The sequence below is a fragment of the Nerophis lumbriciformis genome, linkage group LG23 (assembly GCF_033978685.3).
Source record: "Nerophis lumbriciformis linkage group LG23, RoL_Nlum_v2.1, whole genome shotgun sequence".
Lineage (NCBI taxonomy): Eukaryota > Metazoa > Chordata > Actinopteri > Syngnathiformes > Syngnathidae > Nerophis > Nerophis lumbriciformis.
In genome coordinates, this window is record NC_084570.2 from 35,531,995 (window position 1) to 35,604,083 (window position 72,089).

At 40.5% G+C, this 72,089-nt stretch overlaps 2 protein-coding genes across 3 annotated transcripts in view; both read right to left on the bottom strand.

The window, feature by feature from the left end:
• Positions 1–5,589: 5,589 nt before the first annotated feature.
• Positions 5,590–32,182, bottom strand: ube2j2 (ubiquitin-conjugating enzyme E2, J2 (UBC6 homolog, yeast)). 2 transcript variants are annotated; one of them, XM_061985667.2, is made up of 7 exons: positions 32,073–32,182; positions 20,731–20,861; positions 15,058–15,098; positions 12,736–12,838; positions 12,530–12,668; positions 12,379–12,459; positions 5,590–7,142 (listed from the first exon to the last, which is right to left on the bottom strand). In XM_061985667.2, the coding sequence occupies exons 2-7, from the start codon at positions 20,859–20,861 to the stop codon at positions 6,852–6,854; spliced, it is 786 nt and encodes a 261-aa protein (XP_061841651.1). In that variant the 5' UTR covers positions 32,073–32,182; the 3' UTR covers positions 5,590–6,851. The 2 variants fall into 2 exon arrangements, with proteins under 2 accessions (XP_061841651.1, XP_061841650.1); XM_061985666.2 differs by lacking the exon at positions 32,073–32,182 and adding an exon at positions 31,449–31,699.
• Positions 32,183–46,814: 14,632 nt separating this feature from the next.
• Positions 46,815–72,089, bottom strand: part of LOC133622743 (arf-GAP with coiled-coil, ANK repeat and PH domain-containing protein 3-like) — a 129,738-nt gene continuing 104,463 nt past the window's right edge. The window contains exons 16-24 of the mRNA XM_072915884.1: positions 71,146–71,215; positions 70,990–71,084; positions 70,698–70,918; positions 62,959–63,053; positions 61,167–61,266; positions 59,370–59,593; positions 57,991–58,100; positions 57,823–57,933; positions 46,815–54,170 (exon numbers count right to left, since the gene is read on the bottom strand). Coding sequence (XP_072771985.1) covers positions 54,023–54,170; positions 57,823–57,933; positions 57,991–58,100; positions 59,370–59,593; positions 61,167–61,266; positions 62,959–63,053; positions 70,698–70,918; positions 70,990–71,084; positions 71,146–71,215 — 1,174 coding nt within the window. The 3' untranslated portion in view covers positions 46,815–54,022. The remainder of the gene's footprint in view (positions 54,171–57,822; positions 57,934–57,990; positions 58,101–59,369; positions 59,594–61,166; positions 61,267–62,958; positions 63,054–70,697; positions 70,919–70,989; positions 71,085–71,145; positions 71,216–72,089) is intronic.

Sequence of the window (72,089 nt, forward strand, 5' to 3'; positions counted from 1 at the left end):
AGCCCTCCAAAACATGCAAAAAACTCCAACAATCTCGTGACCTGAATATTAACCAACTATTAGCAATATTGTTATAAGTGCTAAATGTCGAGGAACTACTTTTAGCCGTGCTGCGGTCACAGAGAGCTAACTAGCCTATGCGACATAAAACCTTCTAAAACATCCAAAAAGCGCCAACAATACTCTGTTTACATGTTGTGACCTGAATATAAACCAAGTATAAGCAAGATTATTATAAGCGCTAACACAGAGGAACTACTTTTAGCCGTGCTGTGACCACAGAGCTAACTAGCTTATCTGACATAAATACCTCTAAATAAACTAACAATACTCCATTTACATCTTGTGACTTGAATATAAGCCAAGTATCAGCGATATTATTATAAGCGCTAACGTCGAGGAACTACTTTTGGCCGGGCCGCGATCACAGAGTGCTAACTCGTTTATGTGACATAAAACCTTCTAAAACATCCAAAAGAGCGCCAACAATACTCTACATCTCCTAACCTGAGTATTAAACCAGTATTAGCTTAATTGTTACTTTAAGCACTAACACAGAGGAACTACTTTTAGCCGTGCTGTGACCACAGAGCGCTAATCAACTAATTTGACATAAAGTCCTCTGAAAGCACTTCCCAGAACTGCCAACAATACTCCATTTACATGTGGTGACTGAATATTAACCAAGTATTATCAATATTGTGATTATAAACCTCCTCTCTTGAGGAGCTTGTGTGTTCCAATGATCCTAGGAGCTATGTTGTCCTGGGCTTCTATGCCCCTGGTAGGATCTCCTATGACAAATAGATCCTAGGTGAGGGACCAGACAAAGAGCAGCTAAAAGACTTCTATGAATAGTTAGTATCCAGGACCAAAGATTCCATCGCCCGGACGCGGGTCACAGGGGTCTCCCTCTGGAGCCAGGCCTGGAGGTGGGGCGAGCGCCTGGTGGCCTGGCCTGCCCCCATGGAGCCCGTCCAGGCACAACCTGAAGAGGCAACGTGGGTCCCCGCTGCAATGGGCTCACCACCCATAGGAGGGGCCATAGAAGTTTGGTGCTCTGTAAGATGGGCAGCAGTTGAAGGCAGGGCCCTTGGCGGTCCGATCCCCTGCTCCAGAAGTCAGCTCTCGGGACACGGAGCGTCACCTCGTCGGGGGAAAAGGAGCCTCAGCTTTTGCGAGAGAATGAGAAGTTCAAGCCGGATCTAGTCGGTCTCACAACCGAAACCGCACAACAAAGGCTCTGGAACCAGTCTTCTCGAGAGGGGCTGGACTCTCTTCCACTCTGGCGTTGCCAACAGTGAGAGGCGACGGGCGGGGGTGACAATACTTGTCACCTTGGGCTCAGGGCCTGTACGTTAGAGTTTAACCCGGTGGACGAGGGGGCAGCTTCACTCCGCCTACGGGTGTAAAGACAAGTCCTGACTGTTGTTTGTGCTTACGCACCAAACAGCGGTTCAGAGTACCACCCTTTCTGGAGTCCTTAGAGGGAGTACTGGAGAGTGCTCCCTCAGGTTACCTTGTTCTCCTGGGGGACTTCATCGCTCATGACAGTGAGACCTGGAGAGGCGTGTTTGGGAGAATCGGTCACCCTGATCTGAACCAGAGTGGTGTCTTGTAACTGGACTTTTGTGCTAGTCAAAGATTATCCATACCAAAAACCATGTTCAAACATAAGGGTGTGGGGCTATCATGGTCGACAAGACTCTACAGTGTTGCGTGGACAACGAGAGAGGTGCCTTTGAATGTTGGCAGACTTGGGTGGCGGTTCCTCTATTTGAAAAGGGGAACCAGGCGGTGTGTTTAAACTATCGTGGGATCACGTTCCTCAGCTTTCCTGTTAAGGTCAATTCAGGTGTACTGGAAAAGAGGCTACGCCAGATGGTCGAACCTCGGATTCAGGAGGAGCAGTGTGGTTTTTGTCCTGGTTGTGGAACTGTGGACTGACTCTATACTCTCGACAGGATCTTTGAGGGTGCATGGGAGTTTGTCCAACCAGTCTACATGTGCTTTGTGGCCTAAAAGAAATTTGGCGGGCCGCTCCCTGTATGATCAGTGTCAGAGCTTGGTCCGCATTACTGGCAGTAAGTCTGACCCGTTTCCAGCAAGTGTTGCACTCCGCCAGCGCTGCCCTTTGTCAGCGATTTTGTTCACAACTTTTATGGACAGAATTTCTCGGTGCTGTCAGGCCGTTGAGGGGATCCGGTTTGGTGGCTGCAGGATTAGGTCTTGCTGGCTTCATCTGGCCAGAAGTTCAGCTCTCACTGGATTGGTTCGCAAGGGAGTGTGAAGCGATTGGTATGAGAATCAGCTCCTCCATGTCTGGGTCATGGTTCTCACCCGGAAAAGGGTGGAGTGTCATCTCCGAGTTGGGGAGGAGATCTTGCCCCACGTGGAGGAGTTCAAGTACCTCGGAGTCTTGTTCATGAGTGAGGAAAGAGTGGATGGTGAGATTGCCAGGCGGATCGGTGCGGTGTCTGCAGTGATCGGTTTGTTGTGGTGAAGAAGCTGAGCCTGTATTCAAAGCTCCCAATTTACCGGTCGATCTACATCCCTGTCCTCACCTTTTGGTCATGATCTGTGGGTTATGAGCGAAAGGGCAAGATCACGGGTACAAGCGCCCTGCGCGACACCATTGATAGTATAGCACCGCTAAAGCTAAAAAGAGCCCCTAAAAGGCGCACCCCATGGTATACAGAAGAAACTAGAGCTCATAAATTATCGTGTAGAAAGCTGGAACGCAAATGGCGTGCTACTAAACTTGAGGTTTTCCATCAAGCATGGAGTGATAGTTTAATAACTTATAAAAACATGCTTATCTTAGCTAAAGCTAAATATTATTCAAATCTCATCCACCTCAACAAAAATGATCCTAAATTTTTGTTTAGTACAGTAGCATCGCTAACCAAACAAGGGACTCCTCCCAGTAGAGCCACCCACTCGGCAGATGATTTTATGAATTTCTTTAATAAGAAAATTGAACTCATTAGAAAGGAGATTAAAGACAATGCATCGCAGCTACAACTGGGTTCTATTAACACAGATACGACTGTATCTACGACGGATACTGCCCTCCAAAATAGTTTCTCTCTCTTTGATGAAATAACAGAGGAATTGTTAAGATGTGTTAATGGGACAAAACAAACAACATGTTTACTTGACCCATTTCCTGGGAAATTTATCAAGGAGCTTTTTGTATTATTAGGTCCATCAGTGCTAAATATTATAAACTTATCACTTTCCTCTGGCACTGTTCCACTAGCATTCAAAAAAGCGGTTATTCATCCTCTGCTCAAAAGACCTAACCTCGATCCTGACCTCATGGTAAACTACCGGCCGGTGTCCCACCTTCCGTTTATCTCGAAAATCCTCGAAAAAATTGTCGCACAGCAGCTTAATGAACACTTAGTGTCTAACAATCTCTGTGAACCTTTTCAATCCGGTTTCAGGGCAAATCACTCTACGGAGACAGCCCTCGCAAAAATGACTAATGATCTACTGCTAACGATGGATTCTGATGGGTCATCTATGTTGCTGCTTCTTGATCTTAGCGCTGCTTTCGATACCGTCGATCATAAAATTTTATTAGAGCGTATCAAAACACGTATTGGTATGTCAGACTTAGTCTTGTCATGGTTTAACTCTTATCTTACTGACAGGATGCAGTACGTCTCCCATAATAATGTGACCTCGGACTATGTTAAGGTAACGTGTGGAGTTCCTCAGGGTTCGGTTCTTGGCCCTGCACTCTTTAGTATTTACATGCTGCCGCTAGGCGACATCATACGCAAATACGGTGTTAGCTTTCACTGCTATGCTGATGACACCCAACTCTACATGCCCCTAAAGCTGACCAACACGCCGGATTGTAGTCAGCTGGAGGCGTGTCTTAATGAAATTAAACAATGGATGTCCGCTAACTTCTTGCAACTCAACACTAAGAAAACGGAAATGCTGATTATCGGTCCTGCTAAACACCGACATTTATTTAATAATACCACCCTAACATTTGACAACCAAACAATTACACAAGGCGAATCAGTAAAGAATCTGGGTATTATCTTCGACCCAACTCTCTCGTTTGAATCACACATTAAGAGTGTTACTAAAACGGCCTTCTTTCATCTCCGTAATATCGCTAAAATTCGTTCCATTTTGTCCACGAGCGATGCTGAGATCATTATTCATGCGTTCGTTACGTCTCGTCTCGACTACTGTAACGTATTATTTTCGAGTCTCCCTATGTCTAGCATTAAAAGATTACAATTGGTACAAAATGCGGCTGCTAGACTTTTGACAAGAACAAGAAAGTTTGATCATATTACGCCTATACTGGCTCACCTGCACTGGCTTCCTGTGCACTTAAGATGCGACTTTAAGGTTTTACTACTTACGTATAAAATACTACACGGTCTAGCTCCATCCTATCTTGCTGATTGTATTGTACCATATGTCCCGGCAAGAAATCTGCGTTCAAAGAACTCCGGCTTATTAGTGATTCCCAGAGCCCAAAAAAAGTCTGCGGGCTATAGAGCATTTTCTATTCGGGCTCCAATACTATGGAATGCCCTCCCGGTAACAACTAGAGATGCTACCTCAGTAGAAACATTTAAGTCCCATCTTAAAACTCATTTGTATACTCTAGCCTTTGAATAGCCCCCTTTTTTTTAGACCAGTTGATCTGCCGTTTCTTTTCTTTTCTCCTCTGCTCCCCCCTATCCCTTGTGGAGGGGGAGACACTCAGGTCCGGTGGCCATGGATGGGGTGCTGGCTGTCGGGACCTGGAGTGGACCGCTCGCCTGTGTATCGGTTGGGAACATCTCTGCGCTGCTGACCCGTCTCCGCTCGGGATGGTTTCCTGCTGACCCCACTGTGGACTGGACTCTTACTGTTATGCTGGATCCACTATGGACTGTACTCTTACAATATTATGTTAGACCCACTCAACATCCATTGCATTCGGTCTCCCGGGGGGGGGGGAGTTTTTCCTTGCCCTTATGTGGGCTTTGTACCGAGGATGTCGTTGTGGCTTGTGCAGCCCTTTGAGACACTTGTGATTTAGGGCTATATAAATAAACATTGATTGATTGATGATTGATATGTGGCGAGGTTCTCCCTTAGAGATAGGGTGAGAAGATCTGTCATCCAGGAGGAGCTCAAAGTAAACCTGCTGCTCCTCCACATGGAGAGGAGCCAGAGGAGGTGGTTCCATCTGGTCAGGATGCCACCCAAACGCCTCCTTGGGGAGGTGTTTAGGGCACGTCCGACCGGCAGGAGACCAGACACAGGACACGTTGGGAAGACTATGTCTCCCAGCTGGCCTGGGAACGCCTCGGGATCCCCCTGGAGGAGCTGGATGAAGAAGCGTGGGAGAGGGAAGCCCCTTCGCTGACTTTGAATAAGCGGAAGAAGATCAATTGAAATGATAGTGGTATGTGTGCCACAATGTACTTGACTGGTGGTTGTACTGTGTATGTAGAAGTGGCTTAATGTCTTTGACTGTGGGATGAACACCTTGTCTTACCTTATTAGCTTTTGTTCATTCCAGGGGTGCCTAATAAAGTGGCACATGTGAGTACATTTGTCACACTGCTTTTCTAAATCTTCCCGTCAGGGCAACTTTATTTGGATTTACTATGAAAACAGACAATGTCCCACAAAATCAAATGATGCACAAGATTTGTCTTTTTGCCGCACGCACGCACGCACGCACGCACGCACACTCTCTCTCCATTTAATTATCCAAGTGTTGGTGCAATGATCAGCAGCCATGTGAATGCTGGACCATTCACGTTTTATTTGTGTCGTAAAACAATTCCTCAGAAGCACGACTACACAAACACACACATTCATACAAACACACACCCACTCACTCGCTCACTCCAAGGCTTTGTCTATAAATTAAAAAGACCAGAAAGAAAATGTACAGAAGTTGTTTGGATGATGATTTGGAGCGGCGCTCTATGAAAAGTGCACTGGTCCCAACTCACTACTGGGCTCATGGGTTGTTGAGTGGAGGGAGCACATGTTCTCATCCTAGAGAGGAGGTTTTCATGTATCATCTTAGAGAGGATGTTTTTATATATCATCTTACAGAGGATGTTTTCATGTATCATCTTACAGAGGATGTTTTCATGTATCATCTTGAAAAGAATGATTTCATGTATCATCGTAGAGAGGACATCATCTTAGAGAAGATGTTTTTATGTATCATCTTAGATTGATTTCATGCATCATCTTGAAAAGGATGATTTAATGTATCATCGTAGAGAGGATGTTTTTATGCATCATCTTAGAGAAGATGTTTTCATGTATTAACATAGAATGATATGCATCATCTAAAAAAGGATGATTTCATGTATCATCGTAGAGGATATCATCTAAAAAGAGATTATTTCATGTATCACCTTAGAAAAGATGATTTCATATATAATCTTAGAGAAGATGATTTCATGTATCATCTTAGAGAATATGATTTCATGTATCATCACAGAGAGGACATCATCTTAGAGAGAATGTTTTCATGTATCATCGTAGATAGAATATCATCTTAGAGAGGATGATTTCAATGTATTGTCTTAGAGTATATCATCTTATAGAGGATGTGTGTACACCTGCTTCATACTTTGACACATTTTGTGTTTAAAATTCTCAGAGAGCAAAGAGAAGGATGATTTGTTGTAGTTTGGGTGTGATGTGATGATGTCACAGGAGTAAAGATGGCGACTAACTGACCTTGTCCACAACCCATGAGCCAGCCGCCTTTGTCTCCGCCACCGCTGCTTTTAGTCCTTCTAAGGTGGTCTGACTTTTTGTCTTGCAGAGTTCACACCGGCATTGAACCTGGAATGTCACTCCTGCGCTATGCTCCTCAGCACGTACTTGACCGTGTAGGCGAAAGCGGCGAAGCCGACGATGACGAACAGGTTGGCCAAGGCGCCGCCCAGAAGTCCGTGATTGCGATTGCCTTGCTGCAGGCCGGCGCCGGGGTTGGCGCCCCCGAGCGGGACGGGCCTGCCGTTGAGGGCGGGGAGGCCGTAATGGACCTGCTGGGGGTCTCCGTCGGGCACCACGTCGGGCAAGGGGAGAGGCTGAGTGCGGGCGTTTAACTCTTCTTGAACTTTCTGTTTCTGCTTTATTTCCTGGTGACAGGACAGAGACAAATGGTTAACAGAACACCTTTATTAAAAGTCTACTCCAAAATAATCCAAGAAGTCAAAATGGTGAGCACGTAAAAAAACAAGAAAAAGAAAAAAATTATATATTTGTCACTCATTTCAGAATTGGTGCCTCAGTTTTCTTAGTAATCTGTTCTGCCAAATTGCACAAGCAGCCCCCCACCCCAATTGATCCATTCCAAACACGCAAAATATAAAAACTCGGGCTGTCAAACAATTAAAATATTTAATCTGTTTGTTCATAGTTCATTCAAAATTATAATTTTTTGTCATTACTAAGTGAACCCTAGACAGATACTTTAAGATTCTATTGCCATGACTGGATCATTATTTTGCTTTAATAGAATGTTTTTTTAAAAGATTATGCTTTTTTAAACAGCTCAACACAATAAAGACTTAACGCACTTTCAATGTCAATAAAATTACCTGCAGTGTGTTGGTGTCTTGCCAGATTTGTATTTTGTAGGAATATACATAATTTGCATTCCTGCTGTAGGTGCACTTGCATTCAGGTGGGTAGTAACGCTCTACATTTACTCCGTTACATCGACTTGAGCAACTTTTGGGATAAATTGTACTTCTAAGAGTAGTTTTAATGCAACATACTTTTACTTTTACTTGAGTATATTTATAGAGAAGAAACGCTACTTTTACTGCGCTCCATTTATCTACATTCAGCTCGCTACTCGCTACTGATTTTTATCGATCTGTTAATGCACGCTTTGTTTGTTTTGGTTTGTCAGACAGACCTTCAAAGTAGGATTTATCGCATGCCTGCGTTTCACCAATCAAATACAGTCACTGGTGACGTTTGACTCCGTTTCACCAATCAAACAGAGCCAGCGCTGAAACTTTAAAACAACAACAAGCTTAAGCTTACATGAACTCAACGTCAAATTTGAGGAAGCACATCGCGGTACATAACGTTAGTAGATATTTTGGCTGTCACTGTAGGCTGATGTTAGCTTCCCTGCTATGAATCACTGTCAAATGTACGCCGTGTGGGGACATTTATTAACGCACTGCAGCCTCATAGACACGCACAGTCGCACACACACTCACCCATGCATACAAACACCAATCAGAAGTGCACAGTGTGTTCTCAGGTGCAGCCCACACCTATCCGTTTATGGTTTGCGTAAAGGCTAACTTGTTATTTTCCTTTGTAATCTCTGTCTACTGAGCCTATGGTCCTGTTAAGTTATTGTGGCTCAATTTGCCTTAATTTTTTTATGTTAATGTATTATTATTTAATATATATTATTGGTTTAGTTGCTTAAGAGATATTCCTGGCTCTGAATTTGCTCAGTGCGATTTTTATGTTTTTGTGCATTATTTGTTGCCGTCATCATTAAACGAACAGGTTACTCATCAGTTACTCAGTACTTGAGTAGTTTTTTCACAACATACTTTTTACTTTTACTCAAGTAAATATTTGGGTGACTACTCCTTACTTTTACTTGAGTAATAAATCTCTAAAGTAACAGTACTCTTACTTGAGTACAATTTCTGGCTACTCTACCCACCTCTGCTTGCATTCAGAAGAGAAACTACACTTCCATGTTGAGATACCAGTTTCAAGTATTGATAACAAAAAATGTGGATTGTTATGATCATGCTTTGATTGACAAAGATGTTTGGCCATGCAATCTGTGATTATTTCTACCTGAATAAATGCTTCTGATATTCTGTACATGACATGTTGTCCAAGTTAATGCTATTCATATCTCTGCATGACAATGTTTTAATCGTCTATATTTATAAATGAAATGTAATAGTCAGCCTGCTGAACATTATGTAATTGCAAAATATCAATCGGAACAGGTTATAAGAGAATATATACTTTATTTCAATCTGCTATCAAACATTTATTTAAGTAGAAATATCACAGATTACATTACAATACATCTTTGACAAAGCAAGATGTAATATAAGACATCTTTATTTTGTTAGAACGCATGTAAAGCGTAGCGCTTTTGTGGTAAAGCCAGAAGTATGTGATTGGTTTGAGGTGTCTTGACATGTTTCAATGAAAGTCTCCAATTAAAAAATGACTCCAGACTTTCTCTCTACAGTCTTTTTTTCTGCTGAGATTTTTGTTTCATTTTAGTAAAGCAGTTAGAGTAACAATCTACATTTTATGCTATTATTGCACTCAACTGGAATGTAAACACGGACATCAAGCTCCACTCTAAGCAGCAAAGGCGCCAGCAGGTAGTTGCTGCAGTGAAGTCGTTTCACAGCGATAGAAGATAAAATAGTCTATTCTTGTCGGGAGAACGACTTGCCATGGCTTTTGACATGGGATTTCCATTATGTCCCCTTTTCTTTCTCCATTTCTGCTCATTATTGTCCCGCTCAACAGTATCTGAACACAATAACATTTCTCCACACGATGGAATGGTCAGAAGGTCAAAATGGAGTGTTAAAAAATGTGTGCCGTTAAAGGAACTTATAGTTAACGCGTTAACTTTGACAGCCCTAACTTACTAATATTAACACAAAATGAATTTTATAGAGAAATATCACAGAAAACAGTACAAAATTAATTAACCTTTGTTTAACATCTCTTTTTGTTGCAAAAGAGTGCCTGAAAGCCTAGAACGCCTCATCATTTAAACAGTGCAGGGAGCAGTGCTTGACAGATCCTGTCTTGAAAGACTGACACAGAGTTGTCCGTCGTTATGTACGCGTTCCATGAACAAATAAACCACAAATATAATAAAATAATTACCTGGCTTTTATCGAGGGCCACATCGCACTTATGGCTGCCATCAGACTGCCGCTTATAACTGCGAATTAAATGTGAATTTGCCTATGCATTTGATTATTATACATATTGTTTACGTAAACCGTTGACAGACAATTCAATCAATATAATATTATTTTTTACAACATATTACTGTAAATGATAAAACAGTAAAAAACTGACAGCTTAGTCACCAGAACTTTACTGTAACATTTATGGTGGTTTTTACAACATCCATCCATCCATTTATTACCGCTTGTCCCTTTTGGGGTCGCGGGGGGTGCTGGAGCCTATCTCAGCTGCATTCAGTAAATGGAAAAACAGTACCAATGTTTTTTTTTTATTCTGGCAACTGAGCTGCCAGTTATTTACCATAAAAATGTGGTTCCATTTTTCCCCTTTACAGTAAAACAACGTAACAATAACCACCAAAATAAATTTTACGGTAAAAACAAAAACCGCCAAAAAATATCAGATTTTTAGCTGTGTTCCGTATGTGGTCCGAGGAGTTTGATAACTGCAGGTGCTGTATTGCACTTCTGTTTAGACTGAGCTATGAACTGGAAGCACAATTCGGTCTTCTAGCCGTCTATAGCGTTTCTACTCGTATGGATTCTTCCTTTTATCAATCCAAACGTTTGTAAGTTTTTCAATATAAGTAAAACAATTCATACTTACTAAACCGTCCCATGTGTGGTGTCTGTAGGAATGTTTTCATGCATATTTGTATGTGCCATCGTAACGTAATCACGCGAGAGTCATTAGCATTCGCAAATATGCTAACATGTTTACGAGTGTCTGTGTTAGTATTATTAACTTACAACATAGGGCTGGGCAATATATGGAATATACTCGATATATCGTGGGTTTGTCTCTGTGCAATATAGAAAATTACTATATGGTGATATTGGAGTATATACGTTCTCACGCAGTTGCTTTTAGCTGCAGGCATTACACTACATGCGTTTCTCACTCTTTGTTGTCTCTCCTTCTCACTGAGACGTAAAATAAGCGCACCTTCTTACATACGTCACACACTGTCGCGCGTGCAACGTCATACGCCCTCGCCGAGCAGAGAGGTAGCAGCGTGGGTAACTTTAGCTGTGGTGGAAGTGGTAATACGAGAGAAAGAAGGTGCCAAACTGGTAACAAATGAAGGAAGAATTAATTCCAAGAAACACAGCACAGGGTCCATCGTCTGGCGGTGGTTTGGCTTTAAGCGGCAAGATGTCGAATAGACAACCGTAATATGTCAAGTATGCGGCAAAAAAGTTGCTACAAAAAGTAGCAGCTCTATTTGAAAAGTCACCCGCTAGAGAATGAAGAGTGCTTGAAACTCTGCATGTCAACATCTCCGTTCAGTGCCACAGCCAACAAAATGCCCAAGCAACCATTTCCACGTCAACACCGTATGAAAAAAATAGTCAAAAAGAGAAGGAGATAACGTCTGCAGGAACCTACCACATAGCGAAGGACATACACTATTTGATTTCCTGTTATGCAGCTCATTTTTATTTGACAGTTATTGAAATATTTTGTGTGACATCATGCACAAAAGTGCACTTTATTAGTTTTAAACTATTGTAGTGGCGTTCTGTACAAAAAGTGCACTTTAATTTAGTGTTGTTTTGATATGTCATCTTAGTGACATCATGCACAAAACTGCACTAACAGCTTGTTTTAAACTATTGTAGTGGCGTTCTGTACCAAAAATACACTTTAATTTAGTGTTATTTTGATATGTCATCTTAGTGACAACATGCACAAAAGTGCACTAATAGCTTGTTTTAAAATGTCTCTGACAATCTTGCACTTTCTGTTTTGAAATGACATGAATGTTTGTGCCACTGCTTAATAACTGTTTAATAAATACAGTGTTGCTAAATTGACTTACCGGTAGTTGTGATTTCCCTCTCTGCATGAAAGTTTAAAATGAGCATATATTAATGCAATATGAAGAATGTTTTGATGTAGACACATAGAATCATCATACTGCTGTGATTATATGCATCAAGTGTTCATTCAAGACTAAGGCAAAATATCCAGATATATATCGTGTATGGCTTTAAAATATGGAGATATTAATAAAAGGCCATATCTCACAGCCCTATTACAACGACATTCTTTTTGTATTGTTTCAGTTTTGAAAATTCTCCAAAACGTCACTGTGGAGTTATTGAGTCCGTTTAGCTGATTGGAGAGCTATGTAAACTTTTGACCACGACTGTATATCGGCAGCTTATAGTCCGGTGCGGCTAATATATGAAAAATATATTTTTTCTTTTAAAATTAGTGGGTGGGCTTAAATAATGGTGCGCTCTACAATCTGGAAAATATGGTACGTTTCACTTTCTGAAATGAGTGACCAAAATATTTAAGTTTTTCATGATATTGTAAATTTCTTGTGGTGGTAGGAAACATAGGACAAAAAAACGGGTTACAAATATTCACCTCAACGACTTCGGGAAACAATTCACAGAAGACTTTGTCCTTAAGGTTGAAGGCGAGGCTTTGGGCCGAGAGTTGTCGTTTCTGAAAGAAAAAAAAAAGGTAAATGAAGGTGAAGCTCATTCGCACGCTCATGTCGGACTTTGGGAATCACCGTGTGCTCGGAGGTCTCGATGCTCCCCAGGGTGGGACCTTTCTCCACCATGAAGCTGAGCAGACCTGTGAGGATGGTGGAGACGGACCACGCCGGGTTCCACGTGTCCGGGTGGAAGTCTGTGATGGACAAACATAACCTGTGGAACAACAAGATCAGCGTGACGGAACGTCAGCGTGAGCAAAACAATAAAGATACATTCTTACCTGGTATTGCATTTAAATCTGCCGTTCGGTGTGATCATGTAAATACTTGGTGGTTTAAAGGGAAATTCCCGAGGAAATATCAGCTTTCCGTGGTAATAACCTCCTGCAATAAACAGATTTTTTTAAAGCGCTTCCAGTAAAATTAGAAACAAATATACAAACTAAAAATGAATGGAATCAAAAAATAAATAAAAGGAATTTGACCCCAATATTCAGAAAAAATATGCCTTAAGCATCAGCTGATCATAAGACCTTGTTTGTTCTGTACTTGATGTCCTTGTTTTGTTTCTTCCACTATTGTATGTCATGGTTTTTATATTAGGTTTTGAGTTTTTTCCATCCACTGTCATTTTGTGGGCTTTTAAAAAAAGACTAAATGCTGTCCAAGAGCTTTCTTCACCTTAGGGGTCAGAACCCACCAAAAACACTTACTCATCGTAACAAATACGTGTGTGGCTTGCCATGTTAGGCATATTTTTCATTATGAATTACGAAAATTACTGCGTTTATTCTGACAGCCCTAATTATGATATGTCTTATAATGACAGAAAGTGATCATGTTAAAGGCAAACACTATTTATGTTAGACTTTACACATACAGTGTGCCCAGAAAATATTCACAGCGCTTCACTTTTCTACATTTTGTTATGTTACAGCCTTATTCCATATTTGGAATACATTCATTTGTGCCCTTGAACAGACATAATGACAATGTGAAAAAAGTAGTTGTAATTTTTGCTAATATATATATATATATATATATATATATATATATATATAAATCACATTTGTTGATGCACCTTTGGCAGCAATTACATTCTCAAGTATTTTTGAACACCATGCCACTAGCTTGGCACACCTATCTTTGAGCACTTTGGCTCATTCCTCTTTGCAGCACCTCTCAAGCTCCATCAGGTTGGATGGGAAGTGTTGGTTTTCATCCAGGATGTCTCTGCTGTATATTGCTGCATTCATCTTTCCCTCTATTCTGAATTGTCTCCCAGTTCCTACCGCTCAAAACCATCCCCACACCATGCTGCCACCACCATGCTTCACTGTAGGGATGGTATTGGCGGTGATAAGCGGTGTCTGGTTTCCTCCAAACATTCACGCCAAAGACTTCAATCTTTGTCTCATCAGACCAGAGAATTTACTTTCTCATGGTCTGAGAGTCTTTCAGGTGCATTTTGGCAAACTTTTACTAAGAAATGGCTTCCGTCTGGTCACTCTTGGTTGATTCCTGCAGAGATGGTTGTCCTTCTGGAAGGTTCTCCTCTCTCCACAGACAAATGCTGTAGCTCTGACAGGGTGACCATTGGGTTCTTGGTCACCTCCCTGACTAAACTAAGATGAATGTAGCAATGTTAAGAGACATCCTGGATGAAAACCAATGCTCCTCATTAAACCTGATGGAGCTTGAAAGGTGCTGCCAAGAAGAATGGGCCAAACTGTCCAAAGATAGGTGTGCCAAACTGGTGGCATCGTATTCAAAATGACTTGAGGCTGTATTTGCTGCCAAAGGTGCATCAACAAAGTATTGAGCAAAGGCTGTCAATACTTATGTACATGTCATTTTTGTTTGTATTAATACATTTGCAAAATTAAGAAATAAACTTTTCACATTGTCATTATGGGGTATTGTCTGTAGAATTTTGAGGACAAAAATTAATTTATTTAATTTTGTAATAAGGCTGTAACATAACATGTGGAAAAAGTAAAGCATTCTGGATGCACTGCATGATCCTGATAAGTTTGAGGTGGATTACAGTGATCAGCTGCTTGCATATTAACTTGATCAAACATGGCGACAACAGCCAATCAGAGTTAGCATAGTAATCAAAGTCCGGCATTTTTTAAACCTTGGATGTGTGACAATAAAACATTTAAATCTTCTAAATTTGCATTAATTTTCATTCCCTTTATGACAGGATATAAACAGGATGCAACCTGAACCAGCGTTGATATATTTGAGCTTTAATGTGGAAGAACATATTTGGTGTGCGTAACTTCCTCTTGTCTCTCCAGCAGTGCAGGAAGAATCATAAAGTTATGCCGCACCTAAGCAAATTTGATCTACAGGTTCCGCGCTTGGCAGTTGAACAGCTTTTATTTTCGCCGAAAGTGGAGGAATTGGGACAAATGCAGACTTCTTGTGAAATAGCACACGGTTGCTGGTTTTAAGACGGAAGCACTGCATGACTGACAAGTGACTATGTGGGTTGAGGTGTGCCATCAGAAAGAAATACCACAATGGAAAACCTGTCTCCAAACCCACATGTAAATCTAGGAAAACAAGCACAGAACTAAGCAGCAGGTTTTTACCTTCGTATGGAGTTTTCTCAGGACCTCTGACCACATAGCGCCTGCGGGACACAAAACAAAGGTGTTAAGATACCTTTTAGCATTTAAAAAAAGAAAGCATTAAGACTACCCGGTGCCTTTAGAGAGCAGGAAGCATGAAGTGCTCTAAAACTTGCTGGTAGATGGCTGCGTTGACCCTGGATCTCAGGAAACAGAGTGGACCGACACCAGCAGATGACATGGCACCCCAAACCATCACTGATGGTGGAAACTTTACACTAGACTTCAGGCAACGTGGATCCTGTGCCTCTCCTGTCTTCCTCCAGACTCTGGGACCTCGATTTCCAAAGGAAATGCAAAATTTGCATGGTTGGGTGATGGTTTGGGGTGCCATGTCATCTGCTGGTGTCGGTCCACTCTGTTTCCTGAGATCCAGGGTCAACGCAGCCGTCTACCAGCAAGTTTTAGAGCACTTCATGCTTCCTGCTGCTGACCTGCTCTATGGAGATGGAGATTTCAAGTTCCAACAGGACTTGGCGCCTGCACACAGCGCAAAATCTACCCGTGCCTGGTTTTACGGACCATGGTATTTCTGTTCTAAATTGGCCCGCCAACTCCCCTGACCTTAGCCCCATAGAAAATCTGTGGGGTATTGTGAAAAGGAAGATGCAGAATGCCAGACCCAAAAACGCAGAAGAGTTGAAGGCCACTATCAGAGCAACCTGGGCTCTCATAACACCTGAGCAGTGCCAGAAACTCATCGACTCCATGCCACGCCGCATTAACGCAGTAATTGAGGCAAAAGGAGCTCCAACCAAGTATTGAGTATTGTACATGCTCATATTTTTCATTTTCATACTTTTCAGTTGGCCAACATTTCTAAAAATCCCTTTTTTGTATTAGCCTTATACAATATTCTAATTTTGTGACACACGGAATTTTGGATTTTCATTTGTTGCCACTTCAAATCATCAAAATTAAATGAAATAAACATTTGAATGCATCAGTCTGTGTGCAATGAATAAATATAATGTACAAGTTACACCTTTTGAATGCAATTACTGAAATAAATCAAGTTTTTCAAAATATTCTAATTTACTGGCTTTTACCTGTGTATATATATATATATATATATATATATATATATATATATATATATATATATATATATATATATATATATATATATATATATATATATATATATAAATGTATAGTTTTTTGTTAATTTGGTGAAAATCATATATAAATATATAAATAAAAGGGCTGTCAAAGTTAAAGTGATAACGCATTAACTATACATTTTAATAACTACAATTTTTTTTAGCGGGCGATTAACGCCAACACTTCCTTTTTGACACTCGGGCCGTGCCGTACCGGGGAACTTTGCTCCAGTTCACTTGCCACAAGCGAGCAGAAATGTACAAAAGAAAGTCTACCTTATGGAAGTATCAGGTTCAAAGCCAAAGCATGTTGTTCTCCCGACAAGAAAGGACTATTTATCGCTGTGAGAAGAGATGATATCACTGAAAAACACCTGCTACACTCGTCGTTCAGATGTGGGTGGTGCTCCACTTCCGTGTTCAGATTACGGTTAAGGTGCAGTGATGACATAACATTTAGATTGTTACTGTGACTGATTTAGTAAGTAAGATGACATAAAAGCTCAGCAGAAAATAAAGACAGTAAGCAGGATGTCGAAAGGAGACTTTTATGGCAGTCGATCCGACAGTCAAGGCACTTTCTCAAAACAATCACACACTTTTCCGGCTTCAAAATAAAAGCGCTAATGTACGGCTTCATATTAGCCGCCACACCTAACAAAGTAATTTAATGTACCGTATTTTCCGCACTATGAGGCGCACCGGATTATAAGGCGCACCTTCAATGAATGGCATATTTCAAAGCTTTGTTCATATATAAGGCGCACCGGATTATAAGGCGCACCTATGCATCCATTAGATGGAGCTGCGCTAAAGGGAATGTCAACAAAACAGTCAGATAGGTCAGTCAAACTTTATTAATAGATTACAAACCAGCATTCTGACAACTTTGTTCACTCCCAAAATGACTAAACAGCTGTTTTATTATTTTCCCTGAGGTTAAGTCAGTGACGTGGTGTTTTGTTTATCTTTTAACAACAGCAAGGTATAACATGTAGTGCAACATTTATATCACAGTGGAGGGGAACTTTTCCCTGATTCAATAAACACGTAAAAAACAGTGACACTGTTACGGTAAATCAAACGTTAGTGCAATTACAATATAGTAACACTCGAAATAGTGCAGAGAAATAACAATATCAATAACTCAATGTTGCTCAAACGTTAATGTCACACAACAACACACAAAATAAACATGAAAAGCTCACTTTATGAAGTTATTCCTCATCCATGAATCCCTCGAATTCTTCTTCTTCAGTGTCCGAATTAAACACCATTGATTCGTTTACGTTAAATTCTCTCGCTGCTGCTCTATTCCCGTGTTCTACTGCGTGACTGATCGTCTTAAGTTTAAACTCTGCATCGTAAGCGTCTTTTAATAGGAGCCATTTTTGGGTTAGAAGCGCTTCTTTTACGGGGGAAAATGAAGTTGGCGGCTGCTTACCGTAGAACAGGGGTCTCAGACACGCGGCCCGCGAGACGTTATATGAATGGCGCTTGACAGCGTCATACTTGCCAACCGTCCCGATTTTTCCAGGAGACTCCCGAATTTCAGTGCCCCCTGACGATTTTCACCCAGACATCAATATTAAGGGCGTGCTGTGATGGCAATGCCTTTAGCGTCCTCTACAACATGTACAAACAGCGTGCCAGCCCAGTCACATGTTGTATCTGGTTTCTGTATACACATGCAAGTGACTGCAAGACATACTTGATTAACAGCCATACAGGTCACACTGAGGGTGGCCGTATAAACAAGTTTAACATTGTTACACATATGCGCCACACTGTGAACCCACACCAAACAAGAATGACAAACACATTTCGGGAGAACATCCGCACCGTAACAAAACATAAACACAACAGAACAAATACCCAGAATCCCATGCAGCCCTAACTCTTCCCCGCAACCCTGCCCCCAATCCTCCGTACGTCGGCTAAATACAAATGTATTACACAACCCCAAACATGTCTTTTTCAAAACCTGCAGTGAAGAGAAAGGTTCGTGATGAGCAAAGATAATTCTAGGAAAAGTGGGAGATGCAATATTTCTTTGTTGAGCACAGGGGCGGGAGATTTATAAAGTATAAAAATGTGACCATTAAACATTTTATAAATTACCTTATTAAAACAGTTTTATTTATACTGTATACAAATTGCATACTAATGAGTATTAATGCTGGAAATATGCTTTATAAATAATGAATTCAGGTTATACTATTGCGTTATCAAAGTTTGATAATGTGTACTTATTATATAGTGTTACCAATGTTTCCTCTGCCAAGAACGTACATTGTGTGTCTATTAATTTTGTAATAAACTTGATTAAAATATTTCAGTGATTTGATCATGATAACTGATATGAAATGTTCATATTGTTACAGTTCTACAAACCCTGTTTCCATATGAGTTGGGAAATTGTGTTAGATGTAAATATAAACGGAATACAATGATTTGCAACCCATATTCAGTTGAATATGCTACAAAGACAACATATTTGATGTTCAAACTGATAAACATTTTTTTTTGCAAATAATCATTAACTTTAGAATTTGATGCCAGCAACACGTGACAAAGAAGTTGGGAAAGGTGGCAATAAATACTGATAAAGTTGAGGAATGCTCATCGAACACTTATTTGGAACATCCCACAGGTGAACAGGCAAAATGGGAACAGGTGGGTGCCATGATTGGGTATAAAAGTAGATTCCATGAAATGCTCAGTCATTCACAAACAAGGATGGGGCGAGGGTCACCACTTTGTCAACAAATGCGTGAGCAAATTGTTGAACAGTTTAAGAAAAACCTTTCTCAACCAGCTATTGCAAGGAATTTAGGGATTTCACCATCTACGGTCCGTAATATCATCAAAGGGTTCAGAGAATCTGGAGAAATCACTGCACGTAAGCAGTTAAGCCCGTGACCTTCGATCCCTCAGGCTGTACTGCATCAACAAGCGACATCAGTGTGTAAAGGATATCACCACATGGGCTCAGGAACACTTCAGAAACCCACTGTCAGTAACTACAGTTGGTCGCTACATCTGTAAGTGCAAGTTAAAACTCTCCTATGCAAGGCGAAAACCGTTTATAAACAACACGCAGAAACGCCGTCTGCTTTGCTGGGCCTGAGCTCATCTAAGATGGACTGATACAAAGTGGAAAAGTGTTCTGTGGTCTGACGAGTCCACATTTCAAATTGTTTTTGGAAACTGTGGACGTCGTGTCCTCCGGACAAAAGAGGAAAAGAACCATCCGGATTGTTATAGGCGCAAAGTTGAAAAGCCAGCATCTGTGATGGTATGGGGGTGTATTAGTGCCCAAGACATCTGTGAAGGCACCATTAATGCTGAAAGGTACATACAGGTTTTGGAGCAACATATGTTGCCATCCAAGCAACGTTACCATGGACGCCCCTGCTTATTTCAGCAAGACAATGCCAAACCACGTGTTACATCAACATGGCTTCATAGTAAAAGAGTGCGGGTACTAGACTGGCCTGCCTGTAGTCCAGACCTGTCTCCCATTGAAAATGTGAGGCGCATTATGAAGCCTAAAATACCACAACGGAGACCCCCGGACTGTTGAACAACTTAAGCTGTACATCAAGCAAGAATGGGAAAGAATTCCACCTGAGAAGCTTAAAAAATGTGTCTCCTGAGTTCCCAAACATTTACTGAGTGTTGTTAAAAGGAAAGGCCATGTACTGTAACACAGTGGTGAACATGCTCTTTCCCAACTACTTTGGCACATGTTGCAGCCATGAAATTCTAAGTTAATTATTATTTGCCAAAAAAATATAAAGTTTATGAGTTTGAACATTAAATATATTGTCTTTGTAGTGCATTCAATTGAATATGCATTGAAAAGGATTTGCAAATCATTGTATTCCGTTTATATTTACATCTAACACAATTTCCCAACTCATATGGAAGCGGGGTTTGTAGTTTCAGCACGACTAAATATGCCTAAAGACACCTTCACTATATTATGTAAGATCATGACTAAGACAGAGCTTTGACAACATGCGAATGGCAGCTAATAAGACTTTAATTCTGCTGTGAGACTTTTTATGTTTATACGTGCAGTTGTCCCCATTTCCAAAAGTGCTTAGCAGTTAACTCTTTAATGTTTTGTGTGTGGACAATAGGATCTATGAACTGAGTTGAGTAGTTCCATTTTCTTTTCTTAAGGAGAAAAAAGAGGTGGGTATTTGCAGGTGATTAATTAACTTTGCTTGTCTATGAGAAAGCAGACTTACTACACTAACTTATTTGTCTGCAGTAAGAGTTGAACCTGCAACCATCTTAAAGGAGTGATATTTTTAAGCCTTTTAAACCAGCCCGTAAATATGACATTAAAATTTAAAGTTGAGGTCCAAAACACGACTGAGTGTGTGGTGCATGGATGAAGACCGTACCATTCTAGAATGTTTGAGGGGAGAGGTTGAGCTCAAATGTAATAATGACATTACATTTCAAAAGTTGAGTTCCACAATACGACAAGAGTGTGGTGCATAGATGAAGACCATACCATTCTAGGATGTTTGAGGGGAGAGGTTCAGCACAGATGTAAGGCACAGGGTCTTTCTTTATCCTGAGGTAATCCTGCTTAAGTCGCTGAGTGGCTGTGGTTGGAGCTCTCTTGTTCCCGTTGTTGTTCATCTGTGGATATAAAGGAGGTGCATGAGGAAGAATAATTTCTCTGTGAATTACAATATTTGTAATTCGGGATGAAAGATTTATCGTTTTCTGAACGAAAGCCCGATTTGCAAAAACACGATTAGGTGATCGCTGAAGCTGCGGTTTTTACACCAATTATTCAAATCAAATTTGTACTTTGAATTGGAGTAATAGCTTTCAATGTTTTGATGTTATGGTACCATTTTCTGTCACATTTGTAATATTACTGTACACTGTGAAGATTGCAAAAAAGCCAGATTTTTCAATCGATAGGAACATTTTTTTTTTTTTTTTTTTTTTTTAAATGCAGTTCCCCTTTAAGGATATCTTCTCTGTCATTTTTAAGTGGATCCATCTCTCGCGCGTTGTTGATTTAATAGAATCCCGTAAATTGCAAACTGGCCACGCTGCTGTCATGAAGGCGTCTTGCTCCGAGTGATGTCGTGTATCACCGAGGCTCGAGTCATACGAACTCTGGCAATACTGCTGATGATTCTTTTGAGAGCTAAATCCCGGGGAAAACGGAATCGGCAAGACGCCGGGAAGAGAGAACAAAATATGTGATTTTCTCGTCAAAACATTAAGATTACATAAAGAGTGTCTGAGTCTAAGCATGCCGGTATTGTCTCAAATACATACCTCTAAAATATACAGGTATAATTTGTAATACCGCCCAGCAACGTTCCCTCTAAGGTGCGCGCCTGTGCAATTGCGCACTGCTCAGGCGTCCTCTGCGGACGGCAAATCTATGCCACGCACAAAATCAAATAAAAAAAATAAGCGCATAACAATTGTCGACACACGGACATGACAGAGAAAACAGTTTTCGTCATCATTGTTCAAATATTGTAACGTCTGTCGCAACGTTTGAGGACATGAATTCCATCAATCACTTTACTGAGCAAAACTCTTTATTGTCGGCCATAAACACATCACCAAAACATTAGAAAAAAAATGATATCTAGCAAAAGTGGTCATTTTCTGCAGTACAAACCAGACCAAAAGCAACTTTGTTATATCAACAGCAGCCGCTCGCTCTTTCTCACTTGTGCCAACACATGCACATATAGCACTTAGCCAGTGATGCGTTTACAGCCACACAAAAAGTCGGACAATTCCAACACCACACATAAAGTGTCATTCCAGGTCGTTACAGTATGATTTACCAATCAAATGTGTGCTTATTCTAGTGTAATTTATTAGGAATCTTAATTTATAAATATTAATCATGAAATGCTGTTAGTATATGAAATAAATACTAATATATTTTTTACAAACAGGAAGTTGCAGGAATGTACACATGATCCCCTGCTTACATCTCATTGTGCAACATGTGAATGTTTTAATGGGAACTAAATGCAATGTCAGAAAGGGGTACAAATTATTTCCAAAGCAGGACCTCCCCCCAGACAAACAAGACAAGTACACAGTTCATGAAAAACAATATTTTTTGTTATTGTCATTGTAAGTGGGCCTGAACACTTATATTAGAAATGGAAATGACTGCTGTCATTTGATTATAATAATAAGAGAATGTTGTCTGTCTATCTGTGTTGGCCCTGCGATGAGTTGGGGACTTGTTCAGGGTGTACACTGCCTTCCGCCCGAATGCAGCTGAGATAAGCTCCAGTGACCCCGAAAGGGACAAGCGGTAGAAAATGGATGGAGATTGAACTTGTTATTTAGTCAGGTTTGGGACAGGTGTGCTGCTGGTGTAGCCACAGTGTGCACGTCTGACTGATGTTGCTCACATGGGCTCCACTGAATGCTCAGGGAGTTTTTGCGTTTGCTCACACACATGAAAAATTAGAGGGAACATTGCCGCCCTGCCCTATTACAGGTCACATTAATATGGACAATAAGATACCTCTCATTGTGCAGCACTTCACTCTATACCAGGGGTCCCCAAAGTTTTTGAATCGGGGGCCACATTGGGTTAAAACATTTTTGCCAGGCCGGGCTTTGTGTGTGTGTGTGTGTGTGTGTGTGTGTGTGTGTGTGTGTGTGTGTACACACACACACACAGGACTGTCTCAGAAAATTAGAATATTGTGATAAAGTTCTTTATTTTCTGTAATGCAACTAAAAACATGAAAATGTCATACATTCTGGATTCATTACACATCAACTGAAATATTGCAAGCCTTTTATTATTTTAATATTGCTGAATATGGCATACCGCTTAAGAAAACTCAAAAATCCCATCTCAAAAAATTTGAATATTTCCTCAGACCAAGTAAAAAAAAAGATTTATAACAGCAAAAAAACATCAAACATTTGAAAATGTCAACTAATGCACTCAGTACTTGATTGGGAAGCATGTAGTGCTCTAAAATCTCTAGAAGCGTCTGACTTGGGCTATGGAAAAGAAGCACTGGACAGTTGCAGTGTGGTCCAGAGTCCTGTTTTCAGACGAAAGCAAGTTTTGTATTTCATTTGGAAGTCAAGGCGCTAGAGTCTGGAGGAAGGCTGGAGAGGAGCAAAAACCAAGTTGCTTGAAATCCAGTGTGAAGTTCCCACAGTCAGCGATGGTTTTGGTAGCTATGTCAGCTGCTGGTGTTGGTCCACTGTGTTTCATCAAGTCCAGAGTCAATGCAGCTGTGTACCAATAGATTTTAGAGCACTACATGCGTCCATCTGTTGAAAAGCTCTATGGAGATGATGATTTCATTTTCCAGCATGATCTGGCACCTGCCCACAGCGCCAAAACCACCAGTAACTGGTGTACTGACCATGGCATTACTGTCCTCGATTGGCTTGCCAACTCCCCTGACCTGTACCCCATACAGAATTTGTGGGGTATTGTGAAGAAGAAGCTGAAAGACACCAGACCCAATAATGCAAATGAGCTAAAGGCCGCTATTGAAGCATCTTGGGCATCCATAACACCTCAGCAATGCCACAGGCTGATGGCCTCCATGCCACGCTGCATTGATGCAGTAATCCGTGCAAAAGGATTCCCAACAAAGTACTGAGTGCATTAGTTGACATTTTCAAATGTTTGATTTTGTTTTGCTGCTATAAATCTTTTTTTTAAACTTGGTCTGAGGAAATATAAACATTTTTTGAGATGGGATTTTTTAGTTTTCTTAAGCTGTATGCCATAATCAGCAATATTAAAATAATAAAAGGCTTGCAATATTTCAGTTGATGTGTAATGAATCCAGAATGTATGACATTTGTTTTTTTAATTGCATTACAGAAAATAAAGAACTTTATCACAATATTCTAATTTTCTGAGACAGTCCTGTATATATGTATATATATATATATATATATATATATATATATATATAAATATATATATCGCGCACTGACTGAAAGAGCGTGCACTTATCGATGGGAAAATGCATTTTTAGACCATATTATTTGTAACAAGTGGTAGAAAATGGATTAAATGGGACAGATTTAAAAAAATATATATATATATAAAATAAATATATATATATATATTTTTTTTTTTTAAACTTGGAACTTCCTGCGGGCCGGATTTTGGACGCTGGCGGGCTCTTTACCCCACTAAATGTATCGAAAAAGAAGCAAAACCGTGGCTCTAAAACCAGGTACAGACATTAGCATGGGTTACCTCTACCTTTGCACCTCTACTAAGCACATGAATATGAAGACAATGACAGTAGTCAGCTGTTAGTATGAATATTACCTCAATCCAACATGTCAGTCATAAACAGTAGGGATGTGCTACTCGCTATAATCTTGCACCGGACGCTATAATAAAAAAAAACTAATTGTGATATTAATCGAGATAATTTATTTCGCCGTATCAACCAGTCCCATTAACACTCACTGACTGGTAATTTGACCCACTATTACTGTCATGTCAAATATTGGCATGTATGAGCACTATTCAAAACACTTGGACACAATGAAATTTATTCAAGACAAAACAAAGCAATGATTTTTAAATATAAATTGCATGTACCGGACATATGGACTAATATAAATGTCATGTCATCCAAAATATATCATTACATATCATGCTTTAATAGTTTGGTACATGACAATTAGCCATTGACTTGCTTATCTCCATAGCAACCGCGGTTTGCATTGTGCATCATTTTTTACTCTGTGTAGGGTTATTTTTGTACCAATTAAAAAGCACATAGGCTTATGACGTAGTTCACATATCTCAAAAGTGCCTTGACGTCGAAAATTTCGGGTCCGATATAAAGAAGTTAAGAAAATCAACACGCAAAATGTTACATCTCAAGATTGTACAAAATGACACCTGGAAGTTAAAGGGACTGTTTGCAACTTGTTTACAGTGACTTTTTTCTAAGCAAAAAATATAACATGAAAACCATTGGCTAGCTTGTGTTACCATTAGTGGTTTAACAGAAGACATTTTTGTAAAAAGAGTCTATATTTTTCACAATTACTAAGTCTGCTTAGTAAAATGATTTACCGGCCTGAATAAAATGGTTGATGTTTACGGCGGTCACTCACCCTTTCTTGTACGTCCACACATACAAAAGCAGTCCTTGAGTATCTAACAATAGAAAAGCGCGATATAAAATTTAATCCATCATTATTATTATTAAAAGAAGCAACAAACAATCTTCAATCATGTTGTTATGATAGAATATACAGAATATGACAGATAACACCCCCCACCCAAATCGCTATTATTACACCCAAAGCTAATGTGTAAATGTTGCAAAACTGCCCTTTTAAGTTTTAATATCTTACAATTTATCACTTTTGTATACATATTTGTCCTAAAATATGAAGTGAGTCTGAGCATTCAATCACGGTTTTTGAGCGTCCTTAAAATTATATACATAAACACACACATCCATCCATCCATCCATTTCCTACCGCTTATTCCCTTCGGGGTCGCTGGAGCTTATCTCAGCTACAATCGGGTGGAAGGCGGGGTACACCCTGGACAAGTCGCCACCTCATCACAGGGCCAACACAGATAGACAGACAACATTCACACTCACATTCACACACTAGGGACCATCTAGTGTTGCCAATCAATCTATCCCCAGGTGCATGTTTTTGGAGGTGGGAGGAAGCCGAAGTACCCGGAGGGAACCCACGCAGTCACGGGGAGGACATGCAAACTCCACACAGAAAGATCCCGAACGCAGGATCGAACCCAGGACCTTCGTATTGTGAGGCAGACGCACTAACCCCTCCTCCACCATGCGGCCCTTACACACACACACATCTATATACACATACATACACATATATACATATATAATATGCATACGTACATAATATTTACACACATATATACATACATATTTATAAACATATATTCCAGGACATATGGAAGTTAGAACTATATTTTTGTTATTTGTAATGTCGCTTTGTATCTTAATTAAATAATACAAAAAATATGTATAATATTTTAATTTGTTTAATTTAATGATTTTCTTTGGGTTACTTAACTAAGAATCCATAAGTTTGTTATGCGTTTATGAGAAATAAGGGAGCTCTGATGTTTTGACGTTCACTTTCCAAAATAAAGGTCACACATTTCTCTATTGTCTTAAAGGATAACGCAAGACCGATTCTTGACCTTTGAGCATTCGTAGCTCCCTTAATATTTGGCCTATCACAATGCTTTAAGTAACATTAGAACGTTTTTCCAAGGCCTTTGCAACTGTAGCATTTGCTTCAAAATATTTTGCAATTGAAATCTTTTGTCACGTACCTATATTAGTTATTGGAAAATAACGCCAAGTATATTCCGCTTTGCTACAAATGATCACGTGGTAACCGGCTGACAATGTGACGCTATTAACAAAATACATATACAAACCCCGTTTCCATATGAGTTGGGAAATTGTGTTAGATGTAAATATAAACAGAATACAACGATTTGCAAATCCTTTTCAACCCATATTCAATTGAATGCACTACAAAGACAAGATATTTGATGTTCAAACTCATAAAGTTTTTTTTTGTTTTTTTTTGCAAATAATTAACTTAGAATTTCATCGCTGCAACACGTGCCAAAGTAGTTGGGAAAGGGCATGTTCACCACTGTGTTACATCACCTTTTCTTTTAACAACACTCAGTAAACGTTTGGGAACTGAGGAGACACATTTTTTAAACTTCTCAGGTGGAATTCTTTCCCATTCTTGCTTGATGTACAGCTTAAGTTGTTCAACAGTCCGGGGGTCTCTGTTGTGGTATTCTAGGCTTCATAATGCGCCACACATTTTCAATGGGAGACAGGTCTGGACTACAGGCAGGCCAGTCTAGTACCCGCACTCTTTTACTATGTAGCCACGTTGATGTAACACGTGGCTTGGCATTGTCATGCTGAAATAAGCATGGTAACGTTACTTGGATGGCAACATATGTTGCTCCAAAACCTGTATGTACCTTTCAGCATTAATGGCGCCTTCACAGATGTGTAAGTTACCCATGTCTTGGGCACTAATACACACCAGTGTTTCCCACACATTCATTTATTTGTGGCGGCCCGCCACGAAAGAATTACGTCCGCCACAAATGGATTTTTCGGCTTTTGACTCGCTCGACCGCTCATAAAAGCAATGGGACTGTCTGTGAATGTTGCTTGTAGTTACACCTCCGGTGCAGTAGGTGGCGGTAGCCTACTATGCATTGTAACTCCGCCAATAGCAAGAAGAAGAAGAAGAAGAAGAAGAAGAAGAAGAGGGACGGACGGAATCAAAATACTCGCCGACTACTTTTCATAATGATGGCGCTTCCTACGTTTCTACCTCAAACGTCCAAAAGCTGCTGAAAGCCTTGATCCAGGATGCCATGGGGAAAAAAACTTAAATGGTGCCTTTTGGCGACAGTTAGCAGCTTGGTGGCTCATAGCCGGCTAGCTAACGCTTGCTAGCGTGGTAGCATTGCTTCATTTTTACAGGTGTTATATGTAGATAGTAGTGATGGGTCCGGCAACACCGATGCATCGGCGCATGCGTCGAGCTCAAAGAGCGAAACCCTGTGTCGGTGCGCGTACCGCTTTTAGAAAGTCACGTGACTGATCATGAGCTGTTTTGGTCACGTGACCGATACGCGAACTGTGTCGCACTGACGCCTCCTCTGTGCCCTGTGAGCGGGTCTTTTCTACAGCCGGAGAAATAATAACTAAGAAGAGAAAGCGTCTAAAATTGAATACGTTGGAAAAACTGTTTTTTTTTTCCAATAAAAATGTGTAAAAATAAATAAATAATAATTTCCAGGTCCACAAGCATCCTCATTCACAACACGTTCTCTTAGATTTCCATGTTATGATACATGTTCACATTATTTATTGACTGTATCTAAAAAAGACAAAAAATATATTTTTATTTAAATGAAGTTATGAAATAATCCTAAATGAAATACAATGACTTGGTTTATATTATTGTATATACTAGGTCAGTGGTTCTCAACCTTTTTTCAGCAATGTACCCCCTGTGATATTTTTTTTAAATTCAAGTACCCCCTAATCAGAGCAAAGTATTTTTGGTTGAAAAAAAAAAGATAAAGAAGTAAAATACAGCACTATGTCATCAGTTTCTGATTTATTAAATTGTATAACAGTGCAAAATATTGCTCATTTGTAGTGGTCTTTCTTGAACTATTTGGGAAAAAAAGATATAAAAATAACTAAAAACTTGTTGAAAAATAAACAAGTGATTCAATTATAAATAAAGATTTCTACACATAGAAGTAATCATCAACTTAAAGTGCCCTCTTTGGGGATTGTATTAGAGATCCATCTGGATTCATGAACTTAATTCTAAACATTTCTTCACAAAAAAAAAAATCTTTAACATCAATATTTATGGAACATGTCCACAAAAAATCTAGCTGTCAACACTGAATATTGCATTGTTACATTTCTTTTCACAGTTCTTTTTGACAGACATTTTAGTGACAAACCTGAGCTTGTGCTTCACTGAGTTTATGAACTTACATTCATATTTTGTTGAAGTATTATTCAATAAATATATTTATAAAGGATTTTTGAATTGTTGCTATTTTTAGAATATTTTTTAAAAATCTCACGTACCCCTTGGTATACCTTCAAGTACCCCCAGGGGTTCGCGTACCCCCATTTGAGAACCACTGTACTAGGTCATAAAATCAGTGTCAGTTGAGTCGGTCCATAGGTTGCCTGTAGGGATTTTTAATGTCCAGCAGATGTCAGTATTTAGTGACACAGTATCGACACAGTAACAATACAGTTTTGCAAATGTGTCGAAACGCTTCATGACGCCTCATCAACCCATCACTAGTAGATAGGTTATAGCTGCATCGCTCGCGGCTCGTCATATATTTAACGTTAATCCGTGATTTCACCGAGCGTTTCACTGACGGTGAGCAGCCTGACGCTGCTTCATTAACACCGCCGCTGTTTGACTCGTGGCCCGGGACAGACGCACGTAGTAACAGTCAAGTGTTACAATAGACGAGCTAACGTGTCCAGGTTATAACCATGTTGTCAATAAACACACATGGACTGAAGCTAAATTGTCCACTGTAGCATGTGAATGCAATGAAAAGAATAAAATCTGAGCCAACCAGCTGTTAAAATGTTGTCCAGGTTAATGTTTTGGCCATTAAAGGCCCTTCATTTCAAGATTTCAACTGTGATCGGGCTTTAAACAGGTGGCTGACCTGTTCAGATGAGTGTAACTGCTACTGGTCAAATAATGTGAAATAGCATTTAATCTTACATGTATGCAATGCCATTTAAATGTAATTATAGATAATAATAATAATAAATACTGTGTAGTGTTGTAAATAGTCAACGGGAAGGATTTTAGTAAGATATAAGCCATGAGCACTACACAGCCAGAAAAAAACCTAGGCAGGACAAGTAAAAATATTGGGGCAAGTAGATTTGAGAAGTCGGGCAAGTAGAAAAAACCTTAACGTTGAACCTTGCATGTGTTGAGCTGCTGCCGCTTAAGGTTAGACGGCACTGTACATAGAGCGCTTCTGCTCGTTAGTAATAAATTCTAATGTTGGATGTTCACTCCTTCACACAGATGAGTATAGAAAAATATTTTCAACGGCCGAAAAGGGCTCGACTTGGAGAGGAGGTAGGCCTACAGTCCGGACCACAGGTGCGACCTGTTCAGCAGCAGGAGGAGGAGGAGGAGGTTGACTGACTGTGGCAGGACACCTCTGCCTCCGTTTCACTTCATGTTGCTGGTAAATAATATGGTTGTAGTAGTAGGCTAAAGTTAAATTATTTAGTATTCACTAATTAAAGGGGCAGAGCTTTAAGAGACATTTTAGCTTTTATATTTTCTAAGATATATTTTTTGTAAGAACCACAATTAATAAATATATTTCAGTGAATCACTAATTGTTCAAATCTGTATATAAATATGTACATAAAATGTTGTAATTATATTCCAACTCCGCGTTCTTCTTGGTCATCGCCGCTGCCGTAACCCCCCCCACAAATAGATGCCTGTCCTGTGGGAAACACTGCACACCCATACCATCACAGATGCTGGCTTTTCAACGTTGTGCCTATAACAATCCGGATGGTTCTTTTCCTCTTTGGTCCGGAGGACACGAGGTCCACAGTTTCCAAAAACAATTTGAAATGTGAACTCGCCAGACCACAGAACACTTTTCCACTTTGTATCAGTCCATCTTAGATGAGCTCAGGCCCAGCGAAGCCGACGGCGTTTCTGGGTGTTGTTGATAAACGGTTTTCGCCTTGCATAGGAGTTTTAACTTGCACTTACAGATGTAGCATCCAAATGTAGTTACTGACAGTGGGTTTCTGAAGTGTTCCTGAGCCAATGTGGTGATATCCTTTACACACTGATGTCGCTTGTTGATGCAGTACAGCCTGAGAGATCGAAGGTCACAGGCTTAGCTGCTTACGTGCAGTGATTTCTCCAGATTCTCTGAACCTTTGGATGATATTACAGACCGTAGATGGTGAAATCCCTAAATTCCTTGCAATAGCTGGTTGAGAAAGGTTTTTCTTAAACTGTTCAACAATTTGCTCACGCATTTGTTGACAAAGTGGGGACCCTCGCCCCATCCTTGTTTGTGAATGACTGAGCATTTCATGGAATCATCTACTTTTATACCCAATCATGGCACCCACCTGTTCCCAATTTGCCTGTTCACCTGTGGGATGTTCCAAATAAGTGTTTGATGAGCATTCCTCAACTTTATCAGTATTTATTGCCACCTTTCCCAACTTCTTTGTCACGTGTTGCTGGCATCAAATTCTAAAGTTAATGATTATTAACAAAACAAAAGATGTTTATCAGTTTGAACATCAAATATGTTGTCTTTGTAGCATATTCAACTGAATATGGGTTGAAAAGTATTTGCAAATCATTGTATTCCGTTTATATTTACACCTAACACAATTTCCCAACTCATATGGAAACGGGGTTTTAGTAAATACTAGTAAAATGCTGGTAAATGCTAGTAAATATCAGTAAAGACTAGTAAATGTTAGTAAAGACTAGTAAGCTGACATAGGCCAGTGCCACTTTTAGCGAGCTAATGCTAGCAGCCGCAGTGTTACGAACAAAAGTTGGCCGCCTTTACGCCGACAACTTGACTAATGTGTGGTGCTGACATACCTCTCCAGAGACCCCGGTGAAAATGTGTATTCTGGTCTGGATATGAAGCAGGTTGTAGTTTCTACGGTCAGAGCCCAAACTATAAAACGATGACAGCAACCTACGGTTAGCTAACGGAGCAGCAGCTTGACGAACTAGCTTCCGGGTTTCTTCTTCTTTATTCTATGGCGGTTCGCAAGCAACGCTATAGGTGCATACCGCCACCTAACGTACTGGAGTTATAGGTGCATACCGCCACCTAACGTACTGCAATTATAGGTGCATACCCCCACCTAACGTACTGGAGTTATAGGTGCATACCGCCATAGACATCTTCTAAGGGTACGCAGCATCGAGTGCTACTACCTACTGGCGCTGACGAGACGAGGGGCCGCCATCTTGGAGGGGTGATCCGCTCCACTCAGTGCAATTTATTTGGCAGGAGCAATGAACTGTCAGCAGAGGTGTGGACTCGAGTCACATGACTTGGACTCGAGTCAGACTCGAGTCATGAATTTGATGACTTTAGACTCGACTTGACAAAATGTAAAGAGACTTGCAACTCGACTTAGACTTTAACATCAATGACTTGTGACTTCACTTGGACTTGATCCTTTTGACTTGACATGACTTGCCACGACTTACCACTTTCCCCAAAATCCAAAGCTTAAAAAGTTATTTGGGAGCGCTCCGTATTTTTCATTTTCTCCGTCTGTCTATCAGCGTGTTGTTCCTGTCAGCGTGTGTGCTCTCAGTACAACAGCCAATCAAATTAGATCTATGTTGTTTTCATCACGCAGCATTCATCCAATCAAATTGCAGGACAACCAATGAACAAGAGTTGTCCAACAACGTGCCAGTGAGAAACAATTATGACAAAGTTGGTTTCGTTCGGGTATAAAAACTACGACTTGGTCAACAAAAAAAGAATTGCCGAATGCAAATCACGCAGTTCGAATATTACAGACGGAGACGCAACAACTTCCAACTTCGTTCGACATTTGAAGTTGCACAAAGAAGGGTAAGTTTTGAATGTAAGATAACGTTTATTGGCTAAGTAACGTGACTTTTATTTGCTGTGTAGTTAAATCAGTGAGGCTGCAAACTCACTGCTAACGTAACTTATAACCATAGACATCTTATAAGTAGACGCAGCATCGACCGCTACTGCCTACTGGCGCAGACGAGACGCGTGGCCGCCATCTTGGAGTGGTGATCCGCTCCACTCAGTGCAATTCATTTGGCAGGAGCAATGAACTGTCAGCGCATTTAATTCATCTTACCTCACTGAATACCACTGATTTTCACGCGCTTTTTTGTCATACGTGTAGCGATTATAACAGACACATGTTTTGGCGTGTTTTATTATTCATAGTTTGCTTAACAGTAATATAATATTCTTATACGCTATAAGTGACCAGACGTCCGAGATCAAAACTGGGAATATAATCCCAGAGAAGGGGAAAAAAACGGTAAACTATTTTTAAATTGAAGAAACAATATGATTAGGTTATATATACATATGCGTGTATCCTACATAAACAATGTATGAATACATTAGATATCTATATATCAGGGACCTATAGACTGTATCTCTGTTGCTGCAGCAGCAGAGAGTTTATTCTGTCTTGACACTTTGTATTGATTTTTTCTATTACATTCTTCCCTTAAATGATAATGTTTGCAGTGATTGTTTTATATGTATTATTTTATGTAAGTCGCTTTGGATAAAAGCATCTGCCAAATACTTAAACATATATAAACACCTGAAAGTCTTCATATCAGCTAAAACCACCAATCTGTTTCACTGGATTCAGAATGAAACCAAATTCTGTTTTACCCAACAATGTTAGTATTTGAATATTGTTACTTGAAGACTTATTCCTGGTTACAATTATACTGTTAAGAAAGTATTGTCTTATACTTTGCCTAAAATGAGAATGCATCATAATCAGTGGCGGCTGGTGAATTTTGTTTAAGTGGGGCTGAAAGTTTGTAAACCAAACCCCTGTAGGGGCGTCATCCTCCCCCAGAAGATTTCTTTGTGATTTTCACATACAAATATTGAAGATCTTTGATCCTTCTCAACTCTGTGGTAATATTATTTTCATAAAATACAACCAATAGTACGTTAATGTTAAATCTTACTTGTGAAAAGTAATCCCCCGATTCCTATTTTTAACAGTCCGCTCATTTGAGCAGGAAAACGCTGAACACCAGCCCGGCATCTTTGTTTTCTACCTGTCAACTGTCAGTTCAGGCTGCTCACCGGCTCCTTATCAGCACTTCAAGATGGCGGCCAAATTGCTCACGTCACAGCAACCAATGCTGCGTCTACTTATAAGATATCTATGGTTATAACGTCATTGCAAACACTGCAATCTGTTGCGTCCACTGCAGTTTGCTACCTTATTCATACTTTTTGTCAAGTGATTTTTTTTTAAGCAGGGTTGCATGAGGTACCTATACATAACGTTACGTTAGTCAATGTATCACACACAGTAACGTAACGTTAGTCAATGTATCACACACAGTAACATTACGTTAGTCAATGTATCACACACAGTAACGTAACGTTAGTCAATGTATCACACACAGTAACGTTACGTTAGTCAATGTATCACACACAGTAACATTACGTTAGTCAATGTATCACACACAGTAACGTAACGTTAGACGGTGGTCAGCAGCACCGCGTATTTTAGCCACCTACAAAAAGACAAACATAGTCAAATAAAGGTCAGTTAAAATGTATACTATATTAAGAATATGTGTACATATTGCATAGGGCCCTGACATCTAAAAAGTACAACTCTGTTCATTGTTATGTTCATTTATTTGTTATGTTTTTCATGTGTACGCACACATCAACACACACACAGTATGAGATGAGATCAATGAGATAAGGTAAGAACAGGATATAAACTGCTGTGGAACTAGTTACAATGCAATATGCCATGGAAATACAATGTTAACACTTTTGTGCAAATAAGTACAGTTGCACTTGTTTTTTTCAAATGTGTTTATTCTGTAAAGGAATAAGTTACATGTTTAAAATGACTGGTTAATAGTGCTATTTTGAAGTGCAATGTCAGCACTATCTTTTTCCCTGCAATTTCAAATGCACTTGTTTTAATAAATAAATACAGCGTTTTAAAAGCATACACAATCTGTGTAAATATATTAGTCTGTGGTTAAATGACTTGAAAGGACTCGAAACTCAAAATGCAGGACTTGGGACTTGACTTGGGACTTTCCAGTCTTGACTTTGGACTTGACTCGGACTTGCCCTGTCTTGACTCGGGACTTGACTCGAGACTTGAGGGCAAAGACTTGAGACTTACTTGTGACTTGCAAAGCAATGACTTGGTCCCACCTCTGACTGTCAGCGCATTTAATTCATCTTACCTCACTGAATATGAATACCACTGATTTTCACTCGCTTTTGTGTCATACGTGTAGCTATGATAAAGGACACATGTTTTATTATTCATAGTTTGCTTAACAGTAATAGAATATTCTTATATGCTATAAGTGACCAGACGTCCGAGATCAAAACTGGGAATATAATCCCAGAGAAGGGGGAAAAAAACGGTCAGCTATTTTTAAATTGAAGAAACAATATGATTAGGTTATATATACATGCGTATATCCTACATAAACAATGTATGAATACATTACATATCTATATATTTTATAGACTGTATCGCTGTTGCTGCAGCAGCAGAGAGTCTATTCTGTCTTGACACTTTGTATTGATATTTTGAATTACATTCTTCCCTTAAATGATCGTGTTTACAGTGATTGTTTTATATGTATTTTTTATGTATGTCACTTTGGATAAAAGCCATACTTGCCAGCCTTGAGACCTCCGATTTCGGGAGGTGGGGGGTGGGGGCGTGGTCGGGGGTGGGACGGGGCGTGGTTGGGGGCGTGTTTAAGAGGGGAGAAGTATATTGACAGCTAGAATTCACCAAGTCAAGTATTTCATATATATATATATATATATATATATATATATTATTCCTGGTGGTTACAATTATACTGTTAAGAAAGCATTGCCTTATACTTTGCCTTTAATTAATTTAATTGACAAGCAATTCTATTATGGTCATATTCTTATTTGCTAGCGGCTACGATTTCAGTACTATTGAAGATCTTTGCTCCTTCTCAACTCTGTGGTAATATTCTTTTCACAAAATACAACCAATAGTATGTTATGTTAAATCTTACTTGTGAAAAGTAATCCCCCGATTCCTATTTTCAACAGTCCGCTCATTTGAGCAGGAAAACACTGAACACCATCTTTGTTTTCTACCTGTCAACTGTCAGTTTAGGCTGCTCGCCGGCTCTTCATCACCACTTCAAGATGGCGGCCCAATTTCTCGCGTCACAGCAGCCAATGCTGCGTCATAGCAGCCAATGCTGCGTCTACTTATAACATGTCTATGCATAACGCCACCTAACGTACTGGAGTTATAGGTGCATACCGCCACCTACTGTACTGGAGTTATAGGTGCATACTGCCACCTAACGTACTGGAGTTATAGGTGCATACTGCCACCTAACGTACTGGAGTTATAGGTGCATACCGCCACCTACTGTACTGGAGTTATAGGTGCATACTGCCACCTAACGTACTGGAGTTATAGGTGCATACCGCCACCTACTGTACTGGAGTTATAGGTGCATTCCGCCACCTAACGTACTGGAGTTATAGGTGCATACCGCCACCTAACGTACTGGAGTTATAGGTGCATACCGCCACTTACTGTACTGGAGTTATAGGTGCATACCACCACCTAACGTACTGGACTTATAGGTGCAAACCGCCACCTACTGTACTGGAGTTATAGGTGCATACCACCACCTAAGGTACTGGAGTTTTTTTGTTTTTTTTAAAAGTTTTTAAGTACCAATAATTGTCACACACACACAAGGTGTGGCGAAATTATTCTCTGCATTTGACCCTTCACCCTTGATCACCCCCTGGGAGGTGAGGGGAGCAGTGGGCAGCAGCTATGGCCGCGCCCGGGAATTTTTTTTGGTGATTTAACCCCCAATTCCTACCCTTAATGCTTAGTGCCAAGCACGGGGGTAATGGGTCCCATTTTTATAGTCTTTGGTATGACTCGGCCGGGGCTTGAACTCACAACCTACCGATCTCAGGGCGGACACTCTAGCCACTAGGCCACTGAGTATAGGTGCATATCGCCACCTACTGTACTGGAGTTATAGGTGCATACCGCCACCAAATGTACTGGAGTAATAGGTGCATACCACCAATGGAGTGTATATCCTTAGGGTGAGTACTTAGGTTACAGACTATGTTGGTTACTATATACATATCAAATATGTATCTACACAAAACCACACATAACAAGAGGAGAGAGAAAACAATAATAATGAAATAAAAAAATACAAACCTATATTTTAAGTATTAAACCTGTGGTTTTAAGATATCCCATTAGTCCTGTAGTCAGGACTGTGGAAAGATGTACATCACAGCTCCTTTAAAGCACAACAGCGTCCCCACCTGGTTGTAAATGACAAAACCCACATCATCATACCCAATTCAGGATGTGGCCTGTCTGTTTGCTAATATCTACCGTATGTATTTTGGGGTTAAATCATCCAGCATTATGGGAGTTCTACAGAAGGTGACAAATATCAGCACATATTTATTTGATGACCTTTATTTCAACACAATATAAAGACAAATATACATAAACACAAATGTGTGAGCCATTGAAAATGCAACTTATCATTTAAATGACGCTGAACCTGAGAATGTATCACTTTGATAATAACTGGGTCAACAATGTTGACTGCTATGTGGGCAGCAGAGAAATGACACAGGTGACAACAAACACCTGTGCAAGGTGTGTGATGGGATGACCTTTTGTTTAGGGTCCAAGTGATGAAACATTGAGCACGTGGACATTTACCAGAAACACATATTTACTCTTGTGTTGACCTATATTAAATAATAAAAGATCCAATGCACCAGTCTCTTAGAGCAGTGGTCCCCAACCTTTTTGTAACTGCGGGCCGGTCAACGCTTGAAAATTTGTCCCACGGACCGGGGGGGGGGGGGTTGATTTTATTATTTTTTTTGATAATAAAATACAATCATGTGTGCTTACGGACTGTATCCCTGCAGACTGTATTGATCTATATTGATATCTTGTGTTGTTTATGTTGATTAATTAAAAAAAAAAAAAAAAAAAAATTATTTCTTGTGCGGTTCGGTACCAATCTGTGTTTTATAAAACAAGCAATTTACTGTGAATTCCGGACTAATAGTTAATACTTTTTTCCTATCCTTTGAACACTGCGGCTTATAAAACGCTGCGGCTAATTTATGGATTTTTTTTTCCGCTGACGGCCATAAAGCAAATAATTGTAATAAAACACATGCAAATACATTGAAATGGTGTGTTATTGGTTGTGCTATGGCGCCATCTTTTGGACAAGTTTGCTCACTGCATGTGCTGCTGTGTCAATGGCTCCGTGTTACCTGCTGTTTAAAGGTGCCCTTCCGTCTTCTAATCGTCCATAGCGTTTCTACTCGTATGGATTCTTCATTCACCACTCCAAGCAACGTTTATAAGTTTTTCAATATAACTAAAACAATTCTTACTTACTAAACCGTCCCATGTGTGATGTCTGTAGGAGTGTTTATATGCATATTTGTACGTGCTATTGTAATGTAATGAAGCTAGCGCCGTTAGCATTAGCGAGTATGCTATCACATTTACAAGTGTCTATGTTAGTATTATTAACTTACAATAGCTTTCTGTTTGTTTCAGTTTTGTAATTAAAGCTTTGAACCAAAAGTACAAGTGCTGTTCTGCCTTTTAGTCGTCCATAGCGTTTCTACTTGTATGGATTCTTCATTCATCACTCCCAGCAACCTTTGTAAGTTTTACAATATAACTAAAACAATTTATACTTTCTAAAGCGTCCCATGTGTGATGTCTGTAGGAGTGTTTTTATGCATATTTGTATGTGCTATAGTAATGTAATCATGCTAGCATCGCAAATATGCTAACATGTTTACGAGTGTCTGTGTTAATATTATTAACTTATATTCTTTTTGTATTGTTTCAGTTTTGAAAATTCACCAAAATGTCACCGTGGAGTTATTGAGTCTGTTTAGCCAATTGGAGAGATAGCTTGCGCAGCTAGCGGGTCCATGACCATGACTTCTGTTTTGTTTGATCAGCCGTTTTACTGCCGAGTTACATACACTGTTTGAAAACAATTAAGGTATGTAAATAAATGTTTACAAAACGTTTGTAATGGGTGTGGCTTATGAACTGGTGTGCTTTATAGTCCGGAAAATACGGTCTTACAATCGTTAGTCATTCATCTAGTGTTGAGACCACTTCTTGAGGAATTCACAATGTGTGAACAAAAGTAAAAATGTGGCGTTATAGGGGAATCATTAAAAAGGGATGCTTGTTGATGGTAATAATAGTAAATATCTAGTCACAGATAATAGTCACACAGTCATGATGTCCATCTGACACTGTCAACAAGAGCTAAGAGTGTTCCTCAGGATCCTGGCGGCGAATGAACTGGATGCTCCTCCTCCTCAGCTCTTCGGGCTGGGGAGATGCGAGGAGAGAAAAGTTGCGAAATACATCAACACCGGAGATTTCACCTGCAGCGGGGAATATTACACACCTCATTACAGCTGCAAAGTTGCATCGTCTTGTCACACCAAACAAAGTTGCATCATCTTGTCACACCAAATAAAGTTGCATCATCTTGTCACACCAAACAAAGTTGCATCATCTTGTCACACCAAACAAAGTTACATCATTTTGTCACACCAAACAAAGTTGCATCATCTTGTCACAGCAAACAAAGTTGCATCATCTTGCCACACCAAACAAAGTTGCATCATCCTGTCACACCAAAAAAAGTTGCATCATCTTGTCACACCAAAAAAAGTTGCATCATCTTGTCACACCAAACAAAGTTGCATCATCTTGTCACACCAAACAAAGTTGCATCATCTTGTCACACCAAACAAAGCCACCAGGGATGTATTAAGAGGAGGGAACATGAATAAGTTGAGGTGGTGGGACAAAAGAAAATGCCGAGGAGAGAGAGAGAGAGACAGAGAGAGAAGCATCCTGTTCCTTGTCCACATTCAATTGTCCCACAATGCATTGCTGGATCAGGGTTTCTGCAGGTAATCTAATTTCATGCTTTTAATGCTAATTAAATGCCCGTGTTCTACTGCAGATATAGTTATTACGTATCGTGTGGACAAAATTGGACGCATTTGATGGTGATAATCCTAAATAGTTGAAAAGTTGACATCAGGCTTAACTCGGCCCACTGAACATCACCCAAATAGTCTTGATGAAGCCATTCAAACTAGTGTTAATCATGACTGCAGTACTCCCGCCACCCGGCAGGGGACAACAATAAAACATGTGTCACAATGACGTAGCAGTGGGTGAGTAGAAGAAGATGGCACTATTGACCCTGAAAAAAATAAAAATAAATCGCGAAAATCGGACTTTTAACAGCGATTGGAACAAAATGTACACATTTATTTAAACTGATGACTTGTTGATGTATTTTGTGTTCGTGGTCGTGTTGTTTTGGCAGTTAAACTCTGCCGGTTAAAACTGGTTAAATACACGTAGCGCTGAATTTGACCAGCAGAGTACGATAAAGCTACAACACTAAAACCTTCTATTTGATTTATCTAACACACCCAATGGACATTATTTACGTAAAATACACGATGGACGTTATACTTTTGTAATGTTTACATGTTCAGTCTTACAAACCTCAATAAAAGGAAGACATATAAAGAAATAAAACTAAGAAAAATAATTTGAAAGAAAGAACACCAATCATCAGCAAAACTTAGCTTGTGTTTCTTCACGCTGTTAACTATCTGTCCAGCTGCGCACGCTGGAAACGAGTAGCGAGGGCAGAATAATGAATTTATTGACGGAGCAGTGTGAAAGCTGATGTGTTTACAGAGTAAATAAGTAAACACAGTCTCAAAGGAATAGAACCTTTCTAAATAAACATTTTGATGTCTGGCCCCTGAGACCTTGGGCTCTTGAAACCGCGGCCCTCTTCATTGAATAGCCCTGGTTTATAGTAACTCTTGGAATTGGGGGTTAAATCACCAAAAATGATTCCCGGGCGCGGCCACCGCTGCTGCTCACTGCTCCCCTCACCTCCCATGGGGTGATCAAGGGTGATGGGTGAAATGCAGAGAATAATTTTGCCACACCTATTGTGTGTGTGTGTGTGTGTGACAATCATTGGCACTTTAACTTTAACTTAACATGCTTCCAATGTTGTCAAGCTGCAGCTTTACATTTGGTTCAAGTTGCGTGAAAAGTTATTGAAATGCTTTAAATGACGTTTGCCGATCCCTGAGTGGGTGAAAATGACTAAACTATTGACAGAGCTTTTGCGTGGCATCAAAGTACACATTTGTGACAGCTTCAGAAGGTGATACACCCTGGTCACTTTACAAGGTACACCTGTACTCTCACATATGTCTATTTAAAAAAAACATGATAAAAATACTGATTTTACAAGAAGAGAAAGTGACAAAATATTGGAGTGCGGTTCTGATTATTCCTTTCCCACAAGAGCCTTTTTATCCGAGCCGCAGACAAGAATCCAATGACTGTCTGTGCATGCTAAACACCTTTTAAATATTGTTTTGGAAAAAAGGTTGTTTTGGTTCAAATATGATGGCGCTATCCACTTATCCCAGGGTGGGTTGTGGGAACAGCAGCCTAAGCAGAAAAGCCCAAACCTCCCTCTCCCCAGATACTTAGTCCAGCTCCTCCTGGGGGATCCCGAGGTGTTCCCAGACCAGCTGGGAGACATCATTGATTTTTTTCAATGGTATTAAAAAAGTTAAAGTAGCAATGATTGTCACACACACACTAGGTGTGGCGAGATTATCCTCTGCATCACCCAGGGGGTGAGGGGAGCAGTGAGCAGCAGCGGTGGCCGTGCCCGGGAATCATTTTGGTGATTAAACCCCCAATTCCAACCCTTGATGCTGAGTGCCAAGCAGGGAGGTAATGGCTCCCTTTTTTTAGTCTTAGGTATGACTCGGCTGGGGTTTGAACTCACGGCCTACCCATCTCAGGGCGGACACTCTAACCACTAGGCCATATATTCTTCTATTTCCTCTCCTACATGATTACTATTATTTGTGAGAATGTGTTGTTATATTTGCCATGTTTATTGCTAAATATTGCAATGTATTACTGTAATTTAAATGTTCACTTTTATTAAATGTCATTGGAAATGTTTTCAAATACATTTGAAAATATATACATTTTTTCATTTGAATTTTGTAGGAAAAAAAAAAAATGTTGATGTGCCTCTCAAAACACCCAGGAACACTAAGATATAACATTTGGCCAGAAGACATAAAAGTGTTCTACAGAACACATTCCAGGTGTCGGGATGCTGGGACGGTTCGAGGGTAGATGACATCATTGTCTAATTTGCATAAATATGTCATATATGTGTGCCATTTTTTCATGGACTAAATGTTTACAAATACAAATTAACTGCTGTCAATTATTTTTCTGTTCTTTAATTTGATGCAAGTTTTGTACCAAAATAGATTTAATGGAAATAAATTGATCAATAATAAAAACAATGTTTTAGCACACAATAGCACAATTATAAAACAAAGTGCCTGACTGATACAAGGCTGGTCAGGACTGGATCCCAGTCCTTCAGCATACTAGCATAGCACTGACTCATGCTGGGTAATTGCATATACTTATCGGTGACGGAGCAGGAAGGGGCTAGTAATCCGTTTGGGGCAAGATTTCATAAACAAGGTTTGCTGTAATACTCTTGTGTCCAAAGGTATGGGAGCCACTACAGTCCACATGAACATTTCGATGGAAATATTAAGAAAGAATTAATTTTTCAAATTTTAAGAATCATGGAAAGATTTGTATTTACTCAAAAAGCGACAATTCAGTTCAGTTCGATAGGCATGTGTTCATAATCCAGATAATAATATCCATCATTTGAAAAAGTGAACAAAACACAATAAATGGTCAAAAACTATGAAAAAATCATGTTCTTTAGACATGAAATCTTTAGGGAAAATGTTGGGCTACAATTTAAACTTAAATGCGGTCGTATTAGAAATATGACGGTGACTCTGTCACAATGACGGCGTTTGTAGAGATGCTAAATGAACAATTATCTCTATGGGCTTTTGAGCTTTCGAATGGTGTTGCCAAACCGCACTTAAAGACTTGTAGTCTTGCTGCTGGTTAAAAGTTGAGCAGAAACTTTGTACATTTGTATCTATCAAGTGATTTCACTTCAAAGTAGAACAAACAAAAACCTGCAGAGCACGACTCCTGTTTATGCCAGGGGCCGCCCCTGCTTTTAAAACACGTCTGACGACCTCAACAAAAGAAGTCTTGCCCTGGACTTGCTGAGACTGTGCAGGTGTACCTAGTGCCACCGTGGAATAAGCCAGAAAGCCCACAGACAAGAGCGAGATCCTAGAAGGAAGCAAAGTGTCTTATTTGACAGCCCAGGATGCATCACTCACTCTCTCCCCAGCATCCTTGGACTTGACCCGCTTGCCGCTCTTGCTGAGTCCTGCAGTGACAAGGACACAGACATTAGTTCCGAGTGAGTGACATATAAATGTTGGACACACTGAATGATTCAAGGCTGCCTCTTCATAGGACTGAGAACCGTGGTTAAAAAGGTCACGCAGCGTTTGAATAAGCCCAGTGTTTCTTGGAAAGTTTAGACCAGTGGTTCTCAAACTGTGCTACGCTGGCTCCATCAAGTGGTATGCCAAAGAATGACTTGATTAAAGTACAGTGTTTCATTTTCCTACAGTGTGCACTTCTGCCAAACCGCAGATACACGTGAGTGGAACTGAAATGCTTGATTGCCCAGGATGAGTGGAGTGTGTGGAATGTGGAACGGTTCTAATCGGATAAGAAATGTGGGATATAGAGGTTTGTATAATTGTCAATGGGAAGAAAATTACAGGAAATTCTGGGAAAACAAGGAATTTTGGGAAAGGGAAAATATGTTTTGCGTTCGATATATGTGAAGAGTAGTGTGTGTGTATAGTTGAAAGGTCGGAATCAGGTTTAAAAATGGTGCACAATTTTGAGTATTTAGGCCATTGTAGAACTATGAATATGTCCATTAATTTGAATGGGAATTTCCTGTAAATTTCGGGCAAACCGGGAAATGTGGAAAAATATTGTTACTAGCACAATTGTCTGAGATGATACGAATAGGTTGGTGTTGGAATTTTTTGAATCGGTTGAGAAATGTTGAGTAACAGTTTGAATTGAGCATGGGTACTTTGGAGTTCCTGGAATTTCGGGAAAACTGGCAAGATGTGAAAATTGGGCTTTGGAAAACCTGGAATTCTGGGAATTCCCAGATTTTTTTTTAATCTTGTCCAAGGTGAGTGGAGTGTGTGGATGGTGGAACGGTTCAAATTGGGTGAGAAATGTGGGATAGGGAGAGGTTTGTGTTTTGTCCATTCACTTTCAAAAGGGCAACATGTCCCGGAAAACCTGGAATTCCGGGTAATCCGAAATATTTTTTTTGTAATTTTTGAGGGAGTTTCGGGTTCCCGATTGAGCTGAACGTGTGAATACTGGAACTATGGAGTGCACCAAACCTTTGTAGAGGAATATTGATCAAATACAGTAGATGATTATTTGCAGTATGTTTTAGACACTCGGGTGAAGAGAGGGGCTGAACTATCAACTGATCACCATCTGGTAGAGAGTTGGGTCAGATGGCGGGGGAAACCTCTGGACAAACCTGGCAAACCCAAACGTGTAGTGCGGGTGAAACTGGAAATGTTTGGAGGAGTCCTCTGTCCGGGGGGACTTCAACTCCCACCTCCGGCGGGACCTCTCTGCCATCCCTGTGGAGGCATTGAACAGGAATGGGCAATGTTCAAAGCCTCTATTGCTAAAGCAGCAGCTGCGAGCTGTGGCCAGAAGGTTTTAGGTGGATCATGGTGGTCAGGGTAGCCGTCCGACTGAAGAAGGAGTCCTACCGGGGTATGTTATCCCAGGGGACTCCGGAGGCAGTTGCAAGGTACCGACAGGCCCGAAGGGCAGCGGCCATGGCTGTGGACGCGGCTAAGCAGAGGGTGTGGGAGCAGTTTGGGGAATCCATGGAGAAGGACTATCGGGCAGAACCAAAGCTGTTCTGGAAGACCATACGGCCCCACAGGAGGGGGAAGCAGGGAACCATCCAAGCTGTGTACAGCAAGGATGGAACTCTGCTGACTTCAAGTGAGGAAGTCGTAGGGCGTTTGGAAAAAGCACTTTGAGGAACTCCTGAACCCAACTACATCAAACACACCCTCCCTGACAGGAGTGGAGCCTGGGGATGATGGGGGATTGACGTCGATCTCTCGGAGTGAAGTCACTGAGGTAGTTAGACAACTCCACAGTGCCAAAGCTCCGGGGGTTGACGAGATTTGTCCAGTAATGCTAAAGGTGTCTCTGGGTGTTGAGGGGCTGTCTTGGTTGATACGCCTTTTCAACATTGCGTGGAAGTCTGGGACAGTGCAGAGTGAGTGGCAGACTGGGGTGGTGGTTCCCCTATTCAAAAAGGGGGACCAGAGGGTGTGTGCTAATTACAGGGGTATCACACTACTCAGCCTCCCTGAGAAAGTTTACACCAAGGTACCAGAAAGGAGGGTCCGGTCGATAGTCAAACCTCAGATTCAAGAGGAGCAATGTGGATTCCGTATTGGTCGGTGAACAACTGACCAGATCTTTACTCTGGCGGGAATCCTGGAGAAGGCCTGGGAGTATGCCTATCCAGTCTACATGTGCTTTGTGGATTTGGAGAAGGCGTATGACCGGGTCCCCCGGGAGATCCTGTGAGAGGTGCTGAGGAAGTACAGGGTGAGGTGGACCCTGCTGAGGGCCATCCAATCTCTGTACAACCAAAGCGAAAGTTGTGTCCGGGTGCTTAGATTTAAGTCAGATCCGTTTCCAGTGGGGGTTGGTCTCCACCAGGGCTGCGCATTGTCACCTATCTTGTTCGTGATTTTCATGGACAGGATTTCTAGGCAGAGTCGTGACCATGGTGGAGAGGGTATACGTCTCGGGGGGGCTTTTGGTTGCGTCACTGCGGTTTGCAGGTGATGTGGTCCTGATGACACCATCGGTTCGTGACCTTCAGCTCTCACTGGATCGGTTCGCAGCCGAGTGTTCAGCGGCTGGAATGAGGATCAGCATCTCCAAATCTGAGGCCTTGGTTCTCAGCAGGAAACCAATGGTTTGTACAGTCCAGGTAGAGAGCAATAGTCTGTCCCAAGTGGAGAAGTTTAAGTATCTCTGGGTCTTGTTCACGAGTGAGGGAAAGATGGAGAAGGAAATCAGCCGGAGAATCGGAGCAGCTGGGGCAGTATTGCAGTCTCTCTGCCGCACTGTTGTGACCAAACAAGAGCGTTTAGCCAGACGGCAAAGCTCTCGGTCTACCAAGCTATCTACATTCCTACTCTCACCTATGGTCATGAAGTGTGAGTCATAACCAAAAGAATAAGATCGCGGATCCAAGCGGCCGAAATGAGTTTCCTCAGAAGGGTGGCTGGCATCTCCCTCAGAGATAGGGTGAGAAGTTCAGTCACCCGAGAGAGACTTGGAGTAGAGCCGCTGCTCCTTCGCTTGGAAAGGAGCCATCTTAGGTGGTTTGAGCATCTCATGAGCGTCTCCCTTGGGTGGTCCTCGTTGCACGTCGCACTGGGAGGATACCCCGGGGCAGGCCAAGGACCAGATAGGGGGATTACAGCTCCTCTCTGGCCTGGGAGCGCTTCGGGATCCCCCAGGAGGAAGTTGCTAATGTTACTCTGGAGAGGGAAGTCTGGGGGTTTCTGCTGGAGCTGTTGTCCCCGCAACCCAATTCCGGATAAGCGGTTAAAGATGGATGGATGGATTATTTGCTGTAGAAGCTGACATGTCACAAAAAAAAATGTCAGTGGTTTTTCTTTCAAATGATTTTTGTTATATTATTATTATATTATTTTTATTATATTATTGCCGTCAGCAAACAAACATCCAGAACTCCGTCTTACAACCTGCAGAGTGCCAAGTGGAAGAAAACAAGTAGCGGCTTATAGTCGGGAATTCAGTCTCCTGTATCTCATGATACTTTCTTCTGAGGTGGAAGAAGTTTGAGGACCACTGGTTTGCACCAAAGGAGCAGAACTTTTCTCAACACCCAGCAGTCGTCAATTGTTGTTTGGTGAATTGTTGTGTGGATGTTTGGTGAATTGTTGTGTGGATGTTTGTGCTGCGATGCTGAGAGAAGTGCCAGGAATGAAAGCCAGGAGAGGCAGGGTTAGTTCAGAGTGGTTCTCAGGTTTATTGGTTCCTGGTGGTCACCCGAGACATAATAACATTTGTTGTTCTTCAAGAATAAAAAGACAAAGATGAAAGGTCTGTTCCTGAAGGCTGAGGCAGTTGGAACACACAAGTGGACTATTTAATTTTCATGTCAACACACCACGGATACCACACTGAAGACGTTTGGACATCATCCTGCATGGACCTAACCCCACTGACACCAACTGTTCCTCAGTCTGTTCTGGGACAAGTGGGCCAGGACATGTGTTCTGGGACATGTGTTGTAGGACATGTGTCTGGGACATGTGTTCTAGGACATGTGGGCCAGGACATGTGTTCTAGGACATGTGGGCCAGGACATGTGTTCTAGGACATGTGTCCTAGGACATGTGGGCCAGGACATGTGTTCTGGAACATGTGGGCCAGGACATGTGTTCTAGGACATGTGTCCTGGGACATGTGTTCTAGGAAATGTGGGCCAGGACATGTGTCCTGGGACATGTGGGCCAGGACATGTGTTCTACGACATGTGTCCTGGGACATGTGTTCTCGGACATGTCTCCTGGGACATGTGTTCTAGGACATGTCTTTCGGGACATGTATTCTGGGACATGTGTTCTGGGACATGTGGACCAGGACATGTGTTCTAGGACATGTTGGCCAGGACATGTGTTCTAGGACACGTGTCCTGGGACATGTGGACCAGGACATGTGTCCTGGGACATGTGTCCTGGGACATGTGTTCTAGGTCATGTGGGCCAGGACATGTGTTCTGGGACATGTCTTCTGGGACATGTGTTCTGGAACATGTGGGCCAGGACATGTATTTTGGGACATGTGGGCCAGGGCTGCACGATTCTTCTTTTAATTAGTGCTTTTTTTTTCTTCTTCTGGCAATCGGAATTGTTGAGCTTTGCGTTTTGTTGGTTTCAAACGGGGAGGAAGACGTCTGAGTGGAACTGACTGAACGCAGTGAGCCCTCTTCTCAGTCATCAACCATCTTTGTCTCAGTGGGCGGACTTTTTGTGTTGTTATGTGTGACCATGTGTGTTGTCTTGTTGTTGTGTTATGTGTGACCATGTGTGTTGTCTTGTTGTTGTGTTATGTGTGACCAGGTGTGTTGACTTGTTGTGTTAGTTTGTTTGTTCCATGAGTGGGAAAGGTTGTTTGGATTGGGTCATACATAATAATACGGTGCTGTGAACTTTTCAATGTGCAATCCCTGGTCAATAACCGGAATGACTCACGACGACCACCAGATGGCAGCAAACTTGCAGCAATTCTACTGTGGGACATTTCAAATGAAATTGTTCCTTCATGCGTGCCGTAGTTTGGACACCACTAATGTAAACAGAGTCCACATCCACAGTCTGAAAGTCTTCCTTCACAGTTTGACGATGAATGTAAAAATGTCACATTTTGGAGAGAAAAAAGCGTGCAGCACACCAAAGTCTTTCTACCACTGGCAGATGGCGAAGACCACCGGGGAACCACGGAGAAAACTTTGCCTTCAAAAGTCTTTGGCCGAAGGAAAGGGAAGAAAAAGGTCACCAGAGAGGTTGTGTCGGACTCCACAGAGTAAAACATGGCAGGAGGCCCACAGAGCATGCAGAGAAGAGCTGGCAGGCCTACAGGTGGAAACATGGAAGAAAAGTGTGCTCCATCATCTCAGAGGATGACAGACTATTTACAACCAAATGTGGGCGTGGCTTCACGGCCTTGAAGGGCAGTGAGTGGCACGTTGACCAGGGAGGCGTACTGTACTGTACTGTACTGTACTGTACTGTACTGTAAGTCCATGTTTGACTGCTGTGTCGCCGCTGAATAAAAGGACATATTGTGGATTCTTAAGGCCGTGACACGTGAACTATGGACTGCTATTAACCACACACTAGTAGTCAAACACTTCATTTCCAGCAATAGTTTGAGACAATCTTTCAAAAAAAAGACTACGGTAAAAAACGTCATAATTGCACTCATCCTCTGTGACACATCAACATCAACATCAACATCAACATCAACATTACAGACCAGACAAAGTGGAATGGAAACAAAATAATACTGAAGGCGGGAAAAGTGCAGAGTTTCAGTACTCGGAAAAAAAGGAAAATGTCGACTTTCAACGTCAAAGTCAACCGGTTCTGACGTCTCTTCCTGGAGTTAGGTCACAACGAAAGAGGACGTAAACGAAGGAAAACAATAAAAGGTCAAGTTGGATGAATAATGTTTGTGCTAACTAAGCAGGCTACGTTACTAAACAGAGTTACTGTGTTACCCAGAAGTTTAGCCATGTTAGCAACGTTAGCATGGTCCAGATTACCGTCATATTTTCCTAATCCAGCTAATTTCACTGACCTTAAAAGGAAAAATAAAAATAATTTGTAGTTCTTACAGTGGGAGAGTAAGCGACACAAAATATATTCCAGAAAATGTCTTTTCTAAAGAAAGCCCAACCTTGCCTCACTGTACTCGACTTCGTAAACACTTGTTTTACTACGTTAGCACATACAAGGGAGCGGGTTTAACTCCAAAAAGAGTGGACGTGTTCTGACTTCATTTGTTGGAGAGGAAACGGATTTGTGGGTGAAAGAAAGCTGTTGTTAGCCTTTAGCCTAGCTAGCTAGTTTGCGCCGCAGTTAGCTTCATCCGCCCTCTCACTTGACCTTTACATTTTTCTAACCTGCTAATTTCACTCATGTGAAAAGGAAAAGGAAATAATGTTTAGTTCTTAGAGTGAGCGACACAAAATATATTCCAGAAAATTCCTTTTTTGGCGGACTAAAGGCCCCGACCTCTGGGGAGATGGCCTCACTGTACTCGACTTCATAAACACTTATTTTTTTACAACATTAGCAAATACAAGTTAGTGGGTTTCCCTGCCGAAAGTGATCTGATTCATTCGTTAAAAAGTAGACTTTTGTGCTTTGTGAGTGAACATTACTAGGAAAGAGAGCTGTTGTTAGCAAAGTTAGCAAGGCTCGTCTGCTAGCAACATTTTAGCATCGTTTCACTTTACATTTACCAAACCTGCGCATTTCACTTCCGTTAAAAGGCAAAATGAAGTAGTAACCAGGCGACACAAAAATATACTTGTGTGGTCTAGAGGCCCCGACCTCAGTGTACTCGACTGTAAACACGACATGGTCAAATACGACGCTTTAACTCCAGAAAGAGACAAGAGTGGACGTGTTCTTACTCCACTTGTTGTTAGCAAGTCAAGTTAACTGTGTCAACATTACCTTTGTTAGCCGAGTTAGCACACAATTAGCATCGTTTCAAATCCACTGTTAGCTCAACAACAAAACAAAGCTAGCATTCGATTGAAGGAATATATTTTGGTGAAACCGGCTGACATAAATCACGTGAAGTCAACACTTCTTTTTCACAAGTCTTTCTTTTACACAAATGTTTGATCCTATTCTTCAACTCTTGCTGTCCCAAAGCAAGCCGCTCAATATTTTAGTCACAGCTTTAATGGTCCATCCCTTCGTACAGCGGGTTTATGACAGCGTTATAAATGTTACACGCGAGAAAAGTCAGACACTTCTTAAAGGGGAACTGCACTTTTTGGCCTATAATTCACCATCTGTATGAGAGACAAGAACACATGTTTTCTATCTCCAACATATAAGTCAGCTTACAATAGAGTCAGTAGGAGGTCCTCATAACGCCCTCTAGATAACCATCTAAACAATTTCATGACCTAAATACATTAACCAAGTATTACAATTAGTTCGGAAAATCGGTAAACTTTGTTGTACCAGTGTTCTGAAAATTACTTATAGAAAGTAATTGTAGTTACCCGTTACCAAAAAAGTAAATGAATTACTAACGAAATTACTCTTTAAAAAATGTAATCTATTAAAAGGGAAAGTAATTCATACGTTACTTAAAAAAACAAAACCTTGAAATATGTGCAGTCTGTTGTCTAGTGACGTCATCGAGTTGTTAGCTTTAGCAGTTAGCAGCGCCAGCTCTTTTTAATCTTATCACCAGATTGTGTTAGCTCTGGTTAATAAAGAGTTGGAATGTGTTATGTTTGCTAAAAGGAGTTGATGGCACAGACACCAGGGGGCAGTAAAGTTCTATGATTTATTATATAAATAGGCAATGTATATATAATAATAAAACAATACTAACTAATAACTATAGAGTGGTGCGTGTGTGACAACCCAACTGTGTGTGTGTGTGAGGCTATGTGTATGGTTAGCTGTAGTGTGTGTTACCAAGTGTTGAGTAGAGCGAGAGGAGGGGCGTGTCTCGGCGCGACCCAGCTGCCGGAGAAAAGCGGGTTCGAGCCCGCGCCGTGACAGAATGTACTTCAATGGCGGTCATATCTTCTTGTCAACAAACGGTGTATTGTTTGGATGGCAAGTTTGTCACTTCAGCCATTGAGTTAATGTTCATTATTACCAATGTGTAGTTGTGTGTGTATGTTGTTGTCTGCTGTGTCACAGTGTGATGGTGCATTTTCCTCTTTGATTAAAAGTTCATTTTAGTCTTACTTTCACCAGTGAAAAGATATTTCTTTCTTTCATTCTTGTCGACATAAAACCACATCAAAAGTAGAGCGCCACGTTACATCAAGCTATCGCTAACGGTGTTATAACAAACCTAAAAGTAGTTAATTAGATGACTCGTCACTAGTAAAAGTTACAAACACTGACAATGACAATAAAGTCCTTCCTTCTTATTAGCGATATTGTAGTTACAAGCGCTAACGTTAAGGACATTTTTGAGCTGCACATTGTCACAAAGAGGTATTTACCTCACGCTGCCGTGAGCCGCTTACTCACCTGGGAGCTGGTGAAATTTTATTGTAGATGATAAATCAACACCAGAATAGTAAAAGGATGAAGACATAATCTGAGAAGTTGGTCAACTTTAAACCCAAAAATACGTTTTTTCCTTTGCAAGGATTAAGATGAATTCTTCATCTAAATGTGAATATGTGAACATCTTAGTCGACATCCCGGTGAGAGCAGACATTGTACAGTAAGTGATGTTTTATTATGTGTGTTGGCTGTGATTAAGTCTGCAGTGAGTAATAATTAGTCATGTCGTCGAAACAAAAGTGAACATTGTGATGTGTTTTTTAAATTAATGCGTTGCCGTATGCTTAAAATTGTCAAAATATGTCAATATTAAGTATTATGAATGTTACTACATTACATACTTACATCATGTATATATTACATATCATAAATGTTACTACATGACATATATACTTACATCATGTATATATTACATGTTATTATGAATGTTACTACATTACATATATACTTACATCATGTATATATTACATGTTATTATGAATGCTACTACATGACATATACTTACATCATGTATATATTACATGTTATTATGAATGTTACTACATGACATATATACTTACATCATGTATATATTACATGTTATTATGAATGATACTACATTACATATATACATACATCATGTATATATTACATGTTATTATAAATGTTACTACATGACATATATGTAATGTATGGAAAAACATAAAAGGTAATGGAAATGACTTGCCATCCAAACAATACCCTGTTTGTTGACAAAAAGATATGACAGCCATTGAAGCACATTCAATGGGCTGTGACTCTTTGGGCGCCACATGATTCGATTCGATTCTTTGGGTTAACGATTTGATTCAGAATCAATTCTCGATTCAAAATCAATACTTTTGTAATAACATTGGTTGCCAGTTCTATGATTAACTAAATTCCTGCAAAAATAGATAAACAGCAATTTCTATATCATAAGTGTGAAATAAGCACAATAAGTGAGGTGTTTGGGAGACGTCTTACCTTCTCCCATTTCTCAATTTTTTCCTGCTCGACCAAAACATCTCAACATGTGAAAATTGCCGAAAAAGGGGAGCCTAAAACACGTCAAAATGTGAAAAAAGAGTGAGGTGTTTTAGTCAAGCAGGAAAAATGAAAAAAATGGGAGAAGGTAAGACGTCTTACATAAAAATAGGCCCAAGACTTAGCAGCTATTTGTTTCTCGTTTGCTGCTCCTTTTAAAGCCCCTAAGTGCTTCTGGGACTACGGAGGGTCCAAAACCCGGGGACACCGGTCCGTCCTGCCCCCCTGTGGCCACTTTTAAAGAAAACTGCTTTATTTAATACAATTCTACCCAAACATTTAATAAAGTCAAATACAAATAAGGCAACAAGAGAAATATCCAACAATTCTCTTTTGTAAAGTAAATGTGTACAGCAGATATAGATCATCTACAGTACATCTACTATATGATGTGTATCATCTACATCTACTATATGATGTGTATAATCTACAACTACTATATGATGTGTATCATCTACATCTACTATATGATTTGTATAATCTACATCAACAATATGATTTGCATCATCTACATCTACTATATGATTTGTATCATTTACATCAACAATATGATTTGTATCATCTACATCTACTATATGATTTGTATCATCTACATCAACTATATGATGTGTATCATCTACATCAACTATATGATTTGTATCATCTACACCAACTATATGATTTGTATCATCTACATCTACTATATGATTTGTATCATCTACATCTACTATATGATTTGTATCATCTACATCAACAATATGATGTGTATCATCTACATCTACTATATGATTTGTATCATCTACATCAACAATATGATTTGTATCATCTACATCAACAACATGATTTGTCTGACTGACTGCACAGGATAAATTAAAAAAAGAATTTAAATAAATTTAAAACATTTTGAATGGATTAAGATCATTACAAATAAGAATCTGAATGTGGATTAGTTTTGACCCCACAAAATGGTCTGTAATTATTTAGCACTTTACTACACCTGCAATGACACCCAGGTGTTTGAAGTGCTTCACAGGCAAAATAGAGCCACTTGTCAGCAGACTTTTGCTGGCATTATTGACTATTTACTTGTCAGCAGACTTTTGCTGGCATTATTGACTATTCCGAAAGAGAAAAAGAGATGTCTCACGTAAGGATGGTGCATGATGGGCAAAAAGTGCAGTTCCCCTTCATATTTCCACAGATGCTATGATCTGCTGTGATGCATGGAGGGTTAATGTAGCGACAGGTACCCGCAGCCTCCCGAGAAGGACTACACCGTGTGAGGATGTTAGCAGGAGGCCAACATTGAGTGGGAGGAGTTAGAAAAGGTCCAACTAGGAGGTGACTAGAACTCCTCTATGGTGAGGCAGATGAACTCCTGGATGCACTTCCTGTACTGCTGCTCTGTAGGGCTGCTGGTGGGGTATTGACCTGCTTGACCCAGGGGGGTCTCCGCCTCCCGCATCTCCTCGTTCATCCTGGCCAGACGCAGCCTGGGAGAGTGAGAGTTAATACATGCCCGTTATTCATATAGACTTAATACATCCCCGTTATTCATTAAGAGTTAATACATCCCCGTTATTCATATAGGCTTAATACATCCCTCTTATTCATATAGAGTTAATACATCCCTCTTATTCCTATAGACTTAATACATCCCCCTTATTCATATAGAGCTAATACATCCCTCTTAGTCATATAGAGTTAATACATCCCCGTTATTCATATAGACTTACATCCCCATTATTCATATAGACCTAATACATCCCCCTTATTCATATAGAGTTAATACATCCCTCTTATTCATATAGAGTTAATACATCCCTCTTATTCATATAGACTTAATACATCCCTCTTATTCATATAGACTTAATACATCCCTCTTATTCATATAGACTTACGGTAATACATCCCCCTTATTTATATAGACTTAATACATCCCTTAATACATATATATGTGTATATATATATGTATATATATTATATACATATATATATATTAGGGCTGCGAATCTTTGGGTGTCCCACGATTCGATTCAATATCGATTCTTGGGGTCACGATTCGATTCAAAATCGATTTTTTCCGATTCAACACGATTCTCGATTCAAAAACGATTTTTTTCCCGATTCAAAAGGATTCTCTATTCATTCTATACATAGGATTTCAGCAGGATCTACCCCAGTCTGCTGACATGCAAGCAGAGTAGTAGATTTTTGTAAAAAGCTTTTATAATTGTAAAGGACAATATTTTATCAACTGATTGCAATAATATAAATTTGTTTTAACTATTAAATGAACCAAAAATATGACTTATTTTATCTATGTGAAAATATTGGACACAGTGTGTTGTCAAGCTTATGAGATGCGATGCAAATGTAAGCCACTGTGACACTATTGTTCTTTTTTAAATTTTTTATAAATGTCTATTAATAATGTCAATGAGGGATTTTTAATCACTGCTATGTTGAAATTGTAACTAATATTGATACTGTTGTTGATAATATTCATTTTCGTTTCCCTACTTTTGGTTTGTTCTGTGTCGTGTTTGTGTCTCCTCTCAATTATAATAAATGATAAATGGGTTGTACTTGTATAGCGCTTTTCTACCTTCAAGGTACTCAAAGCGCTTTGACACTACTTCCACATTTACCCATTCACACACACATTCACACACTGATGGAGGGAGCTGCCATGCAAGGCGCTAACCAGCAGCCATCAGGAGCAAGGGTGAAGTGTCTTGCTCAGGACACAACGGACATGACGAGGTTGGTACTAGGTGGGGATTGAACCAGGGACCCTCAGGTTGCGCACGGCGACTCTCCCACTGCGCCACGCCACTGCTCTGTTTATTAAAGTTCTGATTGTTGCTGGGTCGGGTTTGGTTTTGGAATTGGATTGCATTGTTATGGTATTGCTGTGTATTGTTTTGTTGGCTTGATTAATTAAAAAATAAAATAAAATAAAATAAAATAACTGAAAAAATAAAAAAATTTATTTTTTAAAAATGAGAATCGATTCTGAATCGCACAACGTGAGAATTCGATATACATATATAAAGTATATATATATATATATATATATATATATATATATATTATATATATATATATATATATAAATATAAATACATATATATTTATATATACATAAAAATAAAAATAAATATATATATATATATATATATATACACTACCGTTCAAAAGTTTGGGGTCACATTGAAATGTCCTTATTTTTGAAGGAAAAGCACTGTACTTTTCAATGAAGATAACTTTAAACTAGTCTTAACTTTAAAGAAATACACTATATACATTGCTAATGTGGTAAATGACTTTTCTAGCTGCAAATGTCTGGTTTTTGGTGCAATATCTACATAGGTGTATAGAGGCCCATTTCCAGCAACTATCACTCCAGTGTTTTAATGGTACAATGTGTTTGCTCATTGGCTCAGAAGGCTAATTGATGATTAGAAAACCCTTGTGCAATCATGGTCACACATCTGAAAACAGTTTAGCTCGTTACAGAAGCTACAAAACTGGCCTTCCTTTGAGCAGATTGAGTTTCTGGAGCATCACATTTGTGGGGTCAATTAAACGCTCAAAATGGCCAGAAAAAGAGAACTTTCATCTGAAACTCGACAGTCTATTCTTGTTCTTAGAAATGAAGGCTATTCCATGCGAGAAATTGCTAAGAAATTGAAGATTTCCTACAACGGTGTGTACTACTCCCTTCAGAGGACAGCACAAACAGGCTCTAACCAGAGTAGAAAAAGAAGTGGGAGGCCGCGTTGCACAACTGAGCAAGAAGATAAGTACATTAGAGTCTCTAGTTTGAGAAACAGACGCCTCACAGGTCCCCAACTGGCATCTTCATTAAATAGTACCCGCAAAACACCAGTGTCAACATCTACAGTGAAGAGGCGGCTGCGGGATTCTGGGCTTCATGGCAGAGTGGCAAAGAAAAAGCCATATCTGAGACTGGCCAATAAAAGAAAAAAATTAAGATGGGCAAAAGAACACAGACATTGGACAGAGGAAGACTGGAAAAAAGTGTTGTGGACGGATGAATCCAAGTTTGAGGTGTTTGGATCACAAAGAAGAACGTTTGTGAGACGCAGAACAACTGAAAAGATGCTGGAAGAATGCCTGACGCCATCTGTTAAGCATGGTGGAGGTAATGTGATGGTCTGGGGTTGCTTTGGTGCTGGTAAGGTGGTAAAAGGGATTCTGAATAAGGAAGGCTATCACTCCATTTTGCATCGCCATGCCATACCCAGTGGACAGCGCTTGATTGGAGCCAATTTCATCCTACAACAGGACAATGACCCAAAACACACCTCCAAATTGTGCAAGAACTATTTAGAGAACAAGCAGGCAGCTGGTATTCTATCGGTAATGGAGTGGCCAGTGCAGTCACCAGATCTGAACCCCATTGAGCTGTTGTGGGAGCAGCTTGACCGCGTGGTACGCAAGAAGTGCCCATCCAACCAATCCAACTTGTGGGAGCTGCTTCTAGAAGCGTGGGGTGCAATTTCTCCAGATTACCTCGACAAATTAACAGCTAGAATGCCAAAGGTCTGCAATGCTGTAATTGCTGCAAATGGAGGATTCTTTAACGAAAGCAAAGTTTGATGTAAAAAAAATCTTATTTCAAATACAAATCATTATTTCTAACCTTGTCAATGTCTTGACTCTATTTTCTATTCATTTCACAACATATGGTGGTGAATAAGTGTGACTTTTCATGGAAAACACAAAATTGTTTGGGTGACCCCAAACTTTTGAACGGTATATATATATATATATATATATATATATATATATATATATACACACACTTTGCATGCAGTTGGCTTTCGGCCCCTGGCCAAATGTTTTAAGGCCAAAGGCCCCCCAGTCAAACAGTTTGGACACCCCCTTTAGATCAACTTCAGGCCTGTTGATGTCAAGTAAAATGTTTTATGCCCTTTTTGTCAAAACCCTCTTTTTTTATGACACACACATAAATGATGCAATATTTAACCCCAGAACATGCAACATTGAATATTTGAAGTAAATAAGTCAATAATTCATTTAATTCCTTATCTTTGAAGCCATGACGCTTGACCAAAAACAACGTGACAGCAAAGTAAACATGAGGTCACTCACAGGGTGACGATGTCAGCGTTGGCAGCTTGCACGGCGATGCTGAGGGGGTCATGACCTTTCTCGTCCACCTCAGTCTGTGACGCCCCTCTCTTCAGGAACAGACACACCTGGCTGCACACAAACACACCTTCTAGTCTGCGCCACCTGTAGCCAGCATGCTGGACGTACCCGGTGTGTCCCAGGTAGGTGGCGTGATGCAGCGGGCCCCGCCCCCTCATGTCCCTCTGGTTGACGTCGGCTGCGTTCTGAAGCAGGAACTCACAAGCTATCAAGGAGCCCTGGAGAAGAAGACAACTTGTTCACCTGGGACCTGCAGTGTAGATCAGGTCCTAACAAGATTACTCCATTTTTCACACCCCATTATTATCAATCAATGCGTCTATTTTCATACATAAGGCGCATTAAAGGAGTCATATTATGATATTATTTTCTACATGTAAAAGACTTCCTTGTGGTCGACATAACATGTAATGGTGCTTCTTTGCTCATAATGTAACATAGATGATGTTTTACACATCATCTTCAAGACACTTTCTGACCGTCTCTTCAGGATGCATCATTTTGTGGGCGGTCTTATTTACCTGCCTCCACTTCGACAGCGTCTTCTCACCGCCATCTTTGTTGTAGTTTTTAGCGCTTTCATAGCGAGTCTACTGACAGATATAAGTTAGAACTGTGCACTGCTTTATATTAGTGGAGGATGAACGCCCCACAACAAGAGGATAGAGAAAAAGAAGGAGTTTATTGAGTACAATGGCGGATGTGCGCACATTTTCAGGACTTATGCAGATCCCAAATACACATCAGCAGGTACCAATAAGTAAGAAAAGTTGGTTTTGCATAATATTGCAAAACACACCGCCAGATAATGTCCCCTAATAGGTGCAATTTTTGGGTCCTTATACACACACCATAATAATATTGTATGTTGAAGCACAGTACGTCTGACTATGGTAGCCGTAATCCGACAATCCATCAAGCGGTGCGACTTCATAGCTTACCAAAGTCGTACCAAAACATGTTGACAGATTTTTGAGCGCCATGTGTAATGTTCTATATTCTCAATGAAACTTCAAAGTTTTGGTGTTGCTTGCTAGCGTCATTTATTGAACAGTCTACACTTAGGTTGTGAGTTCAAACCCCGGCCGAGTCATACCAAAGACTATAAAAACGGGAGCCATTACCTCCCTGCTTGGCACTCAGCATCAAGGGTTGGAATTGGGGGTTAAATCACCAAAAATGATTCCTGGGCGCGGCCACCGCTGCTGCCCACTGCTCCCCTCACCTCCCAGGGGATGAACAAGGGGATGGGTCAAATGCAGAGAATAAATTCGCCACACCTAGTGTGTGTGACTATCATTGTTTCTTTTACTTTAACTGTATCTCTTATGTGTGACTGCTATCTACTGGTCACATTTATTACACCATGTACCCAATAAAATTGCTTCAAGGTCGGTAAGCACAACTAGAATGAATACGAGCATAAGGTGCACTGTCGCTTTTTGAGGAAATGAAAAGATTGTAAGTGCAAGAAAAAAGTCCCTCACCCCCAGTACTGCCTGTATGAGGGGTGTTCGTCCATCCTCTTCCTCACTTGCACAGTGTACGTCCGCGCCGTGCGCCAGCGCCTCCGCCATGAGGGCTAAATTGTGCAGGCGCGAGGAACGTTGGAGGAGCGCGCCAGGGTGGAGCTCCCTCGGGTCCTCGGGGTCTGAAGGGACTTCTTGTTCAATCTCCACCTCGCCACTAGAGGACTCCTCGGACTCCTCTTCTGGTGGACAAGTCACAGGAGATGACAAGTTTTATTTGTTGAATACAGAACAAGGAGAACTCCTAATCAAGACAATGTCGCTCTCAAACTGTTCTTCAGGGGTGAGAGCAGCTCTAACGTTAAAACAAGTAACACTGGCACCTAATATGACATGAAGAGAATATGATGAATACTTTTACATATTTATGGAAAGTCAAATAAATAAATAAACAACTTGTATTAATTTATGTTGGACCTTGACTTGAAGTAATATGCTGTTTATTTTATGGAGGAATGTAGTTCATCATAAAACTGGCACCCAATATTATTGAAAAGTATTGATTGTGAATCCAGAATCAATCCTGAATCGACTTGTTTCCGCCAAGATTCATGTGGTGCCCAAAGATTGACAGCCCAAGTAAATACTCTACGCCAGATCTGGGCAAATTAAGGCCCGGGGGCCACATGCGGCCCGTTAAGCTTTTCAATCTGGCCCGCCGGACATTCCCAACGTTTTTTTTTAGATCTTTAAGATAGAACCTGTAGCTGCCATTATGATGTGCAGTGATGTTTTACCGTAAGTCTTCAACTATACAATGTATTTCAATGATTGGAATCTGCGCTTTTGCATGATATACTAGTTACTATGGTAATCTAATTAGTTACGATGGTAATCTAATGAGTTACTATGGTAATCTAATGAGTTACTATGGTTATGTAAATCACAGCAGCTCAGACGAGGCACCAAGCAGTGTGGGTGAGGAGTGTTTCCACAGTGTTTCCAGAGCCCGAAATGTGGGTGTCAGGGACAGACGTGGAAGGAGATTTTTACAACAAAGTTCTAAAGCTTAGTGATGTATCAGATATATCAGATTGTAGGTGGGGTTTATTTTACCCTTCACGTTCATATTTCCCTGTGTTTGTTGCATTGTTGTTGTGTTTCGCTTGATTGTAAAATATGTGGATGGAGAGGGTGTGTGACGTTCATATGTTGTCAATATTCAGTGTTTTATCCTTCATAGTTAATATTGTAACATTCTTTATTTTCATGTACATTCTGGGTGTCTCATTCAGTAAAAAAAATTAAAATTCCATTCCGTTTTTTAGGGCGGTCTGTCATAACGTTTTTAGCGTTCAATCAGACATTATTGTGAGGTTTTGTATTAGTGTTCCTAAAAATCAGATATACCGGCCCCCAGACACATTTTTGTTCTCTAAATTTGGCCCCCCGAGTCAAAATAATTGCCCAGGCCTGCTCTACATGACCTTTCGATGACTTCCCTCGTTGTTAGTAGTACTTTCTATTGTAGTATTCTTGTCTGAAAGTGTCTCTTCCCGAATGCAGCTGAGATAGGCTCCAGCACCCCCCTCGACCCCAAAAGGGACAAGCGGTAGAAAATGGATGGATGGATGTTAGAATTGTGCAGAATAAATTAATTTCAATGGAAGATCTTGATTTGAGTGTTTGGAGGTCACAGAACCAATGACGCTCCTAAGTCCAGGTACTCTTGGTGAGTTCAGGGGCTTTTAAAGTGTGGGACACGCAAGCTGCCTGCTTTAACGTAGCTGAAGTTGGTTTCCAACATCAACTCACCTTCTTCTGTGACGCTGTCCACCACAGAGCCCAAGAGCAGGATGTCAGTGCTGCCATCAGTGCTTCCTCCGAGGCCGCTGTCACTGCTCAGACCTGCAGGACCAGGTCACGCCAGGACACGGACACGTCACCACACCATCTTTTACTTATTCCAATACATTCTTTTTGCTCCTCAAAATTCTACAAAAATGACCCCATAATGACAATGTGACAAGGTTTATTTTTTTATTTTGCAAATGTATCAAAACCCTTTTTAAGAACTCTCAGTTAGCTGTGTAATGACTATGCCAAAGTTAAATAGCAGACACTATCAAGATAGATCTTGGATTGGTCTACAAACATGACGCTACTACCAAGAATGTATCGGGTGGATGCAGGTCCAGAGCAAAGAAAGACCGGCGGGAGAATTTTTTCGAAGGAAGTAGTGTGAAACTATCACACTGGTGACGAATTATTGCTCCCACTCACATTTCTGATGGCTAACATTAGCATTAGCATTTTGATTTGAGCATAGAAAGTCACTTACTAGTATAGCAGGAACAGAACCATCACTCTGAAATCCCTCGTCTTTGAGCTCACGCTAGCCAGTGAAAGCCAGGACAATGTTGATCCTTAACTGTGCTTACATCCGGGTAGCCTCCCTTTTCCTTTTTTTTCTCCTCATACAAAAATTTTCATTTCTTTGGTTGTTTTGGAGCTTCGAACATGATAGCAGTAATTGCACGTAGGCGTTCTTCTTCTTTTAGTTTTCTGGCAGCACGCAGGCGTTCGCATCGACTTCCGTCTTTTTAACGATTGAGGAAAGGGAAAGTGACGTATGTCGTTAAAGCAAGTCAGCACATTTGTAGTTTTTTGTTGCTAAGTGCCAGTGAGAGCGATACAGGCCATGACACAGGTGTCATACAACTAGTTGAAAGTCCATGTTTCATCCCAAATGTTATGAAAATATTTGATGAAGGTTGAAAAGTTACTTAGTGCTGCTATAAAACTAAAACAATCACATGTACATAAGTATTGACAGCCTTTGCGCGATACTTTGGCAGCAATCACAGTCTCCATTATTTTTCTTCTTTTTATCTTATTCTGCCGCCATTAATGCGAGACGAACCGGCCAACGAACCCCCACATATCTTATACGGTCGGGAGGGTCTCGCTCGCGCCAACAGCGCTAATTATAGTTGGGAACATTTCGTGTTACCATGGCGACGCTATTCTGGGAACAAATCCAAGATGGGCCAATTGAATTGGTACATACCCTTACCATGGAGGATTGTTTTGAGACAAACGGAAAAAAGGCAAGATGACCTCCACATACATTTTGGTATTTCTGCTTATCACATCACATGATAACATGCTAATGTTAGCATGCTAACATTTTCTACTAGTTTTTCAGCTAATTTTGCATGTTTTTACCTAAACATCATGATTTATGATACTTGGCGACATCTTGGAAGTATGCTAACATCTCTTGTATTAGCATGCTAACGCTACCATGCTAACATTTTTTGCTTGCTTTTTAGCAAATTTTGTATCATTAAACCTAAAAATTAGGATTTGGCGCCATCTTTGAAGTTTGCCAATCTCTCATACTAGCACGTTAATGTTAGCATGCTAACATTTTAGGCTAGCTCTTGAACTCATTTACACTTAAAACTATGGATTTGGATACTTGACGCCATCTTGTAAGCTAACGTTTTAGGATGGTTCTTTAGCTCATGTTCTACGGTTACACCTAAAACTCATAGATGTGGATACTTGGTAATAGGTGGAAATGGTGAAGAGTGGCAGACTTACTGCGTGGACCTGAGCCGGTGTCAAAGTAGGAGAAGAGGGAGTCCAGCTCATCCGGACAGAACAAAGAATCCCGGCGAAACTTGGCTGCAGCCGCTGACCAGAGGGAAGATGCAGGAATCATTAAAGAAGATGTTGGCACTAATGTCAGGAATCATTAAAGAAGATGTTGGCACTATTGTCAGGAATCATTAAAGGGGAACATTATCACAATTTCAGAAGGGCTAAAACCATTAAAAATTAGTTCCCAGTGGCTTATTTTATTTTTCGAAGTTTTTTTCAAAATTTTACCCATCTCGCAATATCCCTAAAAAAAGCTTCAAAGTGCCTGATTTTAACCATCGTTATAAACACCCGTCTATTTTCCTGTGACGTCACATAGTGAATACAAACAAACTTGGCGGATAGAACAGCAAGGTATAGCGACATTAGCTCGGATTCAGACTCGGATTTCAGCGGCTTAAGCGATTCAACAGATTACGCATGTATTGAAACGGATGGTTGTAGTGTGGAGGCAGGTAGCGAAAACGAAATTGAAGAAGAAACTGAAGCTATTGAGCCATATCGGTTTGAACCGTATGCAAGCGAAACCGACGAAAACGACACGATAGCCAGCGACACGGGAGAAAGCGAGGACGAATTCGTCGATCGCCTTCTAACCAACGATTGGTATGTGTTTGTTTGGCATTAAAGGAAACTAACAACTATGAACTAGGTTTACAGCATATGAAATACATTTGGCAACAACATGCACTTTGAGAGTGCAGACAGCCCATTTCAGGCGCGCTAAGAACATATATTTTTCCACGATTTCAGCACTCAGGTTAACCATACCTAAATAGACACAAAATACTGCATTACACAAGACTACTCGAATGATTTGAAAAAATAAATGTTTTTAAGCTAAATTATTGGTAAACACAGTTTATGTATAATAATTTACGTTAAACCGCGAGTAATGAATAAAGTTTTCATCAATTAATATATTCTGTAGACATACCCTCATCCGCTCTCTTTTCCTGAAAGCTGATCTGTCCAGTTTTGGAGTTGATGTCAGCATCTGCTATGAGTGTCGCAGGATATCCACACATTCTTGCCATCTCTGTCGTAGCAAAGCTTTCGTCGGTAAAGTGTGCGGGACAAACGACTGACCATTTCGTCGGCTTTCCCCACAGCCTCGTATATTGAACAAATTTCGTCCAATTTCTTGCCACTTTCGCATCTTTGGGCCACTGGTGCAACTTGAATCCGTCCCTGTTGGTGTTGTTACACCCTCCGACAACACACCGACGAAAGTGAGAAAATGGCGGATTGCTTCCCGATGTGACGTCACAACGTGACGTCATCGCTCCGAGAGCGAATAATAGAAAGACGTTTAATTCGCCAAAATTCACCCAATTAGAGTTCGGAAATCGGTTAAAAAAATATATGGTCTTTTTTCTGCAACATCAAGGTATATATTGATGCTCACATAGGTCGGGTGATACTGTTCCCCTTTAAAGAAGATGTTGGCACTAATGTCAAGAATCAGTAAAGAAGATGTTGGCACTAATGCCAGGAATCATTAAAGAAGATGTTGGCACTAATGTCAGGAATCATTAAAGAAGATGTTGGCACTAATGCCAGGAATCATTAAAGAAGATGTTGGCACTAATGTCAGGAATCATTAAAGAATATGTTGGCACTAATGTCAGGAATCATTAAAGAAGATGTTGGCACTAATGTCAGGAATCATTAAAGAATATGTTGGCACTAATGTCAGGAATCATTAAAGAAGATGTTGGCACTAATGTCAGGAATCATTAAAGATGTTGGCACTAATGTCAGGAATCATTAAAGAAGATGTTGGCACTAATGTCAGGAATCATTAAAGATGTTGGCACTAATGTCAGGAATCATTAAAGAAGATGTTGGCACTAATGTCAGGAATCATTAAAGATGTTGGCACTAATGTCAGGAATCATTAAAGAAGATGTTGGCACTAATGTCAGGAATCATTAAAGAAGATGTTGGCACTAATGTCAGGAATCATTAAAGAAGATGTTGGCACTAATGTCAGGAATCATTAAAGATGTTGGCACTAATGTCAGGAATCATTAAAGAAGATGTTGGCACTAATGTCAGGAATCATTAAAGAAGTTGTTGGCACCAATGTCAGGAATCATTAAAGATGTTGGCACTAATGTCAGGAATCATTAAAGATGTTGGCACTAATGCCAGGAATCATTAAAGATGTTGGCACTAATGTCAGGAATCATTAAAGAAGATGTTGGCACTAATGTCAGGAATCATTAAAGAAGATGTTGGCACTAATGTCAGGAATCATTAAAGATGTTGGCACTAATGTCAGGAATCATTAAAGATGTTGGCACTAATGTCAGGAATCATTAAAGAAGATGTTGGCACTAATGTCAGGAATCATTAAAGAAGATGTTGGCACTAATGTCAGGAATCATTAAAGATGTTGGCACTAATGTCAGGAATCATTAAAGAAGATGTTGGCACTAATGTCAGGAATCATTAAAGATGTTGGCACTAATGTCAGGAATCATTAAAGAAGATGTTGGCACTAATGTCAGGAATCATTAAAGATGTTGGCACTAATGTCAGGAATCATTAAAGAAGATGTTGGCACTAATGTCAGGAATCATTAAAGAAGATGTTAGCACTAATGTCAGGAATCATTAAAGATGTTGGCACTAATGTCAGGAATCATTAAAGAATATGTTGGCACTAATGTCAGGAATCATTAAAGAAGATGTTGGCACTAATGTCAGGAATCATTAAAGATGTTGGCACTAATGTCAGGAATCATTAAAGAAGATGTTGGCACTAATGTCAGGAATCATTAAAGATGTTGGCACTAATGTCAGGAATCATTAAAGATGTTGGCACTAATGTCAGGAATCATCATCTCTCATCATTGCCTGCGAGAGGCAATGATGAGAGATATAGCAGATTAGTCTCGCTTAACAAGTGGCTGGCTAGCTTCTGTAGACAACAGGGACTAACGTTTATTGATAATTGGCCCTCTTTCTGGGGCAAACCAGGCTTGCTGATGAGGGACGGCCTTCACCCTAACCAGGAAGGCGCCATCATCCTGTCTAAAAACATAGACTACTGTTTAAGTCACATTTGACTAACTACACTAGAGCAAGCCCGGTCACAGGCAATTACAGAGCCTGCTAGTCCGGGTGAGGAGTCAGTTAAGCTAGAACTAGCCAGCGCCAGGCTGGATAATTCCTGTACGCATAGCAATTTTCTTAGAATAACACACAACTCACATAATGTGTTTTCTGTTGTGAATGTGTCAGGGGTAGATATGCATTCTACTGAGGTGGCAAATCATGATGCGTTCAGTCGATCGCTGCATCAAGCAAACAATCTGAAAATTCCCGTCGTATCAATTCCTAGATATGGTCGAAACTATTTAAAGTGCACTACGTATAATAAACGCAACATTATTAATATTTCTACTACGGATAATTTAAACAAAACTCGTCAAAACAGCCCAATACTTATAATATGGGCTTTTTAAACATAAGATCATTGTCTCCCAAAACGTTATTAGTTAATGAGGTCATTAGAGACAACAATCTTAACGTCATTGGTCTTAGCGAAACCTGGCTCAAACCAGACGAATTTTTTGCGTTAAATGAGGCATCTCCTCCTAACTATACGAATGCGCATATTGCCCGTCCCCTTAAAAGGGGTGGGGGGGTCGCACTAATATACAATGAAAACTTTAACCTTACCCCTAACCTAAATAATAAATACAAATCGTTTGAGGTGCTTACTATGAGGTCTGTCGCACCGCTGCCTCTCGATATGGCTGTTATCTACCGCCCCCCAGGGCCCTACTCGGACTTTATTAATGAATTCTCAGAGTTCGTTGCTGATCTAGTGACGCACGCAGACAATATAATCATAATGGGGGACTTTAATATCCATATGAATACCCTATCGGACCCTCAGTGCGTGGCGCTCCAGACTATAATTGATAGCTGTGGTCTTACACAAATAATAAATGAACCTACGCATCGCAACGGCAATACGATACATCTAGTGCTGGTCAGGGGTGTCACCACCTCCAAAGTTATGGTACTCCTGTATACTAAAGTAATGTCCGATCATTACCTTATAAAATTCGAAGTTCTGACTCATTGTCAACAAACTAATAATAATAATAACTGCTATAGCAGCCGCAACATTAATGCTGCCACAACGATGACTCTTGCTGACCTACTGCCTTCGGTAATGGCACCATTCCCAAATTATGTCGGCTCTATTGATAACCTCACTAACAACTTTGACAATGCCCTGCGCAAAACCATTGATAGTATAGCACCGCTAAAACAAAAAAGGGCCCCTAAAAGGCGCACCCCATGGTTTACAGAAGAAACCAGAGCTCATAAATTATCATGTAGAAAGTTGGAACGCAAATGGCGCGCGACCAAGCTTGAAGTTTTCCATCAAGCATGGAGTGATAGTTTAATATCGTATAAACGCATGCTTACCTTAGCTAAAGCTAAATATTACTAAAATCTCATCCGCCTCAACAAAAACGACCCTAAATTTTTGTTTAGTACAGTAGCATCGCTAACCCAACAAGGGACTCCTCCCAATAGCTCCACCCACTCGGCAGATGACTTTATGAATTTCTTTAATAAGAAAATTGAACTCATTAGAAAGGAGATTAAAGACAACGCATCCCAGCTACAACTGGGTTCTATGAACACAGATACAACTGTATCTACGACGGATACTGCAATACAAAATAGTCTCTCTCTTTTTGATGAAATAACATTAGAGGAACTATTACAGCGTGTAAGTGGGATAAAACAAACAACATGTTTACTCGACCCACTTCCTGGGAAACTTATCAAGGAGCTTTTTGTATTATTAGGTCCATCAGTGCTAAATATTATAAACTTATCACTTTCCTCTGGCACTGTTCGCCTAGCATTCAAGAAAGCGGTTATTCATCCTCTGCTCAAAAGACCTAACCTTGATCCTGACCTCATGGTAAACTACCGACCGGTGTCCCACCTTCCCTTTATTTCGAAAATCCTCGAAAAAATTGTCGCACAGCAGCTAAATGAACACTTAGTGTCTAACAATCTCTGTGAACCTTTTCAATCCGGTTTCAGGGCAAATCACTCTACGGAGACAGCCCTCGCAAAAATGACTAATGATCTACTGCTAACGATGGATTCTGATGCGTCATCTATGTTGCTGCTTCTTGATCTTAGCGCTGCTTTCGATACCGTCGATCATAATATTTTATTAGAGCGTATCAAAACACGTATTGGTATGTCAGACTTAGCTTTGTCGTGGTTTAACTCTTATCTTACTGACAGGATGCAATGCGTCTCCCATAATAATGTGACCTCGGACTATGTTAAGGTAACGTGCGGAGTTCCTCAGGGTTCGGTTCTTGGCCCTGCACTCTTTAGTATTTACATGCTGCCGCTAGGCGACATCATACGCAAATACGGTGTTAGCTTTCATTGTTATGCTGATGACACCCAACTCTACATGCCCCTAAAGCTGACCAACACGCCGGATTGTAGTCAGCTGGAGGCGTGTCTTAATGAAATTAAACAATGGATGTCCGCTAACTTCTTGCAACTCAACGCCAAGAAAACGGAAATGCTGATTATCGGTCCTGCTAAACACCGACATTTATTTAATAATACCACCTTAACATTTGACAACCAAACAATTACACAAGGCGAATCAGTAAAGAATCTGGGTATTATCTTCGACCCAACTCTCTCGTTTAAATCACACATTAAGAGTGTTACTAAAACGGCCTTCTTTCATCTCCGTAATATCGCTAAAATCCGTTCTATTTTATCCACTAGCGACGCTGAGATCATTATTCATGCGTTTGTTACGTCTCGTCTCGACTACTGTAACGTATTATTTTCGGGTCTCCCTATGTCTAGCATTAAAAAATTACAGTTGGTACAAAATGCGGCTGCTAGACTTTTGACAAGAACAAGAAAGTTTGATCATATTACGCCTATACTGGCTCACCTGCACTGGCTTCCTGTGCACTTAAGATGTGACTTTAAGGTTTTACTACTTACGTATAAAATACTACACGGTCTAGCTCCATCCTATCTTGTCGATTGCATTGTACCATATGTCCCGGCAAGAAATCTGCGTTCAAAGAACTCCGGCTTATTAGTGATTCCCAGAGCCCAAAAAAAGTCTGCGGGCTATAGAGCGTTTTCTATTCGGGCTCCAGTACTATGGAATGCCCTCCCGGTAACAATTAGAGATGCTACCTCAATAGAAACATTTAAGTCCCATCTTAAAACTCATTTGTATACTCTAGCCTTTAAATAGCCCCCCTGTTAGACCAGTTGATCTGCCGTTTCTTTTCTTTTCTCCTCTGCTCCCCTTTTCCTTGAGGGGGGGGGGGCACAGGTCCGGTGGTCATGGATGAAGTGCTGGCTGTCCAGAGTCGGGACCCGGGGTGGACCGCTCGCCTGTGCATCGGCTGGGAACATCTCTGCGCTGCTGACCCGTCTCCGCTCGGGATGGTGTCCTGCTGGCCCCACTATGGACTGGACTCTTACTATTATGTTGGATCCACTATGGACTGGACTCTCACAATATTATGTCAGACCCACTCGACATCTATTGCTTTCGGTCTCCCCTAGAGGGGGGGGGGTTACCCACATATGCGGTCCTCTCCAAGGTTTCTCATAGTCATTCACATCGACGTCCCACTGGGGTGAGTTTTTCCTTGCCCTTATGTGGGCTTTGTACCGAGGATGTCGTTGTGGCTTGTGCAGCCCTTTGAGACACTTGTGATTTAGGGCTATATAAATAAAGATTGATTGATTGATTGATTGATTAAAGAAGATGTTGGCACTAATGTCAGGAATCATTAAAGATGTTGGCACTAATGTCAGGAATCATTAAAGAAGATGTTAGCACTAATGTCAGGAATCATTAAAGATGTTGGCACTAATGTCAGGAATCATTAAAGAAGATGTTGGCACTAATGTCAGGAATCATTAAAGAAGATGTTGGCACTAATGTCAGGAATCATTAAAGAAGATGTTGGCAATAATGTCAGGAATCATTAAAGATGTTGGCACTAATGCCAGGAATCATTAAAGATGTTGGCACTAATGTCAGGAATCATTAAAGAAGATGTTAGCACTAATGTCAGGAATCATTAAAGATGTTGGCACTAATGTCAGGAATCATTAAAGATGTTGGCACTAATGTCAGGAATCATTAAAGAAGATGTTGGCACTAATGTCAGGAATCATTAAAGATGTTGGCACTAATGTCAGGAATCATTAAAGAAGATGTTAGCACTAATGTCAGGAATCATTAAAGATGTTGGCACTAATGTCAGGAATCATTAAAGATGTAGGCACTAATGTCAGGAATCATTAAAGAAGATGTTGGCTCTAATGTCAGGAATCATTAAAGAAGATGTTGGCACTAATGTCAGGAATCATTAAAGAAGATGTTGGCACTAATGTCAGGAATCATTAAAGAAGATGTTGGCACTAATGTCAGGAATCATTAAAGATGTTGGCACTAATGCCAGGAATCATTAAAGATGTTGGCACTAATGCCAGGAATCATTAAAGATGTTGGCACTAATGCCAGGAATCATTAAAGATGTTGGCACTAATGCCAGGAATCATTAAAGATGTTGGCTCTAATGCCAGGAATCATGCCGCCATTAAAAAAAGCTCCACTAACCCGCAGAGAGATTAGCGGGTGAGGCACAGCCGGGCTCGTAGCGATGGTATTTCCTGCGGACTTTGTTTGGAGCCCGAAGCGAGCTGTTGTGTCGCTGGCACTTCTTCACAGTCCAAGGTCTGGACTTTCTTTGGCCCTCCACCAAGGCCTCGCTCCCGCTCATCTTCTTCAGGAAACGTTTCTCCACATATTTGGACTTAATCCAGGCTTCCTTCTCCTGCCTGGAGAGCCAAGCAGACACGTTCAACCTTATAGATGCCGGCCCAGTGAAACAGCCCAGTGAGACGCTTACCTGGGACTGGACGCGCCAGGTTTTTTCACCCCCAGATCCTGGCACGCTCCCTCGTAAATGTGATTGATGACAGTGTTTCCCAGTTCACACATCAGCTGAGCGAGGGGAAAGACAATGTCAGTAAAAGTGGGATCTGGCTGAAGAGGAAGGACGTACCTTCAGGAGTTCTGGTTCCCAAGAGTCCAGAGTCAGTGAACGCACTTTGGAGCAATGGACCCCAAGACTCCTGGAACAGGAAACAAAACATCTGAGGGCTGCGACTTTAGTAGTCAGCAACATTTGGGATGACTTTGACGGTACGGGTCTGTCCCGCCTCCACCCACAGAGACAAAGAGTGGATGACTGACAAGAGAGTTCACTACATTCCTCTACAGAACAAACATGCCCAGCTGCTCAGACCAATGCAGTGAGTGAACCCTCTTGCAGCCTGTTTGGAAGCCATAAACAAACGTAACACACATGCCAATCTCATTGATTCTTCCATCAATACCTCCGCCAGGTTTGTTGCTGATTGGCAACATTTCACGAACACATTTTGAATAAACTGTCAGGAAATGTTCCAAATGGAAAAAAAACAACATTGAATTATATTTTGTTTATATTTCTGATTACGTTTACGATACGAGGCAGAACTTCTGTCTGTGTACGTTAACCCACCAAATTGTAGAATAAACACACATTTTCAATTCAGTCAATTCAATTGAATAGACTGCAAAGACAAGATATTTCATGTTCACACTGAGAAACTTCATTTTGTTTTTGCAAATAATCATGAACTTAGAATTTAATGGCAGCAACACATTGCAAAAAAGGCATTTTTACCACTGTGTTACATGGCCTTTCCTTTTAACAACACTCAGTAAAGGTTTGGGAACTGAGGAGACACATTTTTGAAGTGGAATTATTTCCCATTCTTGCTTAATGTACAGCTCAAGTTGTTCAACGGTCTCCCTTCTGATATTTTAGCCTTCATATTGCACCACACATTTTCAATGGGAGACAGTTCTGGACTACAGGCACGCCTGTCTAGTAACCGCACTCTTTTACTATGAAGCTACGCTGTAGTAACACGTGGCTTGGCATTGTCTTGCTGAAATAAG

Excerpts from the sequence above, each read along its gene's own strand:
- ube2j2 (XM_061985667.2), bottom strand. The coding sequence starts at position 20,861 with ATGAACAACAACGGGAACAAGAGAGCTCCAACCACAGCCACTCAGCGA. Across the intron at positions 15,099-20,730 it reads CCCTCAAACATCCTAGAATG|GCGCTATGTGGTCAGAGGTC; the intron begins GTATGGTCTTCA and ends TGTGTCCCGCAG. Across the intron at positions 12,839-15,057 it reads TGAGAAAACTCCATACGAAG|GAGGTTATTACCACGGAAAG; the intron begins GTAAAAACCTGC and ends TGTTTATTGCAG.